We start from the raw sequence: 70,927 nt of genomic DNA, 5'->3' as shown, positions 1-70,927 counted from the left end.
GCATGGCAAATACAAAATATGAAGAATGTTCAGAAATAAGCACAATGGACCAAAAAAACAGTATGGTTGCTTTTTGAATGATCTTTGTGTAGAGAAATGAGGAAGTCAGAGTCTAGGAGAGAGACATGCTTGGTGAGTCCGCGAGTGGTGACAGTATAGACCATGGTGGCAGGAGCGGGCTGAGGGGGAATCAACGCGATCACTGCCAGGCTGAGGGGCTACAGAGGGTGGCAGAGTGAGGTTCAGGCAAGGGCCAGAAGATGACAGAGCAGCATCATTGAGGACACGGGTTTGGAAGCCTGGTGACAGAATCAGACTTGGGTCAGAGATGGGTGTCAGGCATCAGAGTGGAGCAGTCACGCAGGTAATGCACTCAGTGTCAGGGCTGAAGCCACAGATGTGAGGTCAGAGATGCACAGGGGCCAGTGGAGGCTGAGGGGCAGGAGTGCAACGGACACGGAGCCCTGGGCACTCGGGCAGCCACCCCAGGCAGAGGGAATACACAGCAGCCGGGTATGGAGGACCCCAACAGAGTAGGAGCTGAGTCTCCCGGGGTGGGGAGACTGGGATCCCCCTGCCAGGGGCTGCTGAGCCATCTGGGGCCTGCGTGGGAGCTGGGGTGCTCCATCTCTCCGGCTTGCCTAACCCTGCATGCATCTCTGTAAATGTCCCTCCATGACAGTCTCCCCAGCTACTCTCAGTGAGTCGAGTCAGTGGAAGAAAACCAGCTGCAGGCGGTGGGTGATGGGGGGAAGGAGAGTCATTGGGACCGAGCCTGCTTCTCCCTCTGCCCATGTCTCTGCCTCTCTCTCTGTCTCTTAAATAAATAAATAAATAAATAAATAAATAAATAAATAAATAAATAAATAAATAAAATCTTTAAAAAGAAAGACTATACTGTAAAGTTCTATGTATGATCATTACATGAATTTTATTCTGTTATTCAAATATGCTCTATCGTCATTAGAAGAATTTTATTTTGTGGTTCAGATATTCTATATCCTTACAATTTATTTTTGGCTTTGAGTAGCAGTGACTGGAAGAAATATGTTTTAAATTCTGCTATTAAGGGACATCTGGGTGGCTCAGTGGTTGAGCATCTGCCTTCAGCTCAGGTTGTGATCCCGGGGTCCTGGGATCAGGTCCTGCATCAGGTTCCCTGCAGGGAGACTGCTTCTCCCTCTGCCTCTCTCTCTTTCTCTCTCTCTCTCTCTCATGAATAAAGAAATAAAATCTTTTTTTTAAATTCTGCTATTAAGTGCTTTTTGTAACTGACCATGAATTGTTAGATGTGTTAGAGCTTAGAATTGCTAGTTTCCAGATAAATTGTTCCTTTTACCAGAATGTAGTGTCCCTGTCTCTCTACCTAATAATACTTCTCTCATTGAGGAACATTTTCTCTGATACTGATACAGCCACATCAACTTTCCCTTCACCGTCAACTGCCCAGTATGGTATTTTTAATCTTTCATGATCACTGTTATATTAAGTTGTTTTGTAAACAACAGAGCTGGATGTTTTTCTGGACTAGAAGCTGGTCTTTTGGCAAATATGAGTTATTGTGTTTAGATTTCTTCTGGTTATTGATAATTCAATAAATTTCTATGATATTTTATTATTTCTATTTATCATTCTTTTTCTGTGCTTCTTTTTTTTCTTATCTTTGCTGGGTTAAGTTTTCTTTATTGCATTGTCTCTCCTGTCCTGGTTTGGAAGTTATATGTCCTCTTTCTTTATATAACATTTTTTTTTTAATTTTATTTATTTATGATAGTCACAGAGAGAGAGAGAGAGGCAGAGACACAGGCAGAGGGAGAAGCAGGCTCCATGCACCGGGAGCCCGACGTGGGAATCGATCCTGGGTCTCCAAGATCGCGCCCTAGGCCAAAGGCAGGCGCCAAACCGCTGCGCCACCCAGGGATCCCACTCTTTCTTTATATAACATTTTACATGCATACTTGAATTAACAAAACATAAGGTGTATCAATGCCCTGTGTTCTCCCAGACAATACACAACCTCAGAAAGCTCTAACTTGGAGCACACCTTCATGTGCGTGGTATTTGTACTTTTGTTCCACAGTAGCATTATTTCCAAGTGTAACGATGCCACTAAATATATGTCTGCACCCCTCACAGTGTGAGTGTGCAAGAGCATCTTGAGGATACGCCCAGCTATGAAATTTGGGCTGTCGCATAGTTTGTTCTCAGCTTTACCTGGTGTGCCAGCCTGGTTTTGAAAGCAGTTGCATTAATTCACATCTCTGCTGCAGTGTCTGTACTTTTTCCCTGCCCGTCCTCGGATCTCACCGTGGTTATCATCTGCATTTCCCGGGCTGCTAAAGAGGGTCACTCTGCCATTCCTCACTGGATAGGGCCTGCTCAAGTCATCCGTAGTTTTCTCTGAGGTTTTCTTGCATCGGGACCTAAAGTTTTTGTATGCTCTGAATTCCGAGTCGTTTGTCAGTGTCTTTTCAGTTTCTGACATTTCTCTATACTCTCTTTTGATGTCGTTTTTTCTAATTTTTTTTTTACAATTTTTATTACTTATTCAATTTGCCAACATATGGTATAATACCCAGTGCTCATCCCATCAAGTGCCCTCCTCAGTGGCCAAAACCCAGTCACCCCATCCCCCCACACCTCCCCTTCCAAAACCCTTCCTTGGTTTCCTGGAGTTAGGAGTCTCTCATGGTTTCTCTCCCTCTCTAATTTTTACACTCAGGTCCCCTCCTTTCACTTATAATCCCTTTCACTGTTTCTTATATTCTTCAAATGAGTGAAACCGTATGATGATTATCCTTCTCTGATTATTTCACTCAGCATGATGCCCTCCAATTCCATCCACACTGAAGCAAATGGTGGGTATTCGTCCTTTCTGATGGCTGAGTAACATTCCATTGTATATAGACCACATCTTCTTTATCCATTCATCTGTTGAAGGACATTGAGGCTCCTTCCACAGTTTGGCTATTGTGGACCTTGCTGCTATGAACATTGGGGTGCAGGTGTCCCGGTGTTTCACTACATCTGTATCTTTGGGGAAAATACCCAGTAGCGCAATTGCAGGGTCATAAGGTAGCTATATTTTAAACTTCTTGAGGAACATCCACATTGTTTTCCAGAGTGGCTGCACCAGTTCACGTTCCCACCAACAGTGGAAGAGGTTCCCCTTTCTCCACATCCTCTCCAACATTTGTTGTATCCTGTCTTCTTAATTTTCACCATTCACTGATGCGAGGTTGTACCTCATTGTGCATTAATTTATGTTTCCCTATGGGAAGTGATGCGGAGCATTTTATCATGTCCTTGTTGACCATGTGTATCTCCTTCTTTGGAGAAATATCTCTTCATATCTTATGCTCATTGCATGATGGATTTTTTTGTTTCTTGGATGCTGAGTTTAAGAAGTTCTTTATATGATATATTATTTGCAAATATCTTCTCCCATTCTGTAGGTTGTCTTTTAGTTTGGTTGACTGTTTCTTTTGCTGTGCAGAAGCTTTTTATCTTGATTAAGTCCCAATAGTTCATTTTTGCTTTTGTTTCCTTTGCCTTCATAGATGTATCTTGGAAGGAGTTGCTGTGGCCAAGTTCAAAAAGGGTGGTGCCTGTGTTCCCCTCTAGGATTTTGATGGATTCTTGTTTCACATTTAGATCTTTCACCCATTTTGAGTTTACTTTGTGTATGGTATAAGAAAATGGTCCAGTTTCATTCTTCTATATGTGGCTGTCCAATTTTCCCAGCACCATTTTTTTGCCTTTGTAGTACTTGCTCTTTATTTTTTTTGAATTTTTTAATAATAAATTTATTTTTATTGGTGTTCAATTTGCCAACATACTCATACTCAAACTCATCCCGTCAAGTACTCATCCCGTCAAGCCCAGCACCACTTTTTGAAGGGACTGTCCTTTTCCTGTGGATATTCTTTTGTGCTTTGTGGAATATTAGTTGACCATAAAGTGGAGGGTCCACTTCTGGATTCTCTATTCTGGGGTGGAGTCTTTGGGGTTTTCTTTATTTTTTAATAAATTTATTTTTTTGGCTACTGTGGACATTGCTGCTATAAACATCAGGGTGCAGGTGTCCCGGTGTTTCACTGCATCTATATCTTTGGGGTAAATCCCCAGCAGTGCAATTACTGGGTCATAGGGCATATCTATTTTTAACTACTTGACGAACCTCCACACGGTTTTTCAGAGTGGCTGCACCAGTTCACCTTCCCACCAACAGTGGAAGAGGGTTCCCCTTTCTCCACATCCTCTCCAACATTTGTTGTTTCCTGCCTTGTTAATTTTCCCCATTCTCACTGGTGTGAGGTGGTATCTCATTGTGGTTTTCATTTGTATTTCCCTAATGGCCAGTGATGTGGAACATTTTCTCATGTGCTTGTTGGCCATGTCTATGTCTTCCTCTGTGAGATTTCTCTTCATGTCTTTTGCCCATTTCATGATTGGAATGCTGTTTCTCTGCTGTTGAGTTTAATAAGTTCTTTATAGATCTTGGATACTAGCCCTTTATCTGATACGTCATTTGCAAATATCTTCTCCCATTCTGTAGGTTGTCTTTTAGTTTTGTTGACTGTTTCTTTTGCTGTGAAAAAGCTTCTTCTCTTGATGAAGTCCCAATAGTTCATTTTTGCTTTTGTTTCTCTTGCCTTCATGGATGTATCTTGCAAGAAGTTACTGTGGTCAAGTTCAAAAAGGGTGTTGCCTGTGATCTCCTCTAGGATTTTGATGAAATCTTATATCATATTTAGATCTTTCATCTATTTTGTGTATGGTGTAAGGGAATGGTCCGGTTTCATTCTTCTGCATGTGGATGTCCAATTATCCCAGCACCATTTATTGAAGAGGCTGTCTTTCTTCCAGTGGATAGTCTTTCCTCCTCTGTTGAATATTAGTTGACCATAAAGTGGAGGGTCCACTTCTGGATTCGCTATTCTGTTCCATTGATCTACGTGTCTGTTTTTGTGCCAGTACCACACTGTCTTGATGACCACAGCTTTGTAGTACAACCTGAAATCTGGCATTGTGATGCCCCCAGCTATGGTTTTCTTTTTTAAGATTCCCCCTGGCTATTCAGGGTCTTTTCTGATTCCACACAAATCTTAAGATAATTTGTTCCAACTCCTTGAAGAAAGTCCATGGTATTTTGATAGGGATTGCATTAAATGTGTAAATTGCCCTGGGTAGCATGGACATTTTCACAATATTAATTCTGCCAATCCATGAGCATGGAATATTTTTCCATCTCTTTGTGTCTTCCTCAATTTCTTTCAGAAGTGTTCTGTAGTTTTTAGGGTATAGATCTTTTACCTCTTTGGTGAGGTTTATTCCTAGGTATCTTATGCTTTTGGGTGCAATTGTAAATGGGATTGACTCCTTAATTTCTCTTTCTTCAGTCTCATTGTTAGTGTATAGAAATGCCAGTGACTTCTGGGCGTTGATTTCGTATCCTGCCACACTGCCAAAATGCTGTGTGAGCTCTAGCAATCTTGGGGTGGAGTCTTTTGGGTTTTCTAGGTAGAGTATCATGTCATCAGCGAAGAGGGAGAGTTTGACTGCTTTGCCAATTTGAATGCCTTTAATGTCTTTTTGTTGCCTGATTGCTGAGGCTAGGACTTCTAGCACTATGTTGAATAGCAGTGGTGAGAGTAGACATCCCTATCTTCTTCCTGATCTTAGGGGAAAGGCTCCCAGTATTTCCCCATTGAGAATGATATTTGCTGTGGGCTTTTCGTAGATGGCTTCTAAGATGTTGAGGAATGTTCCCTCTATCCCTACACTCTGAAGAGTTTTGATCAGGAATGGATGCTGTATTTTGTCAAATGCTTTCACTGCATCTATTGACAGGATCATATGGTTCTTGGTTTTTCTCTTGCTGATATGATGAATCACATTGATTGTTTTACGGGTGTTGAACCAGCCTTGCATCCCGGGGATAAATCCAACTTGGTCATGGTGAATAATTTTCTTAATGTGCTGTTGGATCCTATTGGCTAGTATCTTGTTGAGAATTTTTGCATCCATGTTCATCAGGGATATTGGCCTATAATTCTCCTTTTTGGTGGGGTCTTTGGTTTCGGAATTAAGGTGATGCTGGCCTCATAGAATGAGTTTGGAAGTATTCCATCTCTTTCTATCTTTCCGAACAGCTTTAGTAGAATAGGTATGGTTCCTTCTTTAAACGTTTGATAGAATTCCCCAGGGAAGCCATCTGGCCCTGGACTTTTGTGTCTTGGGAGGTTTCTGATGACTGTTTGAACCAGCAATATTTTTATAAAGCCCATCATTGACCACAAAAACATAAGGTAAAAGAGGAAGGCAGAATGGGAAGGAAGAGAGAATATAAACTCACAGAATGAACCAACACGGTGTTCCACTTGGTTCTAGGTGTATGTTGATCATGTGTTAGAAGGTACTAACTTCCACCATTGTAATACAAACAAGGCAGAAAAAACAAAAACAAAAAACAAATACCCATATCTTGTATATCTACCAAAATTAAATTGAATCATTGAAAAGAATCCAGAAGTGAAAAATCTATCTAAAACATGTAATTGTAGAAATATAAAAGTCAAAAAGGAAAGAACTTAAAAACAAAGAGTTGGTAAAATATTGTAGTTAAGGTGGCAAAAGATAAAAAAGATTGGAAAATTTTAGCCTGATATAAAACCGAGTTGTAATGAAAAAAAAAAAAGGGGGACCCTCTAGTTCTATATACTATTTCCCTCAGTCTTGGAGCTTTCCAGTGCTGCCTGTCAAGAACTTGCTATTCCGGGATCCCTGGGTGGCGCAGCGGTTTGGCGCCTGCCTTTGGCCCAGGGCGTGATCCTGGAGACCCGAGGATCAAATCCCACATCGGGCTCCCGGTGCATGGAGCCTGCTTCTCCCTCTGCCTATGTCTCTGCCTCTCTCTCTCTCTCTCTCTCTCTCTCTGTATGACTATCATAAATAAATAAAAATTAAAAAAAAAAAAAAAAGAACGTGCTATTCCCCTGTTCTTCCAGCTGGTCTTCTTGTGTAGGGGTCTCCTGTGCTGATTCTCAGGTGTGTGTGCCTGGGGGAGATGTCCTGCCCCCTGCCGGGTGCCAGGCTCAGTGGATCTATTTACCCCGGTGACTCCTCTGTTCCCTGGCAGCCTGCCTCTCCCAGGCACCGGTGAAAAAAGGAGGAAAAACAACAATGCCTGCGGCCAGAATTCCAGCTCTAGAAGCAGCTCTCCACTAGTAACTGATGCAGTCTCCCAGTCCGCACTGACCTAGATGCTCCTGGGGCCGGGGCTGATCTGCACAGCTGGAGGGCTCCCAGGGGCCCGAGAGTTCTCGCTGTCTTGTGCCCTCCCCTCTTCCGCCTGTTCCTGAGGGAGCGCAGGATCGCCAGCCGTTCGTGCTTCTGCGCGCTTGGATCCAAGGCCCTGTACCACTGGCCCCGCCCTCCCAGGGACTGCCTCTGGGAAGGGAATGGGGAGAGCCATCTCCCATCTGTTGCCAGCTTCTGGGGTAAAGGCTGATGCAGAGCCAGGCTAACTGGCGGGCTTCTCCCAGATGCCCTGAGGGCTGTGGTGCTCCAGCCCTTTACTGATATCACCCGGAGATTTGCAGTGAACTTTCCCTCGGAGCCTCACCTCTTAGAGTGACTCTGGGAATCTGGAGACTTCACTGCCCCTCATGTGATTCTGCCTGATTTTCCTGCTAAGCACTTTCAGTCTGGAAAAACTGTGTGGATTTTTAAAGTTCCTGCTTCTAAATAAATAAATAAATAAATTTCCCGTTTCTCCAAGACTGGGCTTTCCTGTCCAGAGGCTCTCACCCACCGCTCTGCTTTAGCCCAGTTCCTCATGGGGCCCCTCCCCCACTTCAGTTCTTTTTTTAATTTTTCTGCCTTCCTACCTTCTTAGAAGCAAAAAGTTTTCTCTCTGTAGCGTTCCAGCTGTTCTCTCTTTACATCTCAGGTCGAATTCATAGGTGTTCAGGATGTTTTGAAAGCTATCTAGGTAAGTTTGTGGGGCCAGGTGAGTTGAGGACCCTACTCTTCCACTCTCTTGCCCCACTTCTTTTGATGTCTTGATAATCAGAAGTTCTTAACTTTAATGCTGCGGGATTTATTGATCTATGCCTCTGTGGTGAGTGCTCTATTTATACATTTACTTACTTACTGGTCTTACTTAAGAAATTTTCCCCCATGGTCATGGGAATATTCCCCTATATTACCTTCTAGAAGTTTTACAGTGTTTCCTTCACATTTTTAAAAAAGATTTTACTTATTTATTCATGAGAGACACAGAGAGAGGCAGAGACACAGGCAGAGGGAGAAGCAGGCTCCATGCAAGAATCCCGATGTGGGGACTCAATCCTGGGACCTAAGAATCATGCCCTAAACCAAAGGCAGACGCTCAACCGCTGAGCCAGCCAGGAGTCTCTATTACCCCTTGTCGTAAACTCTCCACAAAATCTCAACCTCTTGCCCAGATTCATTCTTCCTTCAACTCTTGCCATTCCAGGAAATTCCCCCACTTCTCTGTAAAATCTTCATCCGTGAATTAAACTCTGATGTTAAACACCACATTTAACCCTATTTCTCACTCTTTAGTTCTTCATATCTGTAGTTTACTCCCCAAACTATTGTTCCCAGCCTTGTCTAATTTTAAAGATAGTTTTCAAATTTTCGTCCTTTTTGGTCCTCATTATTTAAGTAAGGATTTGTTTTTGTTTTTTAAGTTTCTATTTTTTTTTTTGAAGATTTTATTTATCCATGAGACACACACACACAGAGAGTCAGAGACACAGAAGGAGAAGCAGGCTCCATGTAGGACTCGAACCCGGGGAGCCCCCATGGGAACCTCTGACCTATAGCTGGTCAGCCAGAAGTACAGGTGATAATGTGGCCTTGCAATCAGCATCCAAATTGGCAGTGGTGCAGTCCTGTGGAATTGAGCCCTTACCTGCAGGATGTGACGGTGTCTCTAGGTAGAGGGCATCAAATTGAGATAATCATAGAACCCCCAGCTGGTGTTCCTGAAGCTGATCAATGCAGGGAAAGTCTGCACAAGCTTGGCGACCAGAGGAGCAGTGTGGCATGCAGGTGCTGCAGGAGACTCACAGCAGAGCACACTGTAGAGAGCAGCTGCACTCTCCCCACAGAGAGAGGAATCCCTGTGCTTTACCTTATACGTGTATTGTCTCCTCCAGTCCTTACAACAATCCCAAAGAGGCACTGGTTCTGTTTTCAGACCAGCAGACTCAAAGTTTAGGGAGATTGAGTAATCCTCCCTGAACTCATACAAGTAAAACGTGAGCCAGGATTTGAACAGAGTCTCCCTGTGTCTAGAGCCTATGGTTTCTACTGAGCACAGAGGTAGGAGATCATTTCCTTGCCAAGGCCCTGGGAAAACGTGCATGAGCATGACCTCAGCCCCATGAGGAGCACGGTGATGCTATGGAGGGTGGAAGCCCACTCTGTGGGCCTGTGGGTGGACTGCTATGAAGATAGAAGATAAGACACAAGGTCTCAAAGGTGGGAGGGATCCTGCATGTCCTAGGCATAGGCAGAGGGGAGGATTTCCCAAGGTTGGATCAAGCCCAGAGCAAGAGCCCTCATGTCCCCAGCAGGCACCTGACTGCCCGCTCACTGTTACTTTTGTTCCTGGGGTCACCCAACCAATCTCAGGATACCTAGACAAAGAGACTACTGTGAACAATGATACTGGCGGCAATGGCTTTATTGTCATCATGGAGATAATCAGCTCTGTGTCCTTTTTCTAAAGGGGGTAGAGATGAGAGAATGTACAAAAATAATATTCACTGCTGATGCCACATAGTTCCAAATTAAAGGTAGTCCACACAGTGCTTCTCTGTTTGTTTGTTTGTTTGTTTGTTTTGCTGTTCTGTGGATTTGAATACATTTTTTAAAATTCCCTGTTCTGACCCTCCAGCCATGACACTGTGATGCTCTTTGAGTTCAGGACAAACCAGCCCCAGAGATGCAGGGAAGCTGGGCTGGCTCTGGCACCCCTCCCTCGTTCACCGGTGGTGCTGTGCTGAGCTCGCTGCTTCGATTGTCTCTGTTGGAGTGTTGTACTGGACTTGCCCAGATCTTTCACCTTGACCACAGACTTTTCAATTACATGTCACAGAAAGAATTGATAAGTAGTGATGACCCTGCTCCTAAGTAGGGTATTTTTTTTCAGCAGATGAATGGATAAAGATGTGACAAACACACACATGCGCACACACACATGCACGCACGCAAGCAATGGAATATCACTCAGCCATCAAAACAATGAAATCTTATCGTTTGCAACGACGTGGATGGAACTGGAGGGTATTTTGCTGAGCAAAACAAGTCAGAGAGAGACAAATATCATATGATCTCACTCCTGGAATTTAAGAAACAAAGCAGATGATCATAGGGGAAGAGAGGGAAAAGTAAAACAAGGTGAAAGCAGAGAAGGAGACAAACCATGAGAGACTCTTAACTCCAGGAAACATACTGAAGGTCACTGCAGAGGAGATGTTGGGGGGATGGGGTACCTGGGGTATGAGCAAGAAGGAAGGCACGGGATATGATGACCACTGGGTTTCACATGCAACTGATGAATTATTGAACTCTACCCCTGATATGGAATACTTCCAAACTCGTTTTATGAGGCCAACATCATCTTAATTCCAAAAACTGACAAAGACCCCACCAAAAAAGAGAATTATAGACCAATATCCCTGATGAACTCAGATGCAAAAATTCTCACCAAGATACTAACCAATAGGATTCAACAGTACATTAAGAAGCCTATTCACCATGACCAAGAGGGATTTATTCCCGGGATGCAAAGGTGGTTCAACACTCGTAAAGCAATCAACCTGAGGGATCACATCAACAAGAGAAAAAACAAGAACCATATGATCCTCTCAATAGATGCAGAGAAAGCATTTGACAAAATACAGCATCCATTCCTGATCAAAACTCTTCAGAATGTAGGGATAGAGGGGACATTCCTCAATATCTTAAAAGCCACCTATGAATTTCCCACAGCGAATATCATTCTCAAGGGGGAAAAACTGAGAGCCTTTCCCCTAAGATCAGGAACAAGACAGGGATGTCCACTCCCACCACTGTTGTTCAACATAGTACTAGAAGTCCTAGTCTCAGCAATCAGGCAACAAAAAGGAGAAAAATGCATTCAAATTGGCAAAGAAGTAAAACTCTCCCTCTTTGCAGATGCCATGATATTGTACATAGAAAACCCAAATACTCCACCCCAAGATTGCTAGAACTCATACAGCAATTTGGCAATGTGGCAGGATACAAAATCAATGCCCAGAACTCAGTGGCATTTCTATACACTAACAATGAGACTGAAGAAAGAGAAACTAAGGAGTCAATCCCATTTACAATTGCACCCAAAAGTATAAGAAACCTAGGAATAAGCCTAACCAAAGAGGTAAAGGATGTATACTCTAAAAACTACAGAACCCTTCTGAAAGAAATTGAGGAAGACACAAAGAAGTGGAAAAGTAATCCATGCTCACGGATTGGAAGAATTAATATTGTGAAATTGTCTATGCAAGCCAGGGCAATTTACACATTCAATGCAATCAAAATACCATGGACTTTCTTCAGGGAGTTGGAACAAATAATCTTAAGATTTGTGTGGAATCAGAAAACACCCCGAATAGCCAGGGAAATATTGAAAAAGAAAACCAGAGCCGGGGGCATCACAATGCCAGATTTCAGGTTGTACTACAAAGCTGTGGTCAGCAAGATTGTGTGGTACTGACACAAAAACAGACACATAGATCAATGGAACAGAACAGAGAACCCAGAAATGAACCTCAACTCTATGGTCAACTAATATTCGATAAAGGAGGAAAGACTATCCACTGGAAAAAGGACAGTCTCTTCAATAAATGGTGCTGGGGAAATTGGACAGCCACGGGCAGAAGAATGAAACTCGGACCACTCTCTTACACCATACACAAAGATAAACTCAAAATGGATGAAAGATCTAAATGTGAGACAAGAATCCATCAAAATCCTGAGGAGAACACAGGCAACACTCTTTTTGAACTTGGCCACAGCAGTCTTGCAAGATACATCTATGAAGGCAAGGGAAACAAAAGCAAAAATGAATTATTGGGGCTTAATCAAGATAAAAAGCTTCTGCACAGCAAAAGAAACAGTCAACAAAACTAAAAGACAACCTATGGAATGGGAGAAGATATTTGCAAGTGACAGATCAGATAAAGGGCTAGTATCCAAGATCTATAAAGAACTTATTAAACTCAACAGCAAAGAAACAATCCAATCATGAAATGGGCAAAAGACATGAACAGAAATTTCATAGAGGAAGACATAGACATGGCCAACAAGCACATGAGAAAGTGCTCCACATCACTTGCCATCAGGGAAATACAAATCAAAACACAATGAGATACCATCTCGCCTGTGAGAATGATGAAAATTAACAAGACAGGAAACAAATGTTGGAGAGGATGTGGAGAAAGGGGAATCCTCTTCCATTGTTGGTGAGAATGTGAATTGGTACAGCCACTCTGGAAAACAGAGTGGAGGTTCCTCAAGAAGTTAAAAATAGAGCTACCCTACAACCCAGCAATGGCACTACTGGTGATTTATCCCAAAGATACAGATGCAGTGAAAAGCCGAGACACCTGCACTCCAATGTTTATAGTAGCAATGTCCACAATAGCCAAACTGTGGAAGGAACCTCGGTGTCCATCAAAAGATAAATGGATAAAGAAGATGTATATTATCCACACAGTGGAATATTACTCAGCCATTAGAAACAATGAATACCCACCATTTGCTTTGACATGGTTGGAACTGGAGGGTATTATGCTGAGTGAAGTAAGTCAATTGGAAGACAATCATTATATGGTTTCACTCATACAGGGAATATAAAAAATATTCATAGTGAAAGGGAAAGGGAAAGGAGAGAAAATGAGTTGGAAAAATCAGAGAGGGTGACAAAGCATGAGAGACTCCTAACTCTGGGAAATGAACAGGGGGTAGTGGAAAGGGGGTTGGGCGGGGAGATGGAGTGTCTGGGTGATGGGCACTGAGGGGGGCATTTGATGAGATAAGCACTGGGTGTTATACTATATGTTGGCAAATTGAACTCCAATAAAAAATATACAGATTAATTAATTAATTGATTGATTGATTAATAAGAAAATCACTGCAGCTGTTATGTGGAGGAGGAACTGTTATTGGACAAGAATGGAAATAGACCAATTATAAAGCTCAAAGACCAAGGGAAATTGCCATGGCTTCTTCTTGGGTGGCAGCAGTGGAGACAATGAGGAGTAGAAGACATAAGAGGCACTGAAAAGGGAAGGAAAGGATGTCACCTACTGTGCAGCCCTGGGATCTGCCTTAGAGGGAAGAGTTCTGGGATCTCCAAACTGCCTTATTAATCCCTGTCTTCTTCCCTTAACCTGCCTGTCTGTCCATTTCAGAAAATACTCAACTTCATCAACATCTAGAGGCACCTGGGTGGCTCAGTCAGTTAGGTGTCTGCCTTCAGCTCAGTTCATGATCCCAGGGTCCTGGATTGAGCTCCACATGGGACTCCCTGTTCAGCAGGGAGTCTGTTTCTCCCTCTGCCTCTGCCCGTCTCCCTCCTTGTGCCTTCTCACTCTCAAATAAATGAAATCTTAAAAAAAAAAAAAAAGAATCACTATCCAAATGCATCAACAGCATAAAAGATATTGAACTTTTAGATCCAACACTATCCTTTCAAAAATAAAAAAAAATAAACTCTACCCCCTGAAACTGAGAATATACTATATATTAACAAAACTGAACTTAAGTAAAAAATAAAATTTAAATTTAAAAATAATAATAAATAGGTGCTTTTGGTGCATATAAAGGGTACAGAGCAGTTTGATTCCCACTCTGCAGACCACTCACTGAGCCTCCTGAGAGGGTCTCATCCCAACAGTTTTTCCCAAGTCTGTTACCACTGTCAAATGCCAGCATTAACTGCGTAGTAAATGCCAAGCTCTGTACCAAGCCCATTACACATTGTGTTACTGTGATTTATAGGAAATATGCATTTGGTCGGTCAGAGGAGCAAAATATACTTCTCATACACTTTTGGTCTTTGTCCACAGTTCCTGGCTCACAGCTCCTAAAACCTTGGAATTTCCAGAACCATCTTTTATTGCAATATTCAGTCTCATCCTCAGGTTCTGAAATCTCTTCAGAGCCATGAAGGTGTCTTATTTATAACAGGCCCCTTCCTCCACAACTGGCTTTATGTTAACAAGGCAACTAAGCACCTAAGGATAGCACCTAAGGATGAAGGCTGTTTACCAGGGGATCCAACCACCATTAGAGGGTTGAAACACTCAGCCCCACCCCCCTGATTTCTGGGGAGGGGACTTGAAGTTGAATCAATCACTGATGGCCAATGATTTAATCAGTTGTGTCTATGTAATGAGGCTTCCATAAAAACTCAAAAGGAGGGGGAGTTCAGAGAACTTCCAGCTGGGGAACCAGAATGCTTCCACATACCACCATACTGGTCCTCAAGCTTCTTTGAAGACAGAAATCCCTTTGTTCAAGACCTCCCTTATGTATCTCTTCGTCTGGCTGTTGATTCAGATCCTTTACTATCCTTTGCAATAAATCAGTAATCTAGTGAGTCAATGGGTTTCCTGTGTTCTGTGAGCCACTCTAGAAAATTAATTGAGCCCAAGGAAAGGGTCGTGGGAACTTCTGGTTTATAGCCAGTGGGTAAGAAGCACCAGTGACAGCCTGGGTTTGGGATGGCATGTGAAGTGGCGAGCAGTCTAGTGGGTCTGAGCCTTTAACCTGTGAAATCTGATGCTGTCTCTGTGCAGATGGTGTCAGAATTGAGTTGAATTACAGTACACTCAGCTGGTGTCCAGAAAATTGGTGGCACTGTCAGGAAAACCCATACACCCTACATTAGGATTGGGTTCCAGAATCATATTACACGTTAATCCATTTAAGCCACATGAAGTCCCATAGAACAGGCTTTTCCATCTCTTCTTCACGTGAGACTAAGATCTAAAGATAATAAGCACCTTGCCTCTGGGGGAACTAGGGTTTGAACTCATAATGACCAAGCCAAAAGCCTATGAACTGTACCAGGAACTGTCTGCCACAATGTCGGCCCTGAGGTACTTATCAATGGTCACCAGACACACACAGATGAGTGACTTGCAATCTGGTACAAACATCTGTACCAAACCAATCAAAAGCATTTCTTGGAAATTTGGGATTTGAAGGTGCACAGTGGGGTCTGCTGGGTGAGAACATGTAAAGCCCTTAGAGTGCTGGTTGCAGCCCCAGCATCGCCCTAGAATTTCAGAAATGCACAATCCCAAGTCCCTGCCTATACTTTCTGAGTCAGAACTTGCATTTGAACAAAACTCTCAGTGTTTAAATGTAAGGTTTGCAAAGCACTGAGGTAGATGGTGGTGGCTCAGCCAAAAGGGTCTTGGGCAGATTAAAGAGTCCATATGTGATTCTGAAACACCTCAACAGTGAACTACACTGTTATCATGTAAATTTATCAGAAAGGCAACGATAGTCTAAATCAGAAACTCTGACAGTGAGATGACCACAGCCATGGTCAAATAGAGAAAAATCACAATGATTACATTGAAACATGAAATGGGGTATTTGATAAAGCTTAAAATTCAAACATTATTTGAAAAACTGCAAGAAAACTAGAAATAGTTTGATGAAGGCTCTCTATCAAGAAATCCACTATAGTCATTGTGTCTAACCAAGAGACCGTTAGTGACCTTATTCTATTCGTCACCCTTCAACAGCATGCTGGAGGCGTTGGCCCTCACAGCAGGATGCGAAATGGCAGAAGAGTTATATAGATGAGAAGGAAAGAGTCAAAACTGTTATTTTCAGATAATAAAATAATAACTTTCTAAGGAACCCTACAAATAAATAAACTATTAGAATTAATAAGAATTTGGTAAAGTTGCTGAAAACAAGATTAGTAAAATCAATATTGTTCCTTCATATCTGTAATAACCAATACGTATTGTGATTTTTTAAACGGAACGTTTATAATAGCAATGCAAGCCTTATAACTATCATAGCCTCCCCCAAAAATGTACAAATTTTATGAAGAGCAAGTTTTGTTTTTTCTTATAAAGTATTTCAGATCTATCTAAAGGTGTTCAAGGTAATGCACCACTCAAGTCCATCAAATTCTCATCTTTGGGGAACATGATTTAGTGCTCCTCCCTGTCCTCCCAGCCAGAAGGAGCTACCATGGCAAGGGTTGGGTGAGCAACAGGGTTGGGTGAAATTTATCCATCTGTGTAGCTATGATGCATTCACTCTACTGTTGCATAGTACCGTACATGAACACAGTTTGTTATCTGCTTCTGAGATTTAAACTATGCTATGCCAAACTATCATATGCATATGTGAATGTTTGTCTAGAGGGAAAATTGCCTGGTCCAAGGACGGGCATGTCATGTTACCAAACTCTTCTCTGAACAAAATCTCAAAATCCCACTACAGGTGTAAAAAGAGATGTAAACAGCCTGAGACAGATAACACGTTTATGGAAAGGATGGTGATGTCCATCTTCTCCAAACTAATTTCCCTCTGTCCTCAAATTCAATAAAATCACAATCAGTGAAAAAAATAAAATTTAATAAAATTTAAAAATCACAATCAATGCCAATGTAATTTCAGTTAAAAGAGCACCAGGATTTTTAAAAAAAAGAACCTGGAAAATTGATTCTAAATTTATATGGAAGCCTAAATTCATAACTAAGATATATTTGAGAAGGAAGCTAACATGGGGGAGAGCAGTCCTAGTAGACATCACATTGCACTATGAGGCCATTGGAATAAAAAAAAATAGCACGCTGGTTCTGGGCTAAGTCAACAAAGGATGAAGATCAGAAACAAGTCCTCCAAAAAAAAAAAAAAAAAAAAAGAAGAAGAAGAAGAAACAAGTCCTCCAGTATCGGGGAACCGTTGTAACAGAGGCACTACCACCAGACAGTAGATGGAGTCAGAAGAACTGGTTTGATACATGGAGTAAAGTAGAGTTGGTGTCTTCTTCACTCCAGATAAACCAAAGATATTCATGAGAACAGTAAATCTATAGAACTGGTGACAATACATATAAACACACAGACAGTCCTGTGGTGGTGAAAGGAATCCTAAAAACACAAACCACAAAGTGAAAAGTTTATTAAGTTTATCATCAAAATCCAGGATTTCTATCGAATGAATAACACCACTGTTAAAGTGAATAAATGAGGGACATTTTCAAGCCTAAAATGAGTAAGACATTAATATGTAGAATATGTAAGAAATTCATGGAAGGAAATGAAAGGAAGATGAAAAACTGAACGATGGGGAGAAGACATAGAAAATTTGAGAAGAGATGCATAACCTCCCAGATGGAAAAAGACAAAAATTTTTTTTAATGAAGCATCACATGCGGCACCTGGGTGGCTCAGTTGGTTGAGTGGCCAACTCTTGATTTTGGTTCAGGCTGTGATCTCAGGTTTGTGATCTCAGGTTGTGATCTCAGGGTCACAGGATCAAGCCCCAAATTGGGCTCCATGCTCAGTGGGGAGTCTGCTACTCCTTTTCCCTCTGCTCCTCCTACCCAACTCTCCTCTTTCTCTCTCTCTCTCTGTCTCAAATAAATAAATAAATCTTACAAAAATGAGAGTCACTTTACGGTCATCAGATTTGCAGAGATGAGTGAGTCTGAAGATATCTACAATTGGTGTGAGGGGTCGGGAAGCAGGAATGTCCATGCCCCTCTGGTGGAAGGGTAGATGGATACGCCACCTGGGGGCGAAATCTGCTGGTCCTTAAGGAAATGGAGTGTGCAGATGCCGGCCACCCCTCCTGGCATCTGTCTTAGATGAGTCATAAGGAAAAAGCATGAGGCTATTCCTCATCGATTTTGCTCAATGTCATAGGCAGGAAGAGGTAACCTAGATATTCTTGGTCAAAAGAACGTACAATGAAACGTGGTTGACATGTTCTGGAGAACACTATTCAACAGTTAGAAGCCATGCACCAGATGTATGACTAGATCTTAAAAACCATGGGACACATGGGTCACAAAAAGAAAGAAGCAGAGCTCGTCCAGTACTACGTATATGTTCAGAGATACGTCTTAACCAAGGGCATCTGGAAACATTAGAGGGGAGTGACCATGAGGTGAGGAGGACGGGAAAGAGAGATGGAAAGACAGGAGAAAGTATGAATAAGACAAGAAGACCTTGCCTGGGCTGCTGCTGCCTGATGACCCATGCCCTGGAAGTCCAGGAAAAGACAGGAGTTGGAAGGAGTGGGAAAATAAAGGGCACCAATAAAACCAGGAGGCCTGCCCATAGATGGGAGATCCGCCCACATGCAAAGCAAAGCGTGTAGACCAGAGCCAGTGCGGTGGCTACAGTCCCTTCATGGGTGGCCTGCTGTAATCAGTTCTGGGCTTTGGACTGTTCCACCTGCAGACCCCACCTGGGTCCTCACAGCGACCCCTCTGATCTTGGGGCTCCTTTAGCAGATGACAACCCCTCACGTAAGCCAACAGCCTTGCATCTGTTTTGTGGAATCTCTTCTTGCCTCTGGCCTGAGGCAGACACAGCTCAGCATGCTCACATTCCCCAACACCAGCTATGCTTATGAAAGCTTGACCCCCAGGTACATGGAGCTGAGGCTCCCATGCTTGAGATAAAGACAGGTTTGACATCACAAACACTGCAACACAAAGATTTTCACATTGCCCCTGCAGTGCCATCAAGTGGATTATTTCCCTCCAGACAGCTTCTAGTCCTCAGATTTGGGCATTGGCTATGCCTAAACCTTCTTCATAAGCTTTTAAATTCCATTTTCTTTCTTTTTTATTAGCTTTATTTTTCAAAAAGATTTTAGTTGTTTATTCATGAGAAACACACACACACACACACAGAGACAGAGACACAGGCAGAGGGAGAAGCAGGCTCCATGCAGGGAGCCTGATGTGGGACTCGATCCTGGATCTCCAGGATCAGGCCCTGGGCTGAAGGCGGCGCTAAACCGCTGAGCTACCTGGGCTGTCCTCCATTTTCTTTTTTATACATGGCAATTTAACTTTGTCCAGGAGCCTCCATATCTGCATTTCCACACCCCTAAAGTACCTGGGCCACTCACCCTAAATTTAGTCATTCTAGAGGCTTGGAAATACAGCATAAGAGGTTCATTTGTTTTTTCTATTTCATACTCAACCCAAAAATAAAAAATAAATAAAGCTGGCTTGTCCAAAACACTAAGTCAGTGCACAGGAAGCAAAACAAACCCCATCATCCAATAATAATAATAATGGTAATATTAGTAACTCTCTGAGGGGATAGTTAGACCTGAACACCAATGTCATTCATTGAACAGTAGAGTCTGGTTCCTGAGTAAACGGGACAGGACTGGGTGACCGTCTGGGGTCACAGAGGTCCCACTAGCTTTCAGCGTTCACTAGACACAAGACCCGCGGAAGTCGAGCTGGTTCCCCACTTTATTAGGATTCTCTATAAGAAGGAAACAGGCCCCACATGTCAGAAAGGGCTGGAGGGAGAGGCAGGCACCATCAAGAGGAAGCATCTCCAGGCGCATGTCAGCACACCAGCGGTCCATTCGGAATCAGTGCGGGCCCAGTCAAGTCCTCTTCTTCCCCAGGATAACTATTTTTGAAGCTGTAGAAGTTTTTCTGGCAGTGCTGTTTTGTTCTGTTTTTCAAATACGTGCTGGCTCTGGGTCTTGCCTGTGTTCTGGGCAGTCTGGGGGTCTCCTGTGGTCAGCTGGGCAGCTCTCTGCTGTAGCGCCCCTTGCACATACCCCTTTTGCCCCTCGGGTGGGCAGGAATCTGCTTCCCAGACCTCAAAGAAGGGGAGACTGCGGGGAAGGGAGCGGCAACAGCGGAGTCCCAGGCCACCGCAGGGCGAGAGTGAGGCAGCTGGGGCGAGGCCCTTCAGGCCCTGTGAAGTGGGTCCCAGCTCAGGTGCCGCCCCCTAGCCGCCTAGCCCAGCCCCCACACTGGCTGCACCTGCTCCCCCACCTGCACCTGCACCTGTCCCTGGTGGTGCCCCAAGGGGCAGCCGGGGAAGCCCCAAGCCTCCAGGGCATGCTCAGAACGCAGGGGGCTGTGCGGCCTCTCCTGGTCGCTAGTGAACCCGGCCAACGTCCTGTCCTCTGTCCTTGGGGAGGCCCAGGCCCGTCCTGGCGGCCTGAGGGTCCGGAGCACCGACCGGCCCCTGGAGGAGGAGAGCGGGAGGGGAGCAATGTGCCTGCAGGCGAAGGCACACCTGGTGCTCGGAGCCCCACTGTTCATTGGGCGCTGCTGCTGTGCTGCCAGGCTTGCTTCCCAAAGGGCAGCTCGGGGGCCAGCGGCAGGCGCTTGGCTGGAATGTGTTGGAAACGCAGGATGTCTGACCGCTTCGCAGCCCCCTGACTCAATCTGCGTTATAACAAGATCCCCACGTGGTTCTGCATGTTAAGTCATTAAGTCGGAGAAGCAGAATGAGCTGCTATTTGTGGAAATGGTTTCTTAACTAAGTACAAACTTCAAAGTAAATGCTATTTTTTAAAAATTAGACAATATTTGTTCAAGACCGCAGAGTCTGGCACAATGCTGGGCAGAACACACACAAAACCAACAACTGCATAAATACCTTTGAGGAAATGATATCCGTGCAAGCAAGAACACTATCAGCACATACTGTGGTGCCAGGTACTGTACTAAGCTCTTCCATGTATCCATGCATTCCTCTCGTGCCTACTTATGGGGTTGGCACTGGTGCATTTTCCATTTTAGAGGTGAGAACTGGAAGGAAAGCCTTCCTGGCTTGCCCAGTGTCTCATCACCTGCCAGCACTAGAACAGAGCCCAGCAGTCAGGCTGCAGACCCCATGTATGTAACGGCTCTGTTTGCTGCCTGGGAACTAACAGATGGAAGGCAGAATGGATCCTTGAGCCCCCAGCCATTTACCTGAGTCTGTCTCCAGATGATGTGCCGGGTTTTCTGAGGGAAGCAGAAACAGAGCAATGTGTGACTTGTTATCTCTTACAGGTGCCCCAGGGCAGCCCTGGACCCATGTGAGGACAGGGCACCTGCTCTGTGCCTTCTGCCACAGTTGCCAGACCCGCCTGGACACTCAGTACAGTGATTGTCTGAGGTAGAGAAGCTGTGCTGGGTGCCAGTCCTCCCAGCAGAGCCGGATCCCCAAGGGAGGCTCCAGGAGGGAAGACACCTGGACAGGCTGGAAAGGCAGGGGAGGGGAGGCATAAGGGAAAGTAGCAGGCGGTGGTTACCTGAGAAGGTCCTCAGCATCTCTGGGAGGAGGAGTACCTTCCTGTGCAGATCTCGGATTTTCTTGATAAGGTCAGAAGAAATGAACTCTGGACTCACAAAAGTCTTTGTCTCATACCTAGGGACAACCAGGTCCCTAATCTTATTTTCAGGATTAGAGTCAGGGTTTGTGGAGGCCGCAAGGGGCAGAGGTCATGACCCCACTTGCCTCTAGAGGACAGTGCAGTGTCACTGGAAAAAACAACCTGGGGTGTTTTAATGGAGGTTTTAATGTTCTAATGGGGTGCTGTTCACTACTAGGGAAGGGGATGGGGAGAGAAGAGATGAGAGGACACGCGTGGCAGTTCTGTTCCTGCTCCTCTGCCCCCCTCTCTTGCAGCATGACTGTGACTGTGACCAGGCACAGCCCCCTACCGAGGCTCAGCTTCTGGATCTATCCAACCAGAAGACCCTCAGAGCCCTCCACATCTATGTCTCTAAACCAGTTTTTTTTTTCCCAAAGATTTTATTTATTTATTCGTGAGAGACAGAGAGACAGAGAGAGAGGCAGAGACACAGGCAGAGGGAGAAGCAGGCTCCACGCAGGGAGCCCTATGTGGGACTCAATCCCAGGTCTCCAGGATCAGGCCCTGGGCTGAAGGCGGCGCTAAATTGCTGAGCCACCAGGGCTGCCCCCATACAAGGATCCTGATGTGGGACTCGATCCTGGGACTCCAGGATCACGCCCTGAGCCAAAGGCAGACACTCAACCGCTAAGCCACCCAGGCGCCCTTCTAAACCTGTTTGAAAGGCACATGAGATGCCTGGCGCCCTGGGCTCAGTACCTTGGGGTGTCTGACCAAGCTGAGCACTGAGAAGGCACCAGGGGCTTCAGGCGGACAAGGCCAAGGGGCCAGCATCACCACACCAGCTGCTGCCCTTACTGGTGGAAAATGGGTCACCCAGTTGGGAAAGCTCCCAGAAGGACAGGCTGGTCTCCCCGCTGCAGGATACCTCCCATCGGAGCTACATGTCGCCTGCTGTTCAACACTGATTCAGGTACCAATAATTTCAGGAACCAAACAGATGTTCCTGCATCAGCCTAAAAACATGAGTATTGTTTATAACTTCACCTCTGGGGGCAGGGGGAAATGTATCCCTGGCACCAAACAACCCGTTTAAAAGTGAACTCTAGACCACAAACATTTAAGTGGAGGCTGTGTGTGTGTGTGTGTGTGTGTGTGTGTGTGTGTGAACATGATTTTGCCTTGCTGTGGGGGCAGGGAAGAGGGTGCCCTCTCCTTGAGGCTCCGTGTTCAGTGGAGCAGAGGTGACAAGGACAGAGGGCACACTCCTGGCATAAAGGAGGCAGGACTGTAGAGAAGGCCCTACCTGCTCTGGTTGACTCTGACATCCTACAAAAGAAACAGAACATGCACTCAGCATCCACTTGTCCTTCCCACCGCACACTCTGCACACTAACATAGGGACTCACAGGCTCCTCCTGCAGAGCTGTGGCTGCCTAATTTCCTATTCATCACACTGTCCTCACAGTGTGAGGGACTCTTGAGTACTCTTGAGCTACTCCCACAGTAGCTTGGGACTCTGCTCAGGTCACATAAGCTGGCTTCTCTGTCTTAGCCTCCTCTTGGAAATGTGTTCTGCCGCTGGTGTGTGAGAGGTGGTGAGTTAGCAGCCAGACTGATGTGAAACACGACAAGATGATGAGAATCACAACAGATGCTGTTTACAGAGTTCTGTCTGTGAGCCAGGGAGCACGCTATGCACCTGGCATGATTGCCTCTTATCATCTCTGCAACGGCTCCGTGAGGGACATGCTATGATTACCCCCATGGGTAGGGGTCACGAGGCTCACCAAGGTCACACGGCTGGGAGAGCCACACTCAAACCCGAGGCCCTCTGACTCCAAAGTCCTTGACGTGGATACAGTGGGTGAGCAGGCCATCCATCCTTCCTGGGTCTGCGTGTCTGTAAACTCTCTGGGCCAAAGGAACCCAACTGCTCTACTTTCTTCCCACCAGAAACAACCTGTGCTTCCCCCTCCTGCCTTTCCCCAGCATCTTCTGGCCCTCAGGGGTGTCCCCTCCTGTGCAAACCCTCCCCAAGCCCATGACTCAGTAGGCAGTCTCACCTGGAGCAGGGCACTCGCCGGCTGCTGACACTTCTCCAGCTCCTTGGCCTTGGCTCTGAGCCTGGTGACCTCCTCAGAGACCTCTGAGATGTATTCATCTCTCTCTCCTGCCAGATCTGCAGCTCCAGCTCCCTAAGCTGGGCCACCAGGACATCCTGCTGCTCCACCAGCTCCTGCCGCAGCATCTCGAACATTGCTGCTACCTGCCGCTTCTTGCCGTCAATCTGAGTCTGTAAGGGGTAGACAGACAGACAGACATGGCCAGAAGCTGGTCATAGTGTAAGAAATTGGTGTCAGGAAGATCACCTATATATTCACTATTCAGACAGGGAGTAACCAGCTCTCTCACATACTGAGGTGGAGGCAGACAGGTCTCAGAATAACCTCACCCGTAATGCGGGCTCCGCTCTCATTGGACCTAGACAAGTAACAATGCCACCGTGCATCTGCAGAGCCTTCCTCATCTCCAAGGCCACCCTTCCCTCAAGCCAGGTCACTAATCAGGGAGCCATGAAGCAAAAGAAAGCTGTGGTCAGAGCTGTCACGGAGAGCTTGGCACTGCTCTCAGCCCCCAAGGTTGCCTTCTGCACGGCATACTTTGAAGGGAGCAGAGACCGCTGGAGGTCTTTTCCTGGTCCCACACTCTACTCCTGTGGTCAGTGCCCCAGGGATTCTCTTACTGCAATGTCTCTCCTGGGTAACCATGTGGCTCAGAAATAGAGATGGCAGTGAGCCAGAGAGCCACAGCACTCACCCACAGTGCTCAGGGCCGGCCTCAGATCAGGACTAGACCAGAGAACTTCCCATCTGAAGGCAGTGCTTCCCAGCAAACAGACTGGGATGGGAACAGCGGCCCAGGTCAAGAGACCCAGGTCCTAGGGGCGCCTGGGTGGCTTTGTCACTTAAGCATCTGACTCTTGATTTTGGCTCAGGTTGTGATCTCAAGGTCATGGGATTGAGCCCACGTTGGGCTCTGAGCTTAGCGGGGAGTCTGCTTGGGATTCTCTGTCTCTGCCCCTCCCTGTTCACTCTCTCTCTAAAATAAATAAATCTTAGAAAGAGAGAGAGAGAGAGAGACCCAGGCTCTAGCCATGTCATCATGACCTCGGCTCTGTGGCCTTGGCAGTGGTCACGTTCCCAGACCTGTTCTCTGCTCTGTAAGGTGGCTGATAAGATGGTTGTGGACGGTGTATCAGAACCACATCCAAAAAATAAAAAAATAAAATAAAAATAAAAATAAAAATAAAAATAAAAAAAGAACCACATCCAGCTGTGATGTGGGACTGGGACTCCACAACCTTGGCCCAGATGCCCTTGGGCAGAAGTAGGGAAGTGAAGAGAATATCTTTCCCAATGGGCAAAAGTGCCAGAAACAAGCTTCCCCGGAGTCTGATAAGAAAACCCCCAAAAGAGGGATGCTGGAGTGGCTCAGCGGTCGAGCATCTGCCTTTGGCTCAGATCATGACCCCATAACCCCAGGATCAAGTCCCACATTGGGCTCTCTGCATGGAGCCTGCTTTTCCCTCTGCCTCTGTCTCTGCCTCTCTCTCTGTGTGTGTCTCTCATGAATAAATAAATAAAATCTTAAAAAAAAAAAATTAAAAAGTTAAAAAAAAAAGAAAACCTCCAAAAGAGAAGGAGGCCAGGACTGGGGGGATGGTGTCCCCAAGCACAGAAAGGCCATGTCTAGCTCCCCATCATCCAGACCCTTGGCCCATTCCCTTCACTGTGGATGACAGCACACTGTCCACCCATGCAGGCCCAAGGGGAAGCCTTGCTCCTTACCTAGTAGGGCTGAATGGCTGCGTCCAGGACCCCCTTGGTGTGGCCCTGGTGGTCAGGACCCTCCCAAAAGAGCACACAGAGGAGCTATGTGTCGGTCTCACAGAAGAAGTAAATCTTCTCTCCATGTTCCTCATAGTATGTGTCTCCAAGCAGGCCCAGTGGCACTGGCACCATGGGTGTCTTTGGGCGCTCCTGGTTCTTGCAGCATGGACAAAGCAGGACCTCGCAGGATGGCTGGGCCCCCATCTGGGAAGGCAGGAGGAGGCACGGCCAGCAGAGGGCGTGTCCACAGAGGGCAATTACTGCATCCCTGAGGGGTCTCCTGGCGGGAAGGGCTGGAAAGCATCATGGTACCTCCCCAGCCTGTCCAGGGAGGCCTCTGCCTCTGGCCATGGAAGTCCTCTCTCCCTGAACTCATTCACTTTGGCGTGAGTCATGGAGGGAACATCATGGGTAGCTGAGAGAGAAGACAACAGGAAAGTCCCAGTGGGGATGCCACCCAGCTCTACCTCTTAACATTTCCCGAGCCCGAGCTGAGCCAGGACCACCACACTTCAGCTGAGTAGGTTCAAACTCCAGGATGGCTCCCATTACCTAGCACTTCCCAGCAGTGGCCTGGTCAGCCCATCCGCCACTCCTCCATGTCCTTCTGGTCCCTAGGGTGGACTTCATGGCCCCCAGTGTGCCATGAAGTCACAGGGAAATGGATCTTCCTGGAACACTTCCTGTGACCACTGTGGGGTGGAGAGCGTTCGGAGAGCAAGGAGCAGGTGGGAGCCAGGAGCTCTGATTATAAGGTGTGAGCTGTGCCTGCGGCGGCAAAGTCCAGACTGCCATGGGAGGCGCCCCAGGGCCCCTCCTCTGCCTCCCTATGGGGCTCACCCCACCTGCCTGGCCCAGCCTCCTGAACCCCAAACAGAAACAGGGTGATGCTGGGTCACGCTGCACTTTAATTTCAGTCTTTAACCTCAGGTGGGAGAAGGCAAGAAATTATAATACAAATGATTTCTGTTAATGAAATGTAGAAAACTCAGCTCAAAAGGTCAAGGGTAGAATAAGCATATTTAGGAGAACTTAGTATTTTCATATTATTACAGCCAATCTGGCAAGAACCCTTTAGAACAGTTAGGACGATGTTCATTTTCCAGATGAAGGCATGTGAAGGGCCAGAGAGTGAGGCTAGCTAGCTCTAGGGTGGAGAGGAGTCTCTGAGCTTCCCAGCCCTATGCTGTCCCCATGCCCTGTGCTCTCCCCACACTGACCCCATGCCCACGGAAGGCCCCACAGCCACAGTCCTATTCCTGTCCCTGCATCTGTGGACAAGCCAAACACCCAGTCCTGCACCCAGCGATCAGTGCTGCATGGTTTCACCACCTCTTCACCTCTGTGGTTCGGTGTACCCTCTTTGTACCCACCCCCCCCACCTGTCCTTCATGGACCAAACAAGGGCCCATGGCTGGTTCCTGCTGAGATCTCAAAGACATAGCACCATTAGGACAAATGCAAAATGTTTCATGATGCATTCCTAGACTGAGCACATGGTGATGTGATAATTTGGGGGGCTAAATAAACTACGATAATGAACTTCATTTAGTAAAATATAGCTACCAGCAAACTTCAGCTGAATCCAGGGCTCACGTTGTGTTTCTGTTTGACAACAGGGCTAGGATGTTCAGACCTGAGTGCAAGTGTGTGTCTGCCCCCACCCAGCATCCACATGGAGTGGCCGCCTGCCCATGCCTTTGAGCACAGGCACCTTATCTGGGAGTGCACGCTGCCCTACCTGCAGACCCGCCAGCCCTGGGCCTGCTGATACCTGCAATCTGCCCGCACAGCCGGCAGCTGCAGGGGGGCCAGGGTGGCGGCTCTGCTCCCCAACCCACTGTCCCTCCCATCCAGAGGAAGGTCCATGTCCTCAACGGTGCGCGGCTGAGATACTGCCCCGTCCTTCCCAATGCATGTCTGCGGACGGACGGATGGACAGGAAGACACACGCAGCCGCCCAGAGAGTAGCCACATCGTGTGGGTATGCTGTGGCCCCATCTCCCTCCCAGACAGCGTGCACATGTTCCTGAGGGAGGAGGACAGAAGAACCCTGGTGTGCAAGCGTGAGTGTGAGTGTGTGCACGACCACAGGCATGTGCATTTAAGACGTGCTCCTCGTGTCTGGGTGTGTGCACACATGTTTGTGTATCCTCTCCCCCAGCCCTGCCCCTCAGCCACGCACTGACGCTGGCCGTGAGGACCTCCCGGGCCAGGTGGTACCATGGCATCTGTGAGCAGCCTGGCCGACGAAGTCAGCTGCCCCATCTGCCAGGGCACGCTAAGGGAGCCAGTAACCGTTGACTGCGGCCACAACTACTGCCGGGCCTGCCTCACCCGCTACTGTGAGATCCCGGGCCCTGACCCCAACGAGCCCCTCCACTGCCCCCTATGCAAGGAGCCTTTCCGCCTGGGGGGCTTCCGACCCAACTGGCAGCTGGCCAGCGTGGTGGAGAATATTGAGCGCCTTACGCTGGTGTCCACGCTGGGCTCAGACCAGGAGGACGTCTGCCAGGAGCATGGGGAGAAGATCTACTTCTTCTGTGAGGACGATGAGGCGCAGTTGTGTGTGGTGTGCCGGGAGGCCCAGGAGCACCAGGCCCACACCGTGCGCTTCCTGGACGAGGCAGCAGGGCCCTACAGGGTAGGACACGGGCCACTGGGGGTCCCTGGGCGCAGGCACGCCCTCCTTCCTGCCTCTCCTCAGGCAGCCGACCCAGGGGTGGGGACCGCATGTATGCTCAGGGCTCTCCGTGTTGCTCACAGATGGCCAGCACATACAGAAGCTCAGCAGGGTGTGGAATGGTTGAGTGACCACAGTGGGTCAGGGGTCTGAGGATGTTGGAGTCATGTCTGGGGGTGGACTGCACAAACAGCAGGGAGTGTGCATGGACGTTCACCCAGTTGCGTGCATTTGGTGTCATGGGGTGGGGAGCATGTGTGTGCTCGTGTTTGTGGATACTTCAGCGTTCAAAATCACGGAGGGGAAACATAATGTGCAATTGTGTCTATCATCAGCCACGTGCTCCTCTTAGTCATGTACTCACTGCGCTGTGATACAAGTGGGGTCTGTCTGGACATGTTAGTTCACTAGCATTTGACGGTGAGGGCAGGTATCTCTGGATGCCCCTCTGTGGACCTCCATGCATCTGTCCCTGATCCTGACTCTTCTAGAGTGGACAGTTTTTAAAACAGTGTATTGACCACTTTAATATTATGTAAGCCTCTCCTCCCATCTGGAACCTGACAGATTCTTGTCACAAGAGAGGACTGTTTGCACGCATGCCTTCTGAGACATGTCAGAAAGTTGGGGTGCTTTCAGAGAAGGGCGTGTCAGGCTCCAAACATGGCCCAAACAGATCTAATTAGGGTCTTCAGCGTGAAGACAGCAGGGCGCGGGTGGGGAAACTGAGTAGCAGCTTGTGCCGGCCTGGGCGGAGGGGACGGCTCAGGGCTCAGGGGATCAGCGTTTCCAGAGAGCAAAGCTGGAAGGAAGAGAGCTGGGGAGAGCAGCCTGCCAGGACGTTAGGACTGGCACAGTCAGTGTGGGCAGGGGTCCCGTCCTCAGGGCTGTCCACCCCAGAGGCAGAGACCCCCATGCACAAGCCATTGTTTCCTACTCTGTCCCTCCAGGAGCAAATACAGAAGTGTCTTGAGTGTCTGAGAAGAGAGAGAGAGGAGATTCAAAGAATCCAGTCGAGAGAAAACCAGCGGATACAAGTCCTCCTAGTAGGTCGCTGTCCCTTCCCTGGACCATGTCCCCGCGGAGCATGTGGGGCTGAGAGGTCACTCTGAGGTCGTGCCTGGGCTCCCACAGTAACCAGCTTTGTGACCTCAAGCCAGTCTCTGGCCTCCGTATTGCAGCGAAGCAGACACTACAAGTCTCCCTCCTCCCCAAGTCACTGTAATGTGTAGTGTGTTTGTGCCCCTAAAGCAACCTCGTGCAAGACGAGAGGTGTGCTGTCCCCACTGTCTCCTGGTCAGCTCCCGGCCTGAGCCACAGGCTTCTGGAAGCTCCCACAGAGGGGCTGGGGCCACGCCGAGCAGTCAGCCCCCAGAAGCAGCTTGGTGGGTGGAGGGGATGCCATTCTGTCCGGGCACCTGGGGCTGCTGGAGGCTCGGATTTTCCACTGAAACGTGGAGGACGTGAACCTGGGCCCGGCAAGGGCGGGGGGGTGGCAGAAGGAAGGGGGGAGGAGGAGGCATAACTCCCTCCTGGCCTCCACCCTGCCCAGTGCCAGGTGGCCACCAAAAGACAAAAAGTGATTTTCGAGTTTGCACATCTGAGTCAGTTCCTGGAGGAGCAGCAGAGCGTCCTTTTAGCTGAGCTGGAGAAGCTGGATGGCGACATCCTGAAGCAACGGGATGTCTTTGACGCCCTGGTCAGTGAGGAGATCTGCCGGTTTAGCACCCTGGTGGCCGAGCTGGAGGAGAAGCTGGAGAGGCCCGCCAGGGAGCTGCTGACGGTGAGCCCCGCCCGCCCTGCCCGCCCTTCCAGCACCGTCACGGTCCCAGCTGCCCCCTCCACGCATGTGTCCCTGCCTCCTGGACGGTCCCCCCGCCACGCTGTCCCTGGGCTCTGGCTGTCCATCCCACCTTCCATAAAACAGGGAGGACACCGTCCTTATCAACCTCTCAGGGTTTGGGGAGGGTCCAAAGGAAAAATACAGTACAAAGTAGCACTTTGAAAACATTGCCAGCTATTTCCAAGGCATGCTATTCTGCATCACGGGCCACCAGTGGCAGGCACTTCTCCCGGTGCATGTCATCTCCTTCCCTGGAGGGACGATATGAGGGTCCCAGCAAGGCCTGGGAATGGCGGCGTGACATGGGGTCGGGGGGCGCCCACTCGTGGTTCACTGGATGGAGGTGTGGGGGGACCCGCATGGGATGCGCCTTGGCCTCCAGCAGGTGTGCAAGTCACTTCACTGCATGGACCATGAAATAAAGGGCTTGGCCTCCATGATCCCGGACGCCTTGCCAACCCTACAATTCTGGGACTCCAGGACCCCATATGGGAACCCCAGGTTTGTGTTCTCTGAACTCCTGCTCCCCCCATTTCTCCTAGGGCGTCAGAAGCACTCTGATAAGGTGAGCCACATGCCTATCCTCACGCATACCTTGGCACATGTCGCTGCCCACACGCCGATGGCATTGTCACACCCAGGCTCATGGTCCACCTGAACCCCTCATGCCCTCCAACCATATCTGCCAGCAGTGGACCAGGTGTGGGTGGTGGGCCCATCCCAGAGGAAGTATGTCCGCCTGTGGGAGCGGGGACCTCTGTGCCCAGCTGAGTCTGGGGACATCGCGAAGGGGGGGGGGCTTCCCAAACCCTGCTCTTCCTGTACCCTAGGAGTGAAACCAGAAAGTGCCGAAAGCCAGAGGCTGTGTCTCAGGAGCTGGGCCAGAGAATTCGGGACTTCCCCCAGCGGGTCCTGCCACTGCGCAGGGAGGTGACGACGTTTCTGGGTAAGAGGTCCAGTGCCCCGGGCACAGCAGCCCAAGCTGCAGGGACTTTGGGCTAGTTCCCTTCCCACTCCCTCCTTCCCTTTACATCTTTATAAAATCCGCATGTCAGGATCATGCGATAAGTGAAGAGAGAATAAAGACGAAGATTTCAGAAAATATTTAACTGATATGAAAAATAATCACACAAATAAATCTGATCCCTTGACATTGAACAACATCAAAAATAATGATTAACAAAACTTGCCATTCTCAACGATTTACAAAATCTACAAAATCTATCTATTATACACCTATAATACATGACATTTCTGATGATGAACAATGTTAATAACCAGGAACAGCATTTCTCTTGGCCTTGTGGCAGCTTATGTCTCTTCCCCTCCTTCTCCCCTCCCCTCCCCCTCCTCCTTGTCCTTCTCCCTCCCCCTCCCTCTCTCACTTTCCTTGGCTCTCTCCCTCTCCCTCCCCCTCTCCCCTTGGGACAGCTCAAGCCCCAAGCCCCATCCTCCCTCCTCCCCTTGCCCCTCCTCTCTCCTCTCTCTCTCTCTCTCTCTCCCCTCCGTCCCCCTCCTCCTCCCTCCTTCCCTTCCCCTCCTTCCTCCGCTCTTCTCTCTCTCTCTCTCTCTCTCTCTCTCTCACCATCTGTCTGCTGCTACAGGTGAGAGGTCCCTGCAGGGGCTCTTCCCACTTTCCTAGAACAGCCGCTGGTGGTAGGAAAGGCTGTGAATGCCAGGAAATGAGTCAGGCAGTGGCTCTCTGCCAGCACACACTGTGACATCATGAATGGTGCCGGGTCATTTCTAAAGAGCCCACCCACAGAACTGTGGCCCCGGAAGAGGCCTCCATGCACTCCCAGTCCTGCAAGTATCCCCCGCGGTCCGGCATGGAAGGTCATTTTACTATCATCCAAGCTGACCTTTGTTCCAAGACTTATTTCCAAGAAGGATAAGAAATCTATTCATCTGGTAGAGTTTCTGGAGCATTTGTTCTGTCTCCGTGTTACAGAGTGCACATCCCTGAGGCCGAGCAGGGGTCAAGGACACCACCTGCCTGCCCCAGGGATGCACGGCAGCCACTGAAGCAGACATGAGTGTTGCAGGTGTTCCCAGGACAGTGATACAAGCTCAAGCCCAGAACCCCTGTCTGGAGGGCCTGGCTCTGCCCTCTCCGTCCCTTCCTTCAAGGGATCAGTTTTCTCATCAGTAAAGGTTTTTTCGTTTTGTAAGACTGAGGAGGTCTCATCCTTTTCTGTATCCTCTTTACAGAGAAACTCTGCTTCGAGCTGGACTATGAGCCAGGTGAGCCTACCTATGCCAGGGTGCGCGGGAGCAAGAAATCCAAACTTCTCAGGGCTCTGGGGCAGGCTCTGTGTCATCCCCACCCATACACACCTGACCAGGCAAGAGGCCCTCCTCCCCATCATGTGCACATGATGGGCGGGGCGAAGGTGTTGTCAGAACAGGTCAGGGTCCATCAGGAAGGGCTTCCTGGAGGAGGCAACTTTGATCTGCGATTAGATCACACTGTTGGGATCCTAGGGAACTGCAGTCCCCTCAGGTGGAGTTTCTCAGGGATGGGAGGGTACGGTCAGCCAAAGACCCCTCTCTGGGAGCCAGCGCTGCTGTAAGAGCTTCTCTGACGGGGCGCATGTGTGGATTTCTTTGTGTCTTGGCCTAAGGACAGTAACAGCCACACAATGCAGGGGTTTATGGAGGCCTTTGAGGTTATGACCCTGATGACTTTAAAAACGACAGAGGCAAAAAAAAAAAAAAAAAAAAACAAAAAACAAAAACCGACAGAGGCAATGGGGATAACCTGCAGACAAGCCTGACAGCTGGCAGGGAGCAGACCGTGAACGAGCCATGGGGTTTGGAGTGGAGGGCATCTCAGGTCGGACATGGGGGGAAGACGGGTGTTGGCAGCCACAAGCCAGAGTAGGCAGGTATGGCCTGGGGTGACCACCCAGAGCTGACAGTGGGACATGGGGGAGCTAAGGCATCCCGTGGCAGGCAGCGTGAGCACCAGTCCGCAGTGAGCGCAAATGGCCCGGACTGTTTGGGGTGGTCTGAGGTGGAGTCAGCTCCGGTATGCCTAGCAGGTGCCCAGGTGAACCCGTCCTGCTGTGCCACCCGGACTCTGCCAGTCACTGGCAGGTGCGAGACACAGGGCTCACGGGCTTCCTGGCATCCATGTCCCTCTCGGTTTTTGCACAGCTCCCATTTCCCTAGACCCGCAGACATCACACCCCAAGCTCCTCCTGTCTGAGGACCACCGACGGGCTCAGTTCTCCTACAAATGGCAGAACTCACCAGACAACAGCCAGCGTTTCGACCGGGCGACCTGCGTCCTGGCGCACGGCGGCTTCACAGAGGGGAGACACACATGGATGGTGATGGTGGACCTGGCCCACGGGGGCAGCTGCACGGTGGGCGTGGTGCGAGAGGATGTGAAGCGCAAGGGGGAGCTGAAGCTGCGGCCTGAGGAAGGCGTGTGGGCCGTGAGGCTGGCCTGGGGCTTTGTCTCTGCCCTGGGCTCCTTCCCCATGAGACTGGCCCTGCAGGAGCAGCCCCGCCAGGTGCGTGTGACCCTCGACTACGAGGTGGGCTGGGTGACCTTTGTCAACGCCGTCAGCCAGGAGCCCATCTATACCTTCACAACGTCCTTCACCCAAAAGGTCTTTCCCTTCTTCGGGCTCTGGGGCCGAGGGTCCAGCTTCTCCCTGAGCCCCTGAGAAGGTGCAGTCACCTGAGGCAGGTACTTGGCTCGGAGGAGGGCTACTCAGACTCACACCCCCTGTGCCACCTGGGGGCAGGGACAGAAACAGAGCACACTCAGGACTTGACAAGGACCAGCTGGGGTGATCCCTGGTCTGCCCACCAGGGCACGGCTGGGGGTCCAGGGATGCGGGCCTGCCAGCATCCTCACCACCATCCCCAGTGGAGCAGGAGCAGCCACTAGATGAGCGTCCTGGGTTAGGAGCCAGAGGGCCAACCTATGGCCCACCAACTGTGTGACCTTAGGCAAGGCACCTATCTTCATTATGTCTTCTTCCAGAAAAATGAGAGTTCACTCACTTGTACCTTCAAGAAACATTTATTGTGTGCGACCATGAGCCAAGCAGGATGGGAGCTCCTGGTGGTGTGAAAACGGAAAGGAAATGTGTTGGGTGTTGGGTGTCCAGAGGGAGTCACGGACAGGGGCATAACAGGTGCTGGGCAGAGGTTGCCCTGGGGTCAGGGAGCTCAGCAGGAGGGGCCCAGTATGGCAGGTTGGGGGGGTAGGGGGGTGGGAGGGGTGTTGTTCTGAGTAAGAGAGGAGAGCCTTGAGTAAGGGCACAGAAGCCCCCGGCAAGCTATCATTGTCCTTGGAATGTGCACTGAGGCCTGGACCCCACTTCCCCCTGCAAACTACCTGTCTGGGGTCGAGAAGGGGTGATAGGCAGGGGAGAGGCTGCAGTGTTGCAGAGCCCGGTGGGGGTGGCAGGCTTGGTGACCCATCTGGGGGACGGGCTGGAGGAGAGAAAGCACTAGGACGGTCGGAGGCCTTGGGGCCCTCCGGAGCCTTGGACAAGCTCTCGTGCTGCTGCCTGGAATTCAGAGAGGATGCAGTCGCCCCAGGGTCGAATGTTAAATCCCGTGTGCAATAAAACTATCATCAGCACACAGTGTTTTCTGGTTGTCCTTCCTTCTGTTTAACCGCACAACTCACCTTCGTCTGCTCGGCTTAGACACATGCTGGCACGCCCGGTTATCTCCCGGGGCCAGTGCTGACCACGTCCTCTGGGCATGTGTGCATTGTCCACAAAATATGTTTCACGTAAAATGTTGGATGTTCAAAACCACAGACAGACACATGTCTGTATGATGCTGATACACATCCGAAGCCCCCAAACCTGGGTTCTTCCAAGGATTGTGTTCCTTTATTTTTACTGGCGTTACTGGAGGGGGGGGTCTTTTTAAATGATGTAGTGTCTAGGGCCCCGCCCCCCCACCCCTAAGGAGGACATGCAGATATCCTGTCACCGAGGTCATTCCCGGACTCCAAGACAGGCAGGAGGTGCCTCCTGTGGTCACAGCGTCTTCATCTTTGGTGGAAGTGAGGGTTGTCTGGGCAACTGAGGTCACGCAGCCGAGGTTACGCAGCCACCCTTGTGCAACTATGAGGTCTTAGCCATGATGCGGCATGGCCTCATTCAGAAACAGGTGCGCTGGGTCCTTGAGAACAAGCTAATGCTGGCCATGCTCCCCACGTGCAACCTGGACCCAGAAGGACAATGTGAACTTCTCACACTGAGAAATACGAGTCCGAGTGAGTGAAGATACTCACCTGTGCTCTTGTCGTTCTGCCTGAAATCTACCCAACTCTGCACCTGGCATCTGTGAGAGGAAGAGGGACCCAGCGTTGGGTGCCTCGCTCTGCCCTTGGGGTACCTCTGCTCCCTGAAGTGCTCCCGGCAGAGGTACCCCTCCTGGTCTTCCTCCCCAGGATCCTGTCCTGATATCTGTGCCTTCACACCTGAGCTTTGCATGCCCTTCCTTGTAGCAGCTCTTTCTTTGTGACAGATGTGTAAATAAAGAAAATGGGATTTTCCGCATCAGCCAGACGGCAAGGTGAAGGCGTGAAGCTGGGCCCCAGCGAACGAGCAAGCAAACACACAGAGAACTCAGGGTAGGTGGTCACTGTATTAAATATTTGACACATTAATTCAAACCTATGAGGTTGGTGCCATCATGAGTGGCCCTACTGCATGCATGAGACAATCCAGCAGGTGGAGGCTGACAGCTGGCCCCAAATCTGTAGACACACATGAGACATATCACACACTTGGATCCGATGGTCTGGCTCCAGGCTGTGCTCGCGACCACAGTGGGTAGCGCCTCTGAGTGTCCTCGAACTTGTTGGCCCTCTGCTGGGGTCTCACAGGGCCACGCCCAGATGCAACCAGGTCTCATGAGGCCACGGCCCCGGTCCAGTGGGGCTAGGCCCCATCTAGAGGTCCATCAAGCTCACTCACACTGTTGGCACAGCTCATGTCAGTCACCTGAGGGCTGGATTTCTGTGGTACTATAAATCAGCCTCTAATTTCTGTGGATTGCTCCTAGAAACAAAGAAATCCTTTGGTAGATTCTGCAGACTCTTGTGATCCGTTCTCATGATCCCCCAGAATGTGGCAGAGCCTGAACTCAGGCCTGTGGGAAATGAGATGGCACCTACCTATCCAGTAAGTCACTGGCATCCTAGGAGACCGAGCCAGAGAGCAAGAATCACGATAGGTTCCCAGCTTCCTGCCACCTCTAAACCCCTCCCCACCTGGGTCCCCCAGAGCTAGGGGTGGTGCCCTGCTCGCTGTTGCCACGGATCCCTCTCACACCAACCGGTGGGTGCCGCCTACCACTTGAGGGGACCCCCGGGGTCTGCACCTTCAGTGTGTCCACACTTAGCCCCTGGATGGTCTCTTGCAGCTCTGTGAGCAGGTTGCTGAACTGTGTCATGACTCTGGAGATGCCAAGGATCGTGGCTACCTCTGCTGGCATGTCCTCTAGTGGGCCTGGCCTCCCACCTTGCTGCTGGCTCTCCAGCTGGGCCTCCAGCCTGTGGGTCCCACAGGCTTCCTAGAGCTCCAGAAAAGGGATTCCCAGAGACTCATGGTTTCCTCCTGGCCATTGGACCGCCAAGTGTTCTCAGCGAGAATGCTGGTGCCCCATGCTCCCTCACCCCCACGCTCTTGTGAGCATCCACAGGTGCCACGCCACAGCCTGCTCAGCTGCACTCTCCCACCACTGGCCCAGGGACCCCTCATTTCAGGAGCGGGACAGACAGAGACGAGCCCATGGTTTTCAGCCATCCCCTTCAATCATCACTGTGAGCTGTTTGGAGCAGGACTGACTCTCGTCTCATATTTAAACCATGTGAAGATCAGAGGGAGGACTTGGCCCAGGTCACAGCCAGTAGACTCTGAGGCTGAGCCAGCACTCGGGACCCTCTCCCAACACACAGGCATCAGGCCCCTCCAGGGACCACGGAGGCCAGAGTAGGGAGTCTGGGCCCTGAGGTCCCTCGAAGGCGGCCCTTCCCCGGACCCGCAAATCCACCTGCAACACCTGCAGCTTCTCCTCCTCCTGTGCCCTGAGCCATCCAAGCTCCTTCAGCTCTCTTCTGAGTTTCCTGATCCTGCGGTTGAGCCTTTCCTAGAGAGACGTACACACATTCTGTCAGCCTGGGGGTGGGGGTGGCGCTCAACGGGGCACACCAGAGTTCCTGCCTAGAACCAGAGTCCTCCAAACATCCTGCTTGGGCTAAGCAGCCCTAAAGATCGCTGAGTGGATGGTGGCTGGGAGAAGAAATGTGTAATTTCTTGAAGTCTAAACTACCAAAAAATAACACAGTAACAGGATTTATTCCACCTGAATTCAGGATATTTTTCTCTCTATGTCTAAAAGCTGTTTGCTGATCCCTGCAACTCTTTGCGCCAGTGAAGCCAGCCTAGTGGGACTGAGTCAGCAGAGAGGCAAAGCCCCTGTCCTGCTGGGTGGGCAAGAGCCTCTGTGGCCACAAGCCCATAGCCTGAGGATGCAAGGCCTCTCTCTAGATCTCAAATCAGTGTTTCCACAGGTCCCTGTGGCCCTAACTCCATAGAGTTAGTGAATGATTTCAGATCCTAAAAAATCTGTTTTCAGGTTTTTGATAAACAATGAGGGAAGCAATAGAGAGAACAAATCCAGGTCCCTCTCTGAAGCCAGGCAGGAAGGCGAGCTTGAGATGGGTTACAGACCCAAATGTGGAGTCTGCCAAACTATAAATCTAGTAGAAAACAACGTTGGAGGATAAACTGTGACTAGTGCAGAGGGAAAGCTGTCTGAAAACCCCTGTCAATAGGCAATATTGTGGTTCAATTAAAACACCGTGGACAAAATTAATAGCAAAATGCCAGGTGAGAGATGATAGCATAGTGTCTGAAACCAAGAGACTCAGATGTAGAAAATAAAAAGGAAAGTCTGCACATCAGGTGAAAACAGGAGCCCAAGAGGAATGTTTGTAGAGAACATGAATAATTACTGCACAGAAGAGGGCACACAAAGCACTACCATGCACATGATGAGTGCCTGAGCTCACCTGGGACCAGAGACATGGAAACATTACTGGACACCCAATGAACGAGTGGCCAGCACGAGGGCATGGGGAGGAATCTGTGATGGAAGGGCCATGGCAGCTGATGCCAGGGACGAGCTCAGCCCCTCAACTGACGCTGCTGGCACCTACGTCTGTGCTCCTCTGTGACCCACAGAACATCCCAGGGAACCCCTCATGCAGGCGCTGGGAGGACAGCTCAAGGTGGCATCATGCCCCCAGAGAGATGGATCATGCCCAGTCCAGTCCTGGGACAGGCGGGGGCGGGGTGGTGAGCAAGGAGGCAAGTGCCTCTATGGAAGACCAGCTGATGGAAGCATGGGAGACACAGAACATGGGCTGATGTTAATGACATAGCCTTGTGGATCTGTGAGAAATGGAACCAGTCCGACAACAGCACCTTGTTCATTCCACATACAAATGCACAGCACAGCAATATGTTTTACCAAACCAACTACAATAAAAACCCAACAAAGACTCTAAAAGGTTGCCAGGGAAGGGAGGGGAGTGGTAATTAGGAAGTGCGTTTGTGAGCCAAAGATAAGGACATGCAGTTAAAACGGAAGACTGTGTGCTTCATTCGCTAGATTCTTCCCACAGCTGGTCAGAAAAATATTTTTAGATTTTGTTGTTGCTGTTAGCTATTTATGAAGAGTATTTTCTTTAATTTTTGTCATTTTTTTGCCTCATTTCCTCTTGTAAACTCTCAAAATGTATTGCTTTGGTCAAGAAGAGATATACAGACAGAGGCTGGAGTCAGGGGAGGGGACCTGGGAAGTTCTTCCTCACCCTGAGAGTCTGGATGAATTGAGGTCAGGGGCCAGAGGTTGGCAGAGGCGAAGAGAGAGCCACAGGAGGCAGAGGACACAGGGGTGCCCCTGGGTGTCACCGGCAGCATTCGGTAGAATGGGCACCATGGATGACCCACGGCAGAGATGGAAGGGAAGGTGGGAGGGAGGGGCCCAGGGGAATGCAAATGCTCCAACAAGCAAACAAATGGCCCTCACCTGGCGTTCCCCCAGTCTTTTCTTTCTCCACCCTCATAACCCACCTTCTGGGCCCCACGTCCTCTCCTCGGGCCCCTGCACTGCTCAGCCATGGGCTTGCTTCTCTTTGGAGACCTCTCCCTCCAAGGTCACCAGAGATCTCTGGGAAGGGAGATCTCTGGGAAGGCCCCAGAGGGCCTTTACTTGGGCTTCCTCCTCCTTGAGGTAACTGTCCCCAAATCCTACCCCCACTCCGTTCTTCCCACCCCACCCATCCTTCCTTGTCCTGGTGCCTCTCACACTGCCCCTCTGCTTCTTCACTTTTCCCTCCACGAAGGAAGCCTTCTTAGGGTTGCTTATTTAACCCTTCTCTGTCTCCAAACTCTGCCCTTAATTTTCCATTCTGAAGGCTTCAGATATCATCCTAATTCCCAAACCAGGTATTTGTCCCTAACAGTCAATCCCATATTTCCAACCAAGAGCGAATTCTCTCCCATTGCCCTAGCTGCAGCTCAAAATCAATATGGAAAGGCCAACATCATCCTGTCCACCTTACTTTTGTGCAGTCCACTGCTCTCAACCTCCACATTTCTGTCATTGGACTCAACACCTGCTGTCATAACACTTGACATCTCAGCCATATTTCATCTTTGACCTGTGTTATTCCTTTCTTCAAGATGACTTCTCATTACTCAAAATAAGCCCAAACTCCTTAACTCTGAGTCCAAGCTGTCAGGGATCTGACCCCGATCTCCATCCCCAGTGCTGCCCCCCACTGCCCCTCAGGCTCCCCACTAACCAAAAGAATTACATGTAGCTTCCTGAACACACTCCATGTGGCCACATCCCCTCAAGCCTTATGGCCTACTTCCCTCTGCCAAGAATGCTACTTGTTTCTGCCTACCAGAATCAGGTCGATTCACAAGATCCAGGCCGAGAAGCCATAGTCTTACCTCTTGGTATAGTTTAAAATTTATTTTTTTTATTTAAATTCAATTAGCCAACATTCAGTAAAACATTAATGTGAGATGTAGTATTCGTTAATTCATCAGTTGCATACAACACCCAGTGCTCATCACATCACCTGCCCTCCTTCATGCCCATCACCCACTTACCCCATCTCCCACCCCCTCCCCTGCAGCAACCCTCACATTGTTTCCTAGAGTTAAGAGTCTCTCATGGTTTATTTCCCTCTCTGATTATATAGTTTAAAATTTAATAAAGAGTTTGAAGTCAATTGCAAACATTCTATAAGCTAAAAAATAAAGCAAAGATAGTAATAAATATAAATGCATGAAATAATCAAAGATAATACAGATATATCATTTATAATATTCAAATAAAGTCCTCTTTTTTTTTTTTTATTTATGATAGTCACAGAGAGAGAGAGGCAGAGACATAGGCAGAGGGAGAAGCAGGCTCCATGCACCGGGAGCCTGATGTGGGATTAGATCCCGGGTCTCCAGGATCGCGCCCTGGGCCAAAGGCAGGCGCCAAACCGCTGCACCACCCAGGGATCCCAAGTCCTCTTTTTAAAAATGGATTCCTCCCTTTTTGCATTAAAATAATATTTAGTGGATGAATGTCATATGAGTATGCACTCATTAGAAATAATAATCAAGGGGACCCCTGGTGGCTCAGCGGTTGAGCATCTGCCTTCAGCTCAGAGCGTGATCTCGGGATCTGGGATTGAGTCCCACATCGGGCTCATTGCAGAGAGCCTGCCTCTCCCTCTGCCTATGTCTCTGCCTCTCTGTGTCTTTCATGAATAAATAAATAAATAAAATATTTTAAAAAGAATTAAAAATCAAAATTGTACAAACTTGCTTTCCTAAAATATATATATGCACATATTTTGTTTTTAATTTTTTATTTTCCTTGTCTTTTCTTTCTACCTTTTTTCTAACAAGCTTCTCATAACAAGCAGACTAAAGCACACCTAGGCACTAGCTTTCTATATGTATATGATTTTATCTTATATTACTTTTAGATTTTCTTTTTATAATTTTTTTCATTTTTATTTTATTTATTTTTTTAAATTTTTTAAATTTTTATTTATTTATGATAGTCACAGAGAGAGAGAGAGAGAGAGAGGCAGAGACATAGGCAGAGGGAGAAGCAGGCTCCATGCACTGGGAGCCCGACATGGGATTCGATCCCAGGTCTCCAGGATTGCGCCCTGGGCCAAAGGCAGGCGCTAAACCGCTGCGCCACCCAGGGATCCCTCATTTTTATTTTTTATTATTTCTTTTTTCTATTTTTCCTTTCTTTCTTTTTTTATTCCCTGCAAAATGACAAGATGGAGGAATTCACTCCAAAAGAAAGAACAGGAAGAAATGATAGCCAGAGATTTAATCAGTGCATATATAAGTGAAATGTCTGAACTAGAATTTAAAACAGTGATTATAATGATGCTAGCTGGGCTTAAAAAAGCATAGAAGACACTAGAGAATCCCTTACTGCATAGATAAAAGAACTAAAATCTAGTCAGCCTGAAATTTAAAATGCTATAACTGATATGCAGTTCCAAGGGGAGGCCATAAAAACAAGGATGAACAAATCAGAAGAGAAATCAGTGATATAGAAGATAAACTGATGAAAAATAATGGAGCTTAAATGAAGAGGGAAAGAAAACTATTAGATCACAAAGGTAGACTTAGGGTAATAACTGATTCCATAAAGTGAAATAATATCCCCATTACAGGAGTCCTAGAGAAAGAGCAGGAAAAGGAGGCAGAAGGTTTATTTGAACAATTGTAGCTGAGAACTTTCTTAATCTGGGGAAGAAAACAGGCACTCAAGTCCAAGACATAGAGAGAACTCCCCTCAAAATCAACAAAAATAGGTCAACACCATGACATATTATAATGAAATTTGCAAATCTCAGAGACAGAGAAAATCCTGAAAGCAGCTTAACCTACAAAGGTAGACACATTAGACTAGCAGCAGATCTATCCACAGAGACTTGGCAGTACAGAAACTGTTGGCATGATAGATGCAATGTGCTAAATGAGATAAACATGCAGCCAAGAATACTTGATCCAGTAAAACGCTGTCATTCAGAATAGGAGGAGAGATAAAAAGCTTCCAGGACAGACACTGAAAGAATATATGACCACCAAAGCAGCCCTGCAAGAAATACTAAGCAGGATCCTGTAAGTGAAGAGAGAACCCTAGAACCAGAGAGAAACAGAGACAATCTACAGAAACAGGGACTTTACAGGTAATACAATGACACTAAATTTGTATCTTTCAATAGTTACTCTGAATGTAAATGGATTAAATGCTCCAGTCAAAAGACACAGGGTATCGGATTGGGTAAAAAAGCAAGACCATCTATATGCTGTCTACAAGATGTTCATTTTAGAACTAAAGATGCCTTCAGACTGAGAATGAGGGGATGGAGGACTATTGACCATGCTAATGGACATCAAAAGAAAGCTGGAAAACTGTTGTGCCTAAATATTGATTATACCTTTTCTTACATTACTCTGTCCTTATCAATTTTATGTGAAATATGTGAAAGTTAATATAATGTTCATTTTTCATGACTATGTGAAAAAATGCTCAGTTCTGACCTTTAAAAAAAATCAGAGACTTTCTCCCTACTCCCTTCATTCACTATTAAACATAATTTGTACCATTAATAGTTTTTAATATGTACATGCATGTTTTGAAAGTCTTTTTTCTCCTTAACTTTGAATATTATGAATGGTTGTTTTAGAAAATGTAAAAAAAGTTTATAAAGAATATAATTTTTTAAATGTGCAATCTTTGGGCGGCCCAGGTGGCTCAGCAGTTTAGCACCGCCTTCAGCCCAGGGCCTGATCCTGGAGACCCGGGATCGAGTCCCACATTGGGTTCCCTGCAGCCTGCTTTTCCCTCTGCCTGTGTCTCTGCCTCTCTCTCTCTCTCTTTCGAATAAATAAACAAAATCTTTCAAAAATAAAAAATAAAATAAATAAATAAGTAATAAAATTTGCGATCTTAAAAAAAAAAGAAAGCTGGAGTAGCAATCCTTATATCTAACTGGATTTTAAACCAAAGATTGCAATAAGAGATGAAGAACACTATATCATAATAAAAGTGTCTACCCAACAGGAAAATCTAACAATTGCAAATATTTATGCCCCTAACTTGGAAGCAGCCAAATATAAAAGCTAATAAATAACAAAATTAAAGAAACACATTGAAAAAAATAAAATAAAGAAACACATTGATAATAATAACACCCTACTCACAACAATGGATAGACAATCGAAGCAGAAGCTCAACAGGGAAACAAGGGCTTTGAATGACACATTGGACCAGAAGGACTTCACAGATATATTCAGAGCATTCCAACTTAAAGCAACAAAATACACATTCTTCTCGAGTGCACATGAAACTTTCTCCAGCACAGATCACCTACGAGGTCATATATCAAGTCTCCACCTGTATAAAAAGATTGAGATCATACCATGCATATTTTCAGAGCACAATGCTATGAAACTTGAAGTCAACCACAAGAAAATATTTGAAAAGAGTATAAATACATGGAAATTAAAGAGCATCCTATCAAGAATGAATGGGTCAACCAGAAAATTACAGAAGAATTTAAAAAATTCATGGAAGCAAATGAAAATGGAAACATGACAGTTCAAAAATTTTGGGAAGCAGCAAAGGCGGTCCGAAGAGGGAAGTATATAGCAATACAAGCCTTCTCAAGAAACAAGAAAAGTAAAAAAAAAAAAAAAAAGAAAGAAAGAAACAAGAAAAGTCTCAAAAACACAATTTAATTTTACATCTAAAGAAGCTGGAAAAGAACTTCAAATAAAATAAATCAAGCAGGAGACAAGAAATAATAAAGATTAGAGTGGAAATCACTGATACAGAAATTTAAAAAAACACAATATATCAACAAAAGTTGGAGCTGGTTCACTGAAAGAATTCACAAAATTCATAAACCTGTAGCCAGACTTATCAAAAAGAAAAAGAATGGAAAAACATTCAATGCTTATAGATTGGAAGAATGAATATTGTGTAAATGTCTATGCTACCCAAAGTAATTTACACATTCAGTGCAATCCCTATCAAAATACCATTGACATTTTATACAGAGCTGGAACAAACAATTCTAATATTTGTATGTTTCCAGGAAAGACCTCAAATACCCAGAGGAATGCTGAAAAAGAAAACCAAAGATGGGGGCATCACAATGCCTGACTTCAAACTATATTACAAAGCTGTGGTGACCAGGACAGTATGGCACTGGCACAAAAACAGACACATAGATCAATGGAACAGAATAGAGAACTCAGAAATGGGCCCTCAATGCTATGGTCAACTCATTTTTGACAAAGCGGGAAAGAATATCCACTGGAAAAAGTACAGTCTCTTCAACAAATGTGCTGGGAAACTTGGACAGCCACATGCAGAAGAACAGAACTGGATCATTTGCTTACACCATACACAAAAATAGACTCAAAATGGATGAAAGACCTAAATGTGAGACAGGAATTCATCAAAATCCTAGAGGAAAACACAGGCAGCAACCTCTGTGACCTTGGCCACAACAACTTCTTGCTAGACACGTCTCTAAAGGCAAGGGAAACAAAAGCAAAAATGAACTATTGGGACTTCATCAAGATAAAAAGCTTCTGCACAGCAAAGGAAACAGTCAACAAAACTATAAGACAACCTACAGAATGGGAGAATATATTTGCAAATGATATCTCAGATAAAGGGCTCGTATCCAAGATCTATAAAGAACTTATCAAACTCAATACCCAAGAAACAAACAATCCCGTCAAGAAGAGGGCAGAAGACATGAACAGAAATTTCTCAAAAAAAGACATACACATGGCCAACAAGCACATGAGAAAATGTTCCACATGACTTGCCATCAGGGAAATACAAATCAAAACCACAATGAGAGGGATGCCTGGGTGGCTCAGCTATTAAAGCGTCTGCCTTTTTCCCAGGGTGTGATCCTTGAGTCCTGAGATTGAGTCCCACATCGGGCTCCTGGCATGGAGTCTGCTTCTCCCTCTGCCTTTGCCTCTGCCTCTCTCTCTCTCTCTCTCTCTCTGTCTTTCATGAATAAATAAATAAAATCTTTAAAAAACACACACACACACAATGAGATACCACCTCTCACCAGTGAGAATGGTGAAAATTAACAAGACAGGAAATAACAAATATTGAAGAGGATGTGGAGAAGGGGGAACCTTCTTGCACTGTTGGTGGGAATGTGAACTGTACAGTCACTCTGGAAAACTATGTGGAGGGTCCTCAAAGAGTTAAAAATAGAGCTACCCCATGACCCAGCCAATTGCATTACTGGGTATTTACCCCAAAGATACAGATGCAGTAAAACGCTGGGACACCTGCACCCCAATGTTCACAGCAGCGATGTCCACAATAACCAAACAGTGGAAGGAGCCTCAGTGTCCACTGACAGATGAATGGATAAAAAAGATGTGGGGTGTGTGTGTGTGTGTGTGTGATGTGGTATGTACACGCACACACTCACACACACACATATACATACAATGTAATATTACCCATTAAAAAGAATGAGATCTTGCCATTTGCAACAATGTGAATGCAACTGGAGAGTATTATGCTGAGTGAAGTAAGTGAGTCAGAGAAAGACACATAGCATATGATCTCACTCATATGTAGAATTTAAGAAACAAAATGGATGAGGGACGCCTGGGTGGCTCAGCGGTTAAGTGTCTGCCTTTGGTTCAGGGCATGATCCTGAAGTTCCAGGAACAAGTCCCACATTGGGCTCCCGGCAGGGAGCCTGCTTCTCCCTCTGCCTATGTCTCTGCGTCTCTCTCTGTGTCTCTCATGAATAAATAAAATCTTTAAAAAAGAAAGAAAGAAAGAAAGAAAGAAAGAAAGAAAGAAAGAAAGAAAGAAAGAAAGAAAGAAAGAAAAAGAAAACATGAACATAGGGGAAGGAAGGGGAAAATAAAACAAGGCAAAATCAGAGAGGGAGACAAACCATAAGAGACTTAATCATAGAAAACAAATTGAGGGTTGCTGGAGGGGAGGAGGGTGAGGGGATAGGGTCACTGGGGGTGGGCATTAAGGAGGGCACGTGATGGGATGAGCACCAGGTTATAATGATGATTCACTCACCTCTACCTCTGAAACTAATGCAATATATGTTAACTAAATTCAGTTTAAATATAAAACATTTTTTAAAATGAACCTTATAAAATATATATCTACTCTCAATACAAGGTTTAAATAACATCTGATTCAGAAATGCAAAGAAAAGTGCTCGGTGATATATCCTGCTATTGGTTGAGAAGGTAAGTGAGCCCTCAAAAGTCATAATTCTTAATGTAACCAACAAGTTTAATGCAGTGCAATTATACTGAAGGAATGCTCTATAAACTCAGAAGCACTGAATAAGAAGATGCCTCTGAAAAGGTAATCAGCAGGAACATTTTACAGTTTATAAAAAATTATTATATGGCAAAGGTACTGCTAGATTTTTAACGAAAAGGAATAATCATCAAAACTACATAATATCTGTAAGAACAGAAAAAATATTCAAAGGGCTAGAGTAAAAAAGTATATTGTGCTACTATAAAAAGTTAATTTATGTCAAAGCAGAAATAGCACATAGGTGTGGAACAGACTTACTATTACAGAAATGATTTGGGGACAACTGAACCAGAAAAAAGAATTAACATGAAATCATCCCTCATACAACCCAGCACAGTAGATTCCAGAGAAGCCAGGAATTAATTAATATTTAAAAATGAAACAGAACAGTATAATCATTTAGATGGATTACTGAGTAGGACACGGTGATTCTATTTTTTGAAAGAATAAAACTGATTTAAGTGCAAATTTCTAAATGTCTCGATCCACAAATACTCTAAAACAGAAAAGAAATAACAGAGCTTTAAAAAAATGGAGGTTAACCATAACTAAAATAGTTTATCATCTAACAGAGAAAGAACTTTGGTGCCATCACACTTCATTTACGCCCGGTGTGAGGGGAGCTGTGCAGGCTGAGTGGATCTGGGGGTGCAAGTGTCTCCCACAGGGTCAACAATCCATCACCACAGAGCCTGGTCAGGAAGCCACGCTGAGGACCCCCCTGCGCCACCCTGCAGTGACTGTGCCTAGCCCCCAGGTGCTGAGGAGGCCAGCCATGTGGCCCCCTGCTGGACACCCTGGTCACACAGGTCCTTTAAAAAGCAATTTGCCATTTGCAGTATTTTATTTTTTAATATTTTACTTATTTATTCATGAGAGACACAGAGAGGCTGAGACACAGGCAGAGGGAGGAGCAGGCTCCACGCAGGGAGCCTGATGCGGGACTTGATCCCAGGACCCCAGGATCATGCCCTGAGCCCAAGGCAGTTGTTCAACTGCTGAGCCACCCAGGCGCCCCCCATTTAGTATAATTTAGAAAACTTAATTCAAAGAAATAGAGAGAGGCGAGAAGTCAAAGTGAACCTTCACTTTCACAACTGTGCTATAATGTGTGCAGACACACATAGGTCCCCATGGGGTCCCTCCCCCGCCTGCCTCTCCTGCTGTCCCTCTCCAGACAAGTTCTACCCCTGGATGAAGTGCTGTCACCAGGGTGTCCCCAAGCAGCCTTGTGTACACATCCCTAGCTGCACAGCTCATGCTGGGGGCCAGGCTGCCCACCAAGCCTCCTGTGTTCCTCCACACATTCACAGCCCACGCTGTCCACATCTGCCCAAACACTGCCCACACGTGGCCACATGCTGCCCATGATACCCATGCGACCCACACACTGTCCATGCTGCTCATGTCCGAATACTAACTGGACTGGGGTTGGACTGTGAGTAGGTTCTTAAAAATCATGCTAAACTCAACTGGCAAAATAGACATAATGAATACCCACCAAAAAAATCTAAAAAATAAGACCTACCTGACATTAACACACTTTGCAAACATGCGGCATTTAAAATAGCTGGGCCCACAGGGAGGAGCAGACAGAAGAATAGAACAAGGAGTGAAGAAAACACGCAAGTGTGTGTGCACACAGCATGCTGTGAAGCTGGGATTCAAATCAGTGCTGGAACTCTGCGTTATTCAATAAAGGGTGATGAGAAAAACCAGTCGTAACTTGGAAGTTATCTCACACTGTCACCAAAAATGTCACCTTGGATATTCTAAGTCCTCTAGTGCATATGTGGAAGGATATTCACTGAAGCTTTCTACATGATCTCAAAACACAAAAGTGACCTTGAAATAACTCAATGTCTGCCAATTTAGGATGCTACTCATATACTTGCGGGATTCAGCCTGTGTCTGTTCAAAATGGTAGTCCTCTTCTTCAAGAATATATTTATTTATATTTGCATTATTATGTACAATTATCTGCAGCATAAAATAAAATTATATTTCACATATTTCTATATGAAATCAACGAGTTATTCTGACATCAAAAGGTGAATAGAAAGGGAAAAAATGTTCAGATCCAACAAAAATCAGCAATGAAGGAGATACATTTTTAGAGAGAAAGACACTCCTGGATTTCTTGAAAACCAATTGATAAAAAGGATAAACCTATAAGCACATTGCAGTTTTTAGAATTTCTTGTTGATTTAGCATGATACTGGCATCTACAAAGAATCTAGAGCTCATAATACACTTTCACAACAAGGAATGAAAAATAAACACATCAGACTTTTAGCATTTTAATTTAAAGTTAGTGACTGCCCAGGAAAACTCAAAATGCCCTGAAATCATAGAGCTCGCGTAAGGACCTTTTGACAAAAGTTTTCCCAAAGTTAACAATACTGAAATCGACATTACCAATAATCACTGCAAAACTAACTTTTCTAAACTTTCAATTTAAAAACCCTATGTTGGGCAGCCCAGGCGGTTTAGCGCCGCCTTCAGCCCAGGGTATGATCCTGGAGATCCAGGATGGAGTCCCATGTCCGGGTCCCTGCATGGAGCCTGCTTCTCCCTCCGCCTGTGTCTCTGCCTGTCTCTCTCTCTCTCTCTCTCTCTCTCTCTCTCTCTCTCTCTCTCAATCTGTCTCTCATGAATAAATAAATAAAATTTAAAAAATAATAAAAACCCGATGCTAACCATGCTAGAGGAAATATCAGATTATTCATTCTCACCAGAGAAAATGTGTATAAAAATGTTGCCAGGGATCCCTGGGTGGCGCAGCGGTTTGGCGCCTGCCTTTGGCCCAGGGCGCGATCCTGGAGACCCGGGATCGAATCCCACGTCGGGCTCCCGGTGCATGGAGCCTGCTTCTCCCTCTGCCTGTGTCTCTGCCTCTCTCTCTCACTATCATAAATAAGTAAAAATTTAAAAAAAAATGTTGCCATATAAAGATGGAATCAAAAGATATGCTAAAAATATACGGGAAATACAGAGGCAGTCAGAGGGTTGAAAATGTTTTTGTAGATGTTTTCATGTTTGCAGTCAGCTTTTTAATATTTGTAATTTGTCATTGCAAGTAAATATTCACGTTGGCTCCTAGTTTTACATTTTCTAACTCGGGAGATCCTTTTAATGTTTTTGCTTTTTTATTTTGTGGAGCTTGAAGTCACCCCTGAGCTCAAGGGTCCCAGGCTCTGTTCCCCCCATTCCCTCCCCTGCCCCGAACCAGCCAGGGGCCCTGGGTCCTTCTGGCAGCAGCACCAAGCTGCAGCCAGGGCCTCCTCCGACTGTGTGCCCCCGGACGGGTGGGGTCCGCGCCCCGGTCAGGTAGGGTCAGTGCCCCCGGGACACTTGGGGTCCATGTCCCCTGAAACAGTCAGGATCCGCGCCCAGGGACACTTGGGGTCTGTGCCCCCAGACAGTTGGGGTCCACACCTAAGGACATTTGGGGTCGGTGCCCCCACGACACTTGGGGTCCGTGACCCGGGTGCAGCGGCAGGTGGGGAGTGGTATGCACGCCTGGTCAGTGCGCTCTGCGGCCTCGCGCCCCGGAGCCCACGCTCCGGGCTGTTCTCCATCCTGCCCGCGCAGCTGCCGGCTTCCAGGAGGGCTCCACAACCGCTGAACGCCGGGCAGTATAACCAAGATTGCTTCCAAACCGGCTGTTTTCTAAAGCACCCTCGGTCCCCCAAGCGCGGAGGGTGCGCGCTCCGATCCTTCCCGAGCGCGTCCCCCACGCCCCCTGCTGCCCGCGCCCCAACCGCCCCAACGTTCCCAACGGCCACCGACCACCCAACGACAGCTAGTCACCCAGCCGGGGCCACTCGGCCACCCTCCACTCCGCCACTGAGGGGACCACCCCCCCAAGTGTCCACGCCCACAGCGCATTTGGGTCCTGCGAACCTGGACCTGCAGGGCAGCCACCTCCATCCTGCGGATGGAGTGACACACCCCAGGGCCCTGAATGGGTCACTGAAGCGGGTTCCATAAGTGACCCTGGAAGATCCCACAAGACAGGCAGTCTCGGAAATCTGCCTCGGCCCTTCCCCGTGGACCCTCAGCCCTTGAAGTCACCCGTACGGATGCACCTAGCCACGACTCTGGACTGGACAGCCGGACCCATGGGTGAAGCAGCTCTGTCTGCAGGTGAAGCCTGCGGAAACCTTTGCTCACTTACAGGTTTTTAATGCATCATTAGCACCACTAAGTGTTTTCTGTTTGGCTCCTTTTGCGGCTTCTAGAGCTGGCCCAGTTCCAATTTCCTGTCACATCCTGGTCTGCAAACTGAGACCTATCATGGGCCCTACTGCTGGTGTTGCCCTGAGGCCAGAGTCTGGGAAGCAGACTGGCCTTCAGCTCAGTTGCCCCCCTGTGCACCCAAAGGCCTCTTGTCTCAAGCCTGGTGAGGAGGACCACTCTGCTTCTGCTCTTCTGGATGCAAGACTGTACTCCGGCCCTGCCTGGGGTCAGGGGGCTGCATGCTGCCCCGGGAAACTCCATGTGACCATGCATCTCAGAGGAAACAAGGTTTTCTGAGAGCAAAGCCCTGAAAAGCCAGAAACCTGGATCAGAAGGGTTTCCACCTCTGTGGGGGCACTGAGGAATTCATGCCTCCTGCAGGTGAAGACAACTAAAAAATCTGGATAAAATACTCTTAAAGTATCGAGAAAATTCAAATTTTGGGAAAGGAAAGGTTGCTGAGGAGGGGAGCCTGGCATGTGGGGTTGCTTCTGTCTGGGGATGTGTGCTGATTCTGCAGGCTGCTGAGGTCCCGTGCTGTATTTTTAGAAGCTAGAAATGAAGTCCCAGGCCCCAAACTTCATCCCGAGCTCGTTTAAGGAACTCTTAGACTGCTACTGTCAAAAACAAAAATCTTTGCAGGAAGAAACTAACATCATTGCAGGCCTTGAATTATCCTACAGATGCGTTACCAAACACCTAGTTCGCAAGCAAAGATCGCCAGGCTCCCCACGGAGAAGAGACCAGCAATAAGAGAAGCAGATGCTTCAGACACTGGAGTTTCTGGTCACAGACAGGAGAGGGTGGGGGGCAGCAACGTAGATGCCACATTGAAGGAAGAAAAGCTGAGCTGGGAAGACCTGGCAGAAAAGTAGGAATTATAACAAGTGGCTCCACAGATCTGGGGTTGGGAGGTGAGGAGGCTGAGATGGTGTCAGGCACCAAGTCCATGAGCCCTGGAAGTGGAAATGTCATAGCCATTTGGAGCGAGTAGCTCTCTATTTTCCAGGTCAGCTTCTTTCCCAACAAAATGATATAACCAAAAAAATAAAATAAAATAAAATATATCCTGTAACTTTATGATGTAATTTATTTTTAAAGGGTAATACACTTATTCACTTGGTTCAATAATACATAAAGATGTCCATCAAGAAAATTTGCAACCAATCCACCTCTATTCACCCGTCTGCCACGGCCCCACCCCTGCCCCACAGGGAAGCAGTTTTATTTCCTGTGTGTCCTTTCAGCATCCCTTTTAGAAGCAGAAGTAAATCAAGTATAGATTTGTGTTTCTCCCTCTTAAGTAGATTTTGCTCCATAGACACTAACACTGCAGCCTGAAGATTTCCATCCCCTCTACCAAATGGCTTCATTTAACACAGCAACACAAACTGTTCTGCTCCAGGGACCTGGGTGTGAGACAAGGAGACAAAGAAATGGGTGATGGTGTGAGGACCTTTACTCTCTCAGTCCTAAAGGTAATGGTGGTGCTTGCACTGCCACTGCATGCGTGACATCCTCCTGTGTCCCCATCTGTACCGTGGACTCAGGGTGGCATCCCTCCAGGCTTAGGTTTTGGGCATGGTTTGCACTTTACGATGCTGGATGTGAACTGGGTTTCTGGAGGCAGGTGCAGCAGCTGTCTGGTGCCTCCCCAGCCAGAGCTCAGGGCTGTCTCGGGAAACAGGGTGGGGTGCCCACCTTGCCCACTGCAGATCTGTGACAGGGACCATGAACATAAGTCAGAATCAGCAGGAAGATGCCCTTTGGTCCCTGTGGAGCTAAAGAACAGGTAAGGGACCATGGGGGGGGGGCAAGGAGGGAGGCAGACAAACAGCAATGCATTCTTGTCTGGAACAGAAGCTGTCCAGCTTCCTCCTGGAATTATCCAATACCTGAAACCAATAAAATGTAAGATTTGACACCAGGTTTAAAAAATGACTAAGGACAATCGGAGAAGGACAAACATTGTATGTTCTCATTCATTTGGGGAATATAAATAATTGTGAAAGGGAATATAAGGGAAGGGAGAAGAAATGGGTGGGAAATATCAGAAAGGGAGACAAAACATAAAGACTCCTAACTCTGGGAAACGAACTAGGGGTGGTAGAAGGGGAGGAGGTGGAGGGTGAGGGTGAATGGGTGAAGGGCACTGAGGGGGGCACTTGACGGGATGAGCACTGGGTGTTATTCTGTATGTTGGCAAATTGAACACCAATAAAAAATAAATTTATTATTAAAAAAATTAAAAAATAAAAGTAAAAATAAAAAATGACTAAGAAAATTTTACCTCAACATAGAAGATTGAAATGTCCTATAGGGTCACCAGGGTGGTTCAGCGTTGAGCCTCTGCCTTTGGCTCAGGGCGTGATCCCAGGGTTCCGAGATCGAGTCCCACATCGGGCTCCCTTAAGGAGCCTGCTTTTTCCTCTGCCTGTGTCTCTGCCTCTCTCTGTATCTCTCATGAATAAAAATCTTTAAAAAAAAAAAAAAGTTCTATAAACTAGAACAGAGTTTCTTTCCTGGGGAGAACCTCCAAGCCTTGTACATTCACCTTTTCACTTGAGTCCAGGACCAGGGCCCCCTGATCAAAGCCAAAGTTTTTTTCAGAATCTCTAAACCCAACATGGGGCTCAAACTCACAACCCCGAGGTCAAGAGGTGCACATTTCCCCGGCTGAGCCCACTAGGTGCCCCCAAAGGTCCAAAGGTGCATTCATTATATCTAAGCACCCGGGCATAGCCAACACAGGATTGGCCAGCAGGCTTGTCTTCCTGAGCCCCTTCACGTCACCTGCTTCCCCAAATAAGTGGAAAGATTCAGGGAAGATGGAAGCGATTATTCCAGCAGATGGTGGAGAAGAATCACTATAGTGTCACCAGATAAAATAGAGAGAGGATGCTTAGTTCAACTTGAATGGCAGATACTTTCTCAGTATAAGTGTGTCTTGGGATGCCTGGGTGGCTCAGCGGTGGAGCGCCTGCCTTTGGCCCAAGGAGTGATCCTGTGGCCTGGGATCAAGTCCCACATCGGGCTCCCTATGTGGAGCCTGCTTCTCTCTCTGCTTGTGTCTCTGTCTCCCTGTGTCTGTCATGTATAAATAGATTTTTAAAAATCTTTTTAAAAATAAGTATGTCTTAACTTATTGTATCATTTATCATCTGAAGTTCAGGTTTAACTGGTGTCTCACACTTTCTTTTTGCCAAATCTGGCAACCCTCCTTGGCCAGTGTGGGTCACAAAGGAACTGTGTGACTGGGAAAGACAGTGTGTGCAGAGAGGGAACTAACAATGAGGTTGGGTGGAGGCCGGAGGCCCCTAGAGGCCCGTAAACACCAGCAGCAGTTCAGACACTCTCCCACAGAAATCGGGAGTCGACTGAAGATGTGGTTTCTATGTAGCATTTATTGTGGTTTTTTTCTAATTGTAAAAATGAGTGTGTTAACTGCAATATATCCAGAAAGCACAGAAGAGAAGAATTAGCCAGAATCCCATCCGAGCAGCAAGAATTGCGTTGACGTTGAGTGGTGATCTGCCTGCAGGGCGTGGGGGGGGGCGGTGTGGAGCCCTCCCAAAAGCTGGACCCTACCTCCTCCCATCCCCCACTTCCTGCCTTACTTGTGCTGCATCACAGGACCCTGTAACGGGCACTCTGGCGGCTGCCTGTCCAGCTGTCCTCAGGAGCAATCAGCAGTGCCCAGACCTGGGTCTGGCACCCAGAGGTGCTGAAGAGCCATTCTCAGGAGCGCAGGATCCTCCTTCCTTCTCCCTGAACCATATGTGCTTTCATTTCCCTCTGGCAAACAGTCAGACATGGAATCCCTGGGTCACAGGTCCTGAGAGTGTTGGTGCAGATGGTTGGCGCACTCTGCCCACCTGCTCCCCGCACCCAGAGCACCAGAAGGGCCTGAAGTGGACACTTGGCCACAGTCACGAGCGTGACTGTGTCATGACTGTGTCAGGAGAGAAGGGAATAGGGCTCAAGGGAAAAGGGACCCCCACCCCTATGAGGAGCTAGGAACTCAGAACCTCTGGAGCCACAGGGGACTCGGTCCACAGGTCACTTTGTTGGAGCTACCGTGACCACATGCCCCAGATTGCATGCTTTAACACGCTTACTGCTCACGATTCTGGAGCTTAGAAGTCCCAGGTCAGTGTGCTCTGGGGCCTCTCCCCTTGGCTGGCCACCGTCCACACTCAGCCTTTGCTGCAGGAATACTTCTGATACCTGTGTCTTGATCTTCACTCTTGGGGACACCAGTCAGATTGGTGCAACCCTCACTCTGCTACCGAATCTCCAAATGCCCTACATTCCCAAGTAATGGGGTTAGGGCTTCACCGCGTGAACTCTAGCCCCTGACAGGCTCAAGAGAAGCCTGCAGACCACAAGAGGGGCAGACACGTCCCCCAGCCTCTGTTCAGAAGGCAGCTCCCCAGCGCTGCTGCACCCCTGGCCCTCTGGCCACCGCATCCCCTGCCTCCCAAAGGCACTCCAGTCTGTGGCTCTCAGTGTGGCTCTACCAAGGGCTCCGTGCTAGGCTCCAGCCTGAGAAAAGTCAAACTCTCTGGCGTCCTCTGACAGGTCTGTGTCCATCCTCAGCGGCAAGCCTGTGTGTGGCCATTGCACAAGTAGCATTGTTACTGAGGATGGGCAGACTGTTGGACTTCCCTGGAAAAACACCCAACAGCTTCAGAAACGTGGCTCGTGCCACCATCCAGACTGGCAAGTCCAGATTCTGGGGGGCCAGTAGGTACAAGACCCATGGACAAGCCGATGTTGCAGCTGCAGGGAGCCAGATGTGGGACTTGATCCCAGGACTCCAGGATCATGACCTGAGCTGAAAGCAGATGCTCAGCTACTGATCCACCCAGGTGCCCCTAAACTTATTTTTTTTAAAGATTGATTAATTGATGATAGACATAGAGAAAGAGAGAGAGAGGCAGAGACACAGGAGGAGGGAGAAGCAGGCTCCATGCCAAGAGCCCGATGCGGGACTCGATCCCGGGACCCCAGGATCAAGCCCTGGCCAAAGGCACGCACTGAGCCACCCAGGTATCCCTCTAAACTTATTTTAAAATTAAGTTTTTGTTTTTAAAAATTTTATTTATTTATTCATGAGAGACACACAGAGAGAGAGGGGCAGACACATAGGCAGAGGGAGAAGCAGGCTCCATGCAGGGAGCCTGACGTGGGACTCAATTCCGGTTCTCCAGGACCAGGCCCTGGGCTGAAGGCGGCGCTAAACCGCTGAGCCACCCGGGCTGCCCTAAGTTTTTAATTCATTAGTTAACTATATTTGTTTCAGGTGTACAGTATGGTAATTCATCGCGCCCATCCAGCACTCGGTGCTCATCAGGACAGGTGCCCTCCTTCATCCCCATCACCTGTGTCTCTCATCCCCCACCTCCCCTCTGATAACCCTAGGGTGTTCTCTAGAGTTAGGAGTCTGTTTCTGGGTTTACCCCTCTTTTTCCCCCTTTGCTCTTTTGTACTGTTTCTGAAATTTCACATATGAATTAAATCATAAAGGGTTACTATCCAAAAGATATAAAGATATAAAGAACTTATACAACTCAACACCCCAAAACCAATTAAAAATGGCCAGAAGAAGAAAAAAAAAAATGGCCAGAAGACTTGAATAGATTTTTCTTGGAAGAAATAGATTGTTTAACTCGTTGGACTGGCCTGTGTGAGAGCCTGGTTATCTCCATGTGTCAATTTAGCCATGCTTCGGTACCAGGTATCTGGTCAATGCTAATCTAGGTGCGGCCGTGAGCACATGTTTTGGTGAATTAGCATTTAAATCAGTGGACTTTGGGTCCAGCAGAGGAGCCTCCCTGTGTGTCTGCTTCCAGACCGCCTGCAGAGTCTCGCACCTACTGGCCTGCCCCCCAGATTCTGGACTTGCCAGTCTGGACGGTGGCATGAGCCACGTTTCTGCTTCTCCCTCTCCCCCTGCCATTGTGTGCTGGTGCTCACACTCTCGCTCACCTTCTTTTTCTGTCTCATAAATAAAATCTTTTCAAGATTTTTAAAAATAAAAAAAGCTTTAAACATTTTTTTTAAATAACTAATCTCTTTAGGTAAGTAAGTCAAGTGAGGACCAGATGTTTTGGGCCTCCTCCCCACCCTGCTAGCACCTGGGTTGGAGCTGGGGCGATGAGGCTGCCTGTGGGCTCTCCCATAGAGGAAACCCGGTGGGCCTGCCTTGGGACCATCCACCCCATCTGCATGGGTACAGCAGCTGCTAGACTTATGCTCATGCTGTTTGTCTAATTTACCTATTAAGCACATCTCACACCCAGCATGGAGCCTGACATGGGGCCTGAACTCAGAACCTGAGACCAAGAGTCAGACGCTTACCTGGCTGAGCCACCCAGGTGCCTCTGCTAATGCATCTCTCCAGGGAAAAAAGGGAACATCACAGGTGTTGGGTTTTTTAATCCCATTACAGATCCCATTTTTGAGCAATTTGGTCCTTGTTACATTGCATGTAGTAACTGACCTTATGACATTTATTTTTAGGATTGTTTTTCCTTGCTCCTTGTTTGCATGTATCTAATTTTTATCAAGGACTTTAAACCCTATCCTCCCTCTAAGTGGGGTCATATGCTAACCTCACCCAGTCTACCAGCTCCCACAAACATTTTAACCATCAAGGTATTTTAAACAGAGCTGTTTTTTTTTTTAATATTTTATTTATTTATTCATGATAGTCACACAGAGAGAGACAGAGAGGCAGAGACACAGGCAGAGGGAGAAGCAGGCTCCATGCACCGGGAGCCCGATATGGGATTCGATCCTGGGTCTCCAGGATCACACCCCGGGCCAAAGGCAGGCGCCAAACCGCTGCGCCACCCGGGGATCCCAACAGAGCTGTTTTTATTTCTTTCAGTTTCTGATGCCTATTTTTAACTAAGCAAAATTTGTCTCCTAGGGAAACCAGGTACAGGCTCTCCCTTCACAGTGCTGCTCCTCCACATTCTTCACTTGTCCTGAAGTCTGAAAACCTTTTAGAAATCCTTTTACAAAAAAAAAAAAAAAAAAAGAAATCCTTTTACATTTATAACATGCTTTCTCATCACCAGTTGATTGCATTATACATTATTTGCCTTCAGTTTCTGATGCAAGGTGATGACCACTCACATTCTTACCAGCAATGTATAATAAAGGGTCTCATTTTTCCACATCCTTATTGCCTTTGGAAATTAAAAAAAAAATGCCAATCTGGTGACTACAGAGTTTTATCTCATACTGTTTGTATCTCATTATCTATATTTTCCTGAGTACCAGGCAGTTTGAACTTTTTTATTTTAGAATTTAAGAATTAGTTTGAATATTTATTTTTATTCTTTATTCATTTTTTATGTTTTTCCTTTTTAACTAAATTGTTTTATTTTGAAAACATTAGTATGGAAAAGAATAGAAAATCATATAATAAGCAGCCTGGTAACCATAGCCTCAAATCCACAAATGTAAACATTTTGCCATATTAGCTCAAGTCTTTGTCAAATAAAATTAAATGTTAGAAACAAATTGGAGGCTATACTGTTCTCCCTGTGTCTCCAGGAGCAAACGCAATCACGCATGCAGTGTGCACAAGGCCACATGCTTGTGCCTCTGCCATGTGTACATAGGACCTCGAACCCTACAGAGTTTCGTGTGTTTTCACATGTGTATAAACGATCTCATGCTCACTACTGTTTGAAACCAGCCACGTGAACAAATGCAGATCTGTGGATTCCTGTCATGGGTTTGTTTCCCCCAGCAGACATAAAGGACCTAAGAGGACTTTCCACTGCTAGACCTGCCTTATGTGAATTGTGGAAGGGGTCTATCAGCTGAAATGAAAGAACATTAAATCAGTAAAACGAGATCATTTGAAAACATGCAGCACACTGGTAAAGGTGGATGTACAGTCAGATCCACAGCATCATAACACGACAGTGTGTTAGCCACCCAATGGTAACAGCTGTTAGAGGACAAACATATTCAAAATACCATAAAGACAATAACTTATCAGCAGATACGTAATATAAAAAGAGGTAAATTGTGACATCAAAACACATAAAAAGGAGAGTAAAGGGTATCTTTTATATGTGATCAAAAATAAGTTATCAGTTTGAAACAGACTGTTACATCTGTAAGACGTTTCACGTAAGCCTCAGGGTGACAACAAAACCAAAACCTCCACAGATCCATACAATGTGAAGGGGAAGGAAGCAAAGCACAGCAAGATGGGCAATCATCGGAGAAGCAGGACAAGGAGAAGCAGGACAGGAAAGAAGCTTCAAACCTCCAGGAAACGAGTTGGGAATGCTGACCCTTACCTGTCACCGAAGACTTTAAGTGGAAACAGATTAATCATCCAGTCGAGAGGCACAGAGGGGCTTATGGAATTGATAAGAAAACCTGAGATGCCGGTGCTCCTGCAGGAGCCTCCAAGCTGCTGGGCTGGCCAGGATGGAGTAAGTTAGCAATAGGAATGCCGTACAATCCAGTCATCCTATTGCCGAGCATCTATGCAAAGAAATGACAAGTTTGAAGGGATGGATGCAGCCCTGAGTTCACCGCAGCAGTGCCTACAGCAGCCATGACATGGAAGCAGCCCAAGCGTCCCTGCAGACAACGAGATAAATACGCACAATGCGGCAGATGCACACGTGAGGGAATGTTTCTCAGCCTCTGGAAGATGAAATCTTGCCATGGCAACAACACGCATGAACCTAAAGGCGTCACATCAACTGAAATAGATCAGAGAAGGAAAAATACTGTACAAGTCCACTTATATGTGGTAAAAACAAAGAAGCAGACAGATATTGGTAAATACAGAGAACACACTGGTGGTTGTCGGGAGGAGGGAGGTCTGGGCATTTTCAAAGTACGATGGGATGGAGACACAGAAATTTCCAGTATGCATGTCACAGGGATGAGGACAGCCTGGGTGATGAGTGAATAATATACAGCAACCTAGTATGGTGACAGCAGGCACTACACTCACTGTGAGCACCGCACAATGTAGAGAAGTGTTGGAAAAAGAAAACAAGATGCACGTGTATGTATGTGCAGATAGATATGAATATTATTGAGCCATTTGAATAAAAGAGGTCCCATCACTCGCACCAGCATCTTGAGGGGGTGATGCTGTGTGAAGTTTCAGACGAAGATGAAGACAAAGACGGTGGCACCACAAGCTCAGTGTTCAGGAACAGAGATGCTGCAGGACAGGGCTGCTGGGGACAGATGAAGAAACACGAGTTGGGAGCTGCAGACTCCCTGGAGTGAGACAAATCAGGTACAAGGACCTGGTGGGGTGTGGCCCCGGCAGTTAACTGTGCCTACTGTATATTCAAAACTTGCTGCTGGGACTAGATGGTAAAAGCTCTCAGCACGACGGAATGGTGATGCCAGGAGGTGAAGGCTGGGCCCCAGTCTTCCTGCAGCAAAACACGTCACACCTTGCTGAGCACCTGGAGCTCACACAACCTCGTGTGTCAGTTATTTGTCAACAAAACTGGGGAAGCTGGTCCGATGTCCTCAGGGGCCAGACAGACGAGAGGAAGGAGTCCTGGGGGCAAGCCACCCTCCTGAAAGGCATGTGCATGACTAGTATTTTTAAAATCACCATGGCAGTCAAGCAAAACCATCTAAAAGTTCAATTCTTAGGGTGCTGGCAAGCTTGTCATGATCTCAGGGCCAGTCCTGAGGCCACTCAGGTCTCAGTGGGATTGAGCTGTGCATGGAGCCTGTTTGGGATTCTCTCTCCCCATCCCCTCCCCTGCTGCTCACACACCCTCTGTCTCTTTCTCTCATTCCCTGAAAATATAAAAGCAAATAAAAATAAACGTGAAATTCTGCCTCCAGGGGCCAGCAGTTTAGGATGAGTATAAACTAAAATATTCTACAAATGTTAAGATGCTTTAGTCTATTATTCTCTCTTTCTCTCTCCCTTTTTGTGACATTTCCAAATGCCTCTGGCTTTCCTTGCTCTGATCAGGGTGACCTGACCTCTCCCCTTGACACAGGAAGGAAGAGGTTAAGATACAAACTTGTGCAGAGCCTCCACCAGAAATCAATCTAGGGAACAGCACCAAGAAGCAGGAAGACGCCTGGAGCAGAGAATGGGCAGGGGCCCTAGAGCAGAGAACCCAAAGGAGACAGACTGTCCCTGAGCTGTGGGGGAAATAAGGGATCCAGCAGGTCTAGCACCTGCAGAACCACCTGCCTGGAGGGACCTCCTGGCTCTGCCTGCTGGACCAGGAATATCACCACGTCAGCCACGGGGTTGTCTGGAGCACTGGAAATCTCCCCAGACCAGTGACCAGATCGTCCTCGATTGCACAAAACCCTTCACATGTAGGAGCCACGTCCCTGAGGTGGTGGTTCTCCTGGGGTCTGGGCTCTGCATTCAGGAATTCAGGAGAGGCATTGCTATAAGCGGGTTCTGGTGCCCCGGGGCCTGTGCGGCTCAGCCAACTAACTGCCTTCTCAACGTACCCTCCGTTGGTACAAGGCCCTGGACTGTGCAGCCCACTGTGTGACTAACATGTATCCACATGGGGCCCCACCTCGCTCCCGACAAGTGCTGACCCAGTGTCGCCACCCAGTTCCTTCCCTATGGTCTGGGTTATCATGTGAAATCCTGTGTACCATTCATGTGTTTTCTCCCTGTGCCTTCTCCGAGGCCTCTGTCCTTTGGTTCCTTCTCCCTTCCCAGAGCCAGGGTCCACAGCAGACCTGTAGACTCTCTGTAGCAGGAAGCAGCCCTTGACCAGCCATGGCCAATCAAGGGTTTACCAGTATTCTGAGTTGACAGCTGGAGGAGGCCATGTGCCCCACTGCGTGGATATTCCGCAGGACCCTGCCCCACCAACTCTGGGCACCCTTTCTCTGTCAGAGGCAGTGCACATAGGGAAGCATCCTCCCGTCCTCTCCAGTGTCCTGGCAACAACTCTGGGAGGAAGACGCTTAGGCCCGCCGGTCACTGGGGAACCATGGAGAACATCCCAGCCCCAGAGCCAGAGGGAGAGGGCTCCGTGGGCCTGATGGGAAGTTCCCTCGTGTATGCTGAATCCAAGCACCACAGAGTCCACCACGGAGATCCGACAGCAGCCATTGCCCCCAGGGACCTGCCCTGACTGGTCAGATCATAGTTCCAAGAGGCCTGGGAGGCAGTACCTCCTCGCTCTCGCCCTGCTCCCATCCCCTCATCCGTGCCCACTAGCAGGCAGTTCCCCAAGGGCACAAAGGTCTGTGTTTGAGATCTGATGTCTGTTGAAATCAAGGCCATAATGGAAAGTGGAAGGAACGTGGAATTTTGAGGTTTGGGCTCAAGGTCAGACTCCTGAGTTTACTGCATGACCTTTGAGGACTCATCTCTGAGGCTCCAGTGCTCACCTTTCACTCGTGGCAAACATCACATACCTCTTAAGGGGTGCTGGGATGATACATGAGGTATTAGTACTAATTTAGGACGACACCACCGTCTTGTAGGACCCTTGGGCTGCAGATGTCTCCCTGACCCTCACACCCTACCTCCAGCGTGGGCTCCATTAATAATCAGAGCATGACCTACGGGCGAGCTTACCACCGTCCTGAGAGATCCAGACACTGCCAGGAAGCCCTCAGACCTGTAGGCAAGGCTTGCCAATGCCTCCACACAGGGGCAGTTTCACTGGACCGAGGTCTTCTTTTCACTTGGATTTGAGAGAAAGAGAGAGCAGGAGAGCAAAGGCGGGCGGGGGGGGGGGGGGAATACCTCCAACAGACCCTGTGCTGAGCTCAAGGTCAGATGTGAGGGGCTCGATCCCAGGACCCTGAAATCACAACCTGAGCTGAAACCAAGTGTCAGATGCTTAGCTCCTTGAATTGAGGTCTTGCAGCAACAGCACAGGGAAGGTGAAGAGGATCAAGGCCTTCATGGTGGAAGAAACTCAGCTGTGAGCCTCCCTGTGCCATACTCAGCACAAAAACACCTTCTGTGCAATCCTTCATTGCACCGACCACTCTGGGAAAGGCCCTGGAGCGAACAGAGTACAGGAGATGCAGCCTGGGAGGGACACAGAGGCCGATGGTCTTGTGGCTCAAGCTGTGTTCCTGTGTCCCTGCACTGTGCGCGTGGCATGTGGGGTCTTTCCCCCATCCAGCTGTGCTCCTGGAGTGGGTCAGCTGCCTCGGTACCCCCAGCCTGGGGACACGGGCACTGATCGTACAATGAGGAACACCGTCTTCCCAATCCAGCTCTGCTGTCACATCCCCTGCTACCTAGAGACAGAGGCCCTGCTGGACTGTGAGGATACTGTAAACCCACCCAAAGTCCCTGCAGTTTTCTCTATGTCCAAGGAAAGATGCATGTGAAAGTAGGTTACAAACTGAAAAGCCTTTCTGGAAATGTGAGCCCTAGATCTGTAGATGTTAAGTGTTCAGTACCCAGGTCCTTGAAGGCAAAAATGAGAACAGGTGAACGATAAGCTGGTGGAGCACGGAGGAAGTCCTTCCCCAGTCCAGTAGAGGAGCTGGAAGGTGGACAGAGCAGCCGGGAAGGTCCCCCCACCCCCCATCTTCTGAGGGTGCTCCCGTTTCCTCCCAGGAAGTCAGCGTTGGGCAGGAGGATGAGCATCCTTTCCCTCCAGATCCACTCATCCCAATGCATATGTGCACACACTCCATACCCTCACCCACAAATTCCCACACTGACTCTGCAGTCAGATACCCAGGTCGGCTCAGGGGAGCATGAAAGCAGGTGGGTTCATTGCTAAAGAGCAGAGTTGTCTCCTCTGTACCAGCTTCCCGTGTGTTGCAGCTCCTGCAGGACCCCTGTCCCACAGACAGCTCCAGGGCCCCCTTTCCTCTCCTCTCTGTCACATCTTGTATTTCCATGTCCACATCTGCCAGGGCCCTGGCCCCCATCTCCCCAACCCCCATCTCCCCAACCCCCCGTCTCCCTGGCACAGCGCCCCCTCCCCCATCTCACCCTCCAGCTCAGCCACCTTCCTGGAGGCGAAGGGTTTTTTCACTCCACAGCCCATCCCCTGTTCCCTGGAGCCTGGAGAAAAACTCAGTGAAACAATCAAAACCTGACTCCATCATTACAGAGAACCTGGACCAAAGGTCAGGCAAATACTGTCTCCAGGTCACCACCTACCGCCAGGGGACTCTTCTGGAACCCCACAGCACTAGACTGATTCCTGCATGCCAGTAACAACCCCAGGGCCCTGTGGAGGTCAGGTTCTCTGCTGAGGACTTGCCTATGTTCCTTCTCCATCACGTTCTCTGCCTCCATGACCCCTGCAAGAGCCACAGAGGCACCCCTGAATGGACCAAGTGGCTCAGCGGGGTGGACGCTCAGATGCCTGTGGGGCCCTCAGGCAGGGACCATGTCATCTCCAGCAAGTGGCTTCTCCTTCCCTGGTTCACACTGGAGCTCTGTCCATTCCTAACTTCAGAAAAAGGGAAAATAGATTAAAAATCAATGACATTCCGGGGAAATCCATCTTCCAGCCTCACAGGAAAGCAGAAATCAAGGAGAACAGAAGAGGACATCTTGGGCTTTAGATATTTGGTCCGATATTGTTTTTGAAAAATGGGTCTGGGTTTGCAACCAGGAAGATGGTTCCACATTTGTGAGGACTCCCTTCACTGCAGAAGCTGTTTGTCTAAGCGGAGCCAAGTCAGCTGGATGGTTTTCTCCCTGGGAATATCAGAGGATGCCCCCCCCCCATGTACCCTTCCCTGCACCCCTCCCGCGAGCCTATGGAAGAAGACCCTGATCCAGCCAGGAGTCTCCAGGGAAGGATGTTTTCTTCTGTTCTCAATTTTGTTGTTTGCACCAATGCTGTGCCTGGTCTGGCTCTACCATCCCACTCCGTGTCATCTCATCTGATCCAGCAACTATACAGTCACTTCAGCTGTAAAATAGTCTGGTTCCAGTTCAGAATTTGAACAACGGGGTCCCTAGCCTTTAGCATGGGGTGGATTTGGGAGTGGGAGAGGGACTACCGTGGTGTAGCCTGTGATGCCGATGGGCTCAGCTGTTCTGTCTCCCCTTCCACACTTGAACATGACCCCTTCCTCCCACCTGGTGATGCATAGGGTCCCAAATGGTCTATCTATGCCACTGGTCCAATCTCCCCAGTTCCCAAGTCTGAGGGTTGCTGCTGCCTGGTGGAGGGTTGCAGGTGGGGGGGAGTAAAAGTGGAGGGTAGCTGGTGGGGAGGTAACTGAACCCCATAGGAAAAGTACTCCCCAGCCATGATTCCTGCGTTCAGGCACCAGATGTATGAACCCCTCAGAGGAGGGTTCCTGAGTGCTGCCAAGGCAGGGCTGGTGGCTGCAGGCGACCTGCCTGCGCTTCTCCGTCCACATCTCCCCAGGACTGTCCTGGGCTCTCCTGGAGCAGCAGGGTGCTAGAAGAGTGCAGGGGCCCAGAGGAGGCCCTCCATCGAGGGGCCTCACCTGCTACCTGATATTCCAAAACGCAACAACTACCCTCCAAAGTAGGTGTCATTCTGTGCAGTTTACTGACAAGTAAGCTCCCTGCAGCTCTGGGGAGCTTGAGGTGAGGGACTTCGGGCATGTGATGAACTTCATGGAAGGGACAGACGTAGGACTTCTTCCATCAAAGCTGGAAACTGCAGAATGCCTGCCAAAGCTGAGATGAGAATTTAGTGATTCTGCTCCAGAGAGGAGCTGTTGGCGTCTGCAGGGGACAGGTGTCAACCATGCTCCCTGCCTTGTAGCCCCTGGACTGACTCACACCCTAGCCCCAGGAAAGTGCCAAGGGCAGAGAAAAGCCGAGCACAGCAGGTATTCTTACTGATGAGGGCATGGTGACTGTGTAAGGAGCCACTTCTGGTTATCACCACCAAAACTGCTGTCCTCGCCTGAGTTCTTCAGTGTCCATCAGAGGAAAGTCTGAGCCTTGACATCTCTCACATTCGTCCCAAATCCCGCTTTAGATGAGGGCCTGCAGGAGAAGGGGAAGAAAGAGGAGACAGCTCCGCTTCGGTGTTAGCATGCACCTCCCCAGGACCTCCCCTCAGCTCCCCCTCTGCACCCGCAGGACAGCACGTGCGCGGTGAGCTTTAGGGGTTCTGACCTCTCTGGGGACAAGGAGGGCGTGACCGCAAAGACAAAGACACGGTGCGGGTGCTTCCAGCGGGAGCTGGGAGGCAAGGGGTCGCCGTCCCTCCTCCTCAACCTCCCGCAGCCCCCAGGACGCTGGAGGTGACCTCGGCTCACCCGGACCTCCTCATCCTCCAGTCTGAAGACACGGCTCCGGACCCCCTCCAAGACCGGCTCACAGGCACCTGCAGACGCTGCGCGCGGGGGGCCGGCAAGGTGCGCGGGGCTCGCCCTGCCTCTCGTCCGGCCTCCAGCCCGGGAGGCGAGGGCTCCGAGGGCCCGGGGGCGGGAGCTGCTGGTGAGTTCGAGGCCTCCCCGAGGCCTGGGCGGGCAGCCAGAAGTGGGTGCTGGCTGAGCTTGTGGGGTCGGGGGTCTCCCGGGGCGTCCAAGAAGAGCCAGCGTCCGCCGGACTACGAGCGCGGGAGGCGGCCTTCCACGACGCCCCCGCGAGCGACCCCATGCACGGGTCAGGGCCTCCATCCCTTTTGGGGGCTCTTTTTCTGGAGCCCCCAGAGGGTCCTGACCCCAGGGCTGTTTCTTTACCTTCCTATCCGCTTCCTCCCCGGTGCCGCCCCCACTTTGGGGTGTGCTGCAGCTTGCGGGGTTGGAGCTAGGCTTCCAGAAAGATCACACTCCGGTGCTGCCCAGGGCAGGCCTGACATCTCTGACCCCGCCCTAAATGTTCCTTCTTTCAATGTCCTTTTCCCCAGTGTGCCTGTATCCACACGAAAGCCTGAAATAGTGGTGCCTGGGGAGCTCAGGTCATGATCCCGGGGTCCTGGGGATGAGCCCTCCTTAGGGCTCCCTGCTCAGTGGAGTGTCTCCTTCTCCTACCTGGTGCTTTACTTGAGCACACCTCTCGGTGTCACATACATACATACATACATAAAGCAAGCAAGCAAGCAAACCTGAAATGTGTGAAAAGACTCTGCAGGAGGCTGTTGATGGCAGCACAGCTTATAACAGGACTGACCAGACTGGTTATGGTTGAAGACACTGCCCTGGCAAAGCATCCGGCTGCATCCTGCTTGATGGATGGATCAGATGGACTGGAGCCCAGCCTGCCCTGTCTCCTCCCCCGTGGGACCCAGAATGCAGCCACGGTCCATCCGGATCTCATCCTTCCTATCAGACACACACGACCCTGGACACCAGCTCTCCAGGCCACTCAGCTGGGCCCACCCCTCATCTTCTATCCAGTTTGCAAGTGAAGATGATCTATGTATCATTATAGGATGGCCTCCATCTCTTCCACCTGCTTTTCCTCCCCACGAGTAACTTTTTGTTAGCCTTTCGTTTACACTGCCACTTATAAATCTCAGTGTAAGCACACAAGTATGTATGTTTACATCTCCTTTAGGTCTGTTCCCACCTTGTTTTCCTTTTTGTTTTTCACTTAATATATCCTGGAGGTCATCCTACAACAAGATGGAAATTGGTCTTTTCTGTGCATACCCTGTCTTACACATTTGAGTTTGGAAACATGTAAATGTTTTACCTCATTACAAAATTAAATTAAATTAAAACAAGACAAATTGGACCTGTGTATGTAATTAGTAGTTTAAACACCCAGAGATGGGATGCCTGGGTGGCTCAGTGGTTGAGTGCCTGCCTTTGGCCCAGGGCATGATCCTGGAGACCTGGGATCAAGTCCCACATCAGGCTCCCCGCATGGAGCCTGCTTCTCTCTCTGCCTATGTCTCTGCCTCTCTGTGTGTGTGTCTCTCGTGAATAAATAAATAAAATCTTTAAAAAAAAAAAAACAGAAAAGTTTAAGCGACTTTTTTTATTTTAAATATTTTATTTATTTATTTATTCATGAGAGACACACACCGAGAGAGAGAGAGAGAGAGAGAGAGAGAGAAAGAAAGAGAGAGAGAGATTGATTGAGGCAGAGACAGAAGCAGGCTCCATGCAGGGAGCCCAAAGTGGGACTCGATCCCGGGTCTCCAGGATCACATCCTGGGCTGCAGGCGGCGCTAAACTGCTGTGCCACCAGGGCTGCCCCTTAGGTGATTTTTAAATGCAGTAGGGGTGCCCGGTGCCTGGGTCAGTTAAGTGTTTGACTTCTGCTCAGGTCAGGACGTCAGGGTTCTGGGTCAGCCCTGCTCACAGGCACCCTGCTTGTCCCTCTTCCTTTGTCCTTCACCATCCCACCCCTGCTCATGCTCTCACTCTCTCTCAAATAAATAAAATCTTTAAACATAAATAAATAAACTGCAGTCACTTAACTGTATATTCTTAGCGGGATATATTCTAGTAACAAAAGGAATTACAAATAAAACTTATTTTTTTTCATTTATCATCTTGGTAAGAGTAGTATTGTTATTCTGAAACTATTACTTATGTACATGCATATACATATATACACAAATATAGTAGGATAAAGAAAATAAGTAATTATGCTGATGTTACTAGGAACCAGGATTTTCAACCTAAAAAGAAATATTAGGTTTTCTCTTATGATTATGACATAAAAGAAAGAAATCAAACATAGTAACCCAAAATTTGAATGAAAAAATCAATATAAACTCATAATGTATTTTCTCTTAAAAAATAATAAAAAATAGGGCAGCTCCAGTGGCGCAGCAGTTTAGCGCCGCCTGCAGCCCAAAATGTGATCCTGGAGACAGGAGATCGAATCCCACATCAGGCTCTTTGCATGGAGCCTGCTTCTCTCTCTGCCTGTGTCTCTGCATCTCTCTCTCTCTCTCTCTCTGTGTCTCTCATGAATAAATAAATAAAATCTTTAAAAAATAATAATAATAAATGTGTTTCTTAGCTCTGTTTATAAGAAGGCCTGATAATACTGGCCTAACTGTATATGCTGAACAAGCATGCTTACACTCAGGTGGGGGCTTCTAAATATTATTTCCCACTATAAGGAAAACAGGGCCTTGGAGAGCTAGATAATTCTAGGTCCAGGAGAAGAAATACAGAAGACGACTTGAAAACATCTTTCAGGGATCCCTGGGTGGCGCAGCGGTTTGGCGCCTGCCTTTGGCCCAGGGCGCGATCCTGGAGACCCGGGATCGATTCCAACGTCGGGCTCCCGGTGCATGGAGCCTGCTTCTCCCTCTGCCTGTGTCTCTGCCTCTCTGTCTCTCTCTCTCTCTCTCTGTGACTATCATAAATCAATAAAAATTAAAAAAAAAATTTTTTTTTAAGAAAACATCTTTCACCACAGGTTATGAGAAGGCCACTGCGGTCAGGTCAAAACCACTCAGGAGACAATGTGGAGGTCAAAGATGGGATACTGTAGAATCAACATGGGTAATGACTCTAAGTAATGGAGACACATCAAATATGTAAAAAAAAAAAAAAATTCTGTCAATTCTTTATAATCACTAAAAAATGAACCCACTGGTCATTTTTGGAGGAGTCAAGGAACCCAGTCAATTGTCAGAAAACTGGTAAATGAAGAGAAAGACTCAGTCTTTCTGCTACCATTCTGGTGCAAGTCTTTGTAGGATGACCAAATTACACATGCTGCTGACACATGCAGAAAGGACGAAACAATGTGTTCTTCTGTATCAGAGAATGAAATATTGAACTGAGGCAATAATTGTCAATGGCTGCTGGAAACAGTGGAAAGCCAATGGGGAGTCTTTGGGTAGGTCAGGCTGGGGACACCAGAACTCAACATCAGTCATAAAGTCACAGATCCAGCATGACATGCCTTCCAGTTTCATACAACAGTAGGTAACAACATGTGTCCTTGCCCAGAATAATGAACTTGAAATGCAACAGGGTCCTGGATCTACCAGAATGATTTTAACACAGCCAGAGACACACAGCAAATCCCAGATGGGAAAAATTCATGGGACGAAGGACCAGTTTTGTGCATCAAATAAACCACTGGGGAAAAAAGGGAGAAAGGGAGCCTGATAGATTAAAAGAGACCTAAAGGACGTATTAGCCAAACATAGAGGCTGGTGACTGGTTCTCAACCTGGTTTGAACAAATTCATCATAATCTCATTTCTAAAAGTATGAATCAGAAATGTGAACATTGGGCAGCCCCGGTGGCACAGCGGTTTAGTGCCACCTGCCCCAGGGCGTGATCCTGGAGACCCTGGATGGAGTCCCACGTCGGGCTCTCTGCATGGAGCCTGCTTCTCCCTCTGCCTGTGTCTCTGCCTCTCTCTCTCTGTGTGTCTCTATGAATAAATAAATAAAATCTTAAAAAAAAAAGAAATGTGAACATTGACAGTACATTTGTATTAAAGAACTGTGCATTTTTAAGATGTGATCCCTGTACTTTGCACAAAGGAGGTTTCTGTGTGCACACTGAAGTTTTTATCAATGAAAAATCATGTCTGGGATTTGCTTAAAAGTAACCCAGGAGGATGAGTAGGAGATTATTAAAGACAAAACTGGTCTTGAGTCGATGACCACTGCTGGAGGGTGCAGCAAGTGTACAGGAGGTCACCATATTATCCTCTCTACTTTGTGTTTGTCATTTTCCATAACAAAATAGTTGACACTTTAAAGAAATTAAAACACCCTCAGAGTGTGCCCTTCCAAGCTGGTTGGTATGGGGAATTACCTGACTCATTCTCACCCAGGTGCTGGAAACACTGTGCCTCCTCAAAGACTGGTCCAGCTTGGGTGAGAATGCACGCCCTTCCCCTTTCCAAACAAATCATCTACCTTTTCTACTTCCGCATACTCAGATGCCAAAAGTAATCTCAGGTCATAACCCTCGCCACCACCCACAGCAAAAATCTTCATCATTCACTGTGGCGCTGTGGAAGGTAGGGCTCCTGGGAGGTTCCCACCTGCTGGGGCAAAGGTGTGCCCTGGGCAGCTGGACAGCAGGACCCTGGTGGGAGGTGGGGTAAATGCAGAGGCAGAGGGACCTGGCGGAGGTGGGGGTTCCTGTGAGGGTGGGAGACCCGGGAATTGGAGGGGCCTGAGGCTGGTGGGGGTCCCGCAGGGGTGAGGGTCCCTTGTGGAGAGCCCACCCCCAGAGCTCAGGTTTAGCAGAACGTGCCCCCCCCCCCCACCCCCATCCCAGGTGAGGATTGCTGGCCCTAGTCTGGGCGCTGGGAGTCAGACAGAACACAGGATCCTGCTGGTTCCTTGAACCAACCAGATTTAGTTTCCTCAGTGCAGACGGAGAAGTTCCTGGATGGTGTCCCCTCTCTTGACCCCTGACCCCTGGCACAGACTCTAGGATGGGTGGTCAACTATAAATATTTACTACATTGAAGCCATCCCAGCATGTCTCTTTCCCACAAAGCAGTGATGCCTTAGAGATCTCACTCAAATTCAGTGGGCTGGCTTCAGCACATCT

The 70,927-nt window shown here is 48.0% G+C and overlaps 1 protein-coding gene and 2 long non-coding RNA genes across 9 annotated transcripts; 1 reads left to right on the top strand and 2 right to left on the bottom strand.

The window, feature by feature from the left end:
• Positions 1 to 27,103: 27,103 nt before the first annotated feature.
• Positions 27,104 to 34,027, top strand: LOC119867737 (tripartite motif-containing protein 10-like). Of its 4 annotated transcripts, none has more exons than XM_038584479.1 (8): positions 27,104 to 27,276; positions 27,457 to 27,936; positions 28,926 to 29,021; positions 29,528 to 29,758; positions 30,201 to 30,319; positions 30,649 to 30,764; positions 32,030 to 32,062; positions 32,978 to 34,027. In XM_038584479.1, exons 2-8 carry the CDS (start codon positions 27,517 to 27,519, stop codon positions 33,493 to 33,495), a joined length of 1,533 nt encoding a protein of 510 aa, XP_038440407.1. In that variant the 5' UTR covers positions 27,104 to 27,276; positions 27,457 to 27,516; the 3' UTR covers positions 33,496 to 34,027. The 4 variants fall into 4 exon arrangements, with proteins under 4 accessions (XP_038440407.1, XP_038440406.1, XP_038440408.1 ...); XM_038584478.1 differs by having other exon boundaries at positions 27,104 to 27,358; XM_038584480.1 differs by having other exon boundaries at positions 27,104 to 27,364; positions 30,204 to 30,319.
• On the bottom strand, positions 29,817 to 31,475 carry LOC119867739. The gene is made up of 3 exons (XR_005384464.1): positions 31,404 to 31,475; positions 30,413 to 30,644; positions 29,817 to 30,069 (listed from the first exon to the last, which is right to left on the bottom strand). It is a non-coding gene; the product is annotated as an uncharacterized LOC119867739 (long non-coding RNA).
• A 1,400-nt stretch (positions 34,028 to 35,427) lies between the features above and the next one.
• LOC119867736 lies at positions 35,428 to 62,223 on the bottom strand. Of its 4 annotated transcripts, none has more exons than XR_005384463.1 (5): positions 59,630 to 62,223; positions 59,152 to 59,250; positions 58,837 to 59,026; positions 36,866 to 36,952; positions 35,428 to 35,862 (listed from the first exon to the last, which is right to left on the bottom strand). It is a non-coding gene; the product is annotated as an uncharacterized LOC119867736 (long non-coding RNA). The 4 variants fall into 4 exon arrangements; XR_005384461.1 differs by having other exon boundaries at positions 58,837 to 59,250; positions 59,630 to 59,739; positions 59,849 to 62,223; XR_005384460.1 differs by having other exon boundaries at positions 58,837 to 59,250; positions 59,630 to 62,220.
• Positions 62,224 to 70,927: the final 8,704 nt, after the last annotated feature.

Source organism: Canis lupus, chromosome 35 (genome assembly GCF_011100685.1).
Source record: "Canis lupus familiaris isolate Mischka breed German Shepherd chromosome 35, alternate assembly UU_Cfam_GSD_1.0, whole genome shotgun sequence".
Classification (NCBI taxonomy): domain Eukaryota; kingdom Metazoa; phylum Chordata; class Mammalia; order Carnivora; family Canidae; genus Canis; species Canis lupus.
Note: the sequence above shows the minus strand (reverse complement) of the source record. Positions and strands in the feature narration are given on the sequence as shown.

What these genes read in the sequence shown, in the direction of transcription:
- LOC119867737 (XM_038584479.1), top strand. Translation starts at nt 27,517, where the DNA reads ATGGCATCTGTGAGCAGCCTGGCCGACGAAGTCAGCTGCCCCATCTGC. An exon ending in AGCGGATACAAGTCCTCCTA is followed by an intron (nt 29,022 to 29,527) that starts GTAGGTCGCTGT and finishes CACCCTGCCCAG; the next exon opens with TGCCAGGTGGCCACCAAAAG. An exon ending in CCGCCAGGGAGCTGCTGACG is followed by an intron (nt 29,759 to 30,200) that starts GTGAGCCCCGCC and finishes CTTGGCCTCCAG; the next exon opens with CAGGTGTGCAAGTCACTTCA.